The 72,089-nt window shown below is 39.0% G+C and overlaps 1 long non-coding RNA gene across 1 annotated transcript; it reads left to right on the top strand.

The window, feature by feature from the left end:
- Window positions 1-19,352: 19,352 nt before the first annotated feature.
- LOC308641944 lies at window positions 19,353-54,560 on the top strand. Its single transcript, XR_014020470.1, has 3 exons — window positions 19,353-19,434; window positions 35,147-35,382; window positions 54,386-54,560. It is a non-coding gene; the product is annotated as an uncharacterized lncRNA (long non-coding RNA).
- Window positions 54,561-72,089: the final 17,529 nt, after the last annotated feature.

The following is a 72,089-nucleotide window of genomic DNA, read 5'->3' as shown; positions in this document are numbered from 1 at the left end:
TGATTTCCAGAGTGGTTATACTAATTTACAATCCTACTAACAGTGTGAAAGTGTTCCCTTTCTCCAGCATTTATTAGTATTTGTATTTTTGGTGACTGCCATTCTAAATGCTGTGAGATGAAATCTCAGTATAGTTTTTTTTCAATTAAGTATAGTTTTGATTTGTATTTCCCTAATTGTTAATAATGTTGAAATTTTTTTTCATATATTTGTTGGCATCTGTATTTATTCTTTTGAGAAGTGTCTGTTTAATTCATTTGCCCACTTATTAATTGGGTTATTTGATTTTTTGGTGTTAAGCTTTTTTAGTTCTTTATATATTCTAGATATTACTCCTCTGACAGAAGAGTAACTAACAAAGGTTTTCTCTCATCCTGTAGGTTCTGTCTTCACATTCTTAATTATTTCCTTTGCTGTACAGAAGCGCTTTAACTTGGTGCCACCCATTTATTAACTTGATGTTATTTCCTGAGCTTCAGGGGTCCTATTGAGAAGGTCATCTCCTGTGTCTATATGCAGGAGTGTTAATCCTACATTTTCTTCTAGGTGTTCCATAGTTTCTGATCTAATTCCTAGTGCTTTAATCCATTTTGAGTTGATTTTGTTCAGGGTGAGAGATAAGTTTCATTCTCCTACATATCAATAACTAGTTTCCCCTGTACCATTTGTTAAAAAAGGCTGTCTTTTCTCCAATGTATATTTTTGGCACCTTTGTCAAAGTTCCAATGATTGTATCTGTGTGGGTTTGTCTCGGTATTCTATTTATTCTTAGATTTCTACAGTATTCTATTCTGTATCATTGGCCTATGTGCTTGTTTTTACATCAGTACCATGGAGTTTTTGTTACTATAGCTCTGTAGTATAATCCGAAGTCAGGTATTATAAATCTCCAGCATTGCTCTTTTGGCTTAGGATTGTTTTGGCTACTCTGGGTCTTTTATTCTTCCAGATGATTTTTAGGACTGTTTTTTCTAGTTCTATGAAGAATGTCATTGGTATTCTGATAGGGATTGCATTGAATCTGTATATTGCTTTTGGTAGTATGGCCATTTTAACAAAATTAGTTCTTCCAATCCATGAACATAGGAGATCTTTCCATCTTCTGAGGTCTTCTTCAATTTCTTTCTTCAATGTTACATAGTTTTCATTGTAGAGATCTTTCACCTCCTTGGTTAAATTTATTCTTGGGTAATATTTTGATTTTTTTTTTTGAAGTTATTCAAATTGAATTACTTTCCTGATTTCTTTCTCAGCAGATTCATTTTTGGCCTCATAGGAAAGCTATTGATTTTTATATGTTGATTTTGTAAACTGTTACTTTGCTGAATTTGTTTTTTAATAGATCTAGCATCAAGACTTTGAGCCCAGTTTGTTTGGACCGTAGGGCTTATGCTCAATCCCTGTGCTCTTCGACTTTTCTTGGTTACACAGAGTCATATCATGCAGCATGGGGTTGCTTGACTTGAGCAGAATTCCCAAGTAGGAAGCAAACCAAAACCTGGGCACGCAAGAGACCAGGATAAAACAGTGTTTCCCAAAAAGTACCTGACTTGCTTTTTATTTTTATTTGAACAGGATAAAAAGTAAATAAAATAAGTAAAATAAAAAACAGTAGTGGTTCCTTTTAGGGAGATGCAGTGTTATTTCCCTTTTGGAGTTGTTCTGCACTGGTCCAGGAAATGTAAGATACCCTGAAAGAGATAATAAATGTTTTTGTCAAGTATCTCAGCTAATGGTGTCTGATGTGGGCTTGTGCTGGCTCATACCTGCCCTCAAGAGCCAAGAGCATGTATCTTTTCCCGATTCCACATCCAATGAATTTAAGTCAGTAGCTTGAACTTTGCCAACAGGAATATTGGCACCATAGAAAATAGCAAACATTGCAAATCAGCACATTGTTTCCCTGTGGAACTAGTTGTTAAACATTTACCTGATTCCATATCAATTCCAACCTTGTTTGCCATTTTGTTCAATAAATTAAAAGTCTCCACTAGAGTTGTTTCCAAAATGTGGCATCTGAAAGGAGGTTTTAATTCTACTTATCCATATACTGTACATGAGTTTAAGGAGACATTTAGACGTGTGCAGATGAAGTCTTCCACTGAAAATCACTTAATAACCCAACTTACAAACTGAGAGTGACCAGACCTTTGCTGCTAATTCCTGTGGATCATCTTGTTCTCTGCACTGCCATCTGTGCCCTCAGGAGAAAGGATCTGTGATCAGTTTTCCTTGGCAAGTGTTAGTAGCTCAACTTGTGACAGGGAGATTACATGTCTATGCAAATGACCCTTTCCTTCTTGACTTTTTAAAATAACATACCAAGAATAACATGGATAAATGAATCAAAGCAGAGTTGGATGGATTCTTTGGGGAAAATATTTTGTCAGATCACCTAAATTTTTGGCTTCATCTGCATTCATCAGAAATGGCACTTTCAAGTTATCTGTGGTAGTTTCCATGAAAATGGGAGTTAGGAATAGAATGGAGAGGCAGAACTGCAAATTACCCCCACAACTTAGTTTTGCCATTACTTCTAGTCTTGCCATTAAGGCTTTTATCTAAAATGGAGGATAAGTGTGTACTTTTAAGTTGTTCTATCCTCTTCCTTCCTCTATCTACGGAGGTGTTCACTGGGGAGGTGGAGGTGTCTAGTAGATGCTTATCCCAACATCTTTTAACTAGAGTTAAAAGAGAGTATCATTAGATAATCCCTTTTATTAAGGTCTTCTTTAGTCCAAAGATTCTGCATCTAAATAGACATCCATGTAGCCTGTGGCACATGCAGCTTTACAAATTTGCTGTGTCTTAGTCTAAGGGAGCACTGGATTTCTGTTCCGATTCCCCAGTAGCAGCCAGAGCTTTAGTAAAAATAACAAGAGATTAAATGACCCAGTGAGCAGCCAGTGCCCCACTGGATGTGCTGTGAGGTCCTGCTTGGAGTGTGCTGGTTTCTGCTGGATCCTGCCTCTCAAGTGTAGGGTCTTATATAAGGTTCAGGCACAGCAGCCTGCCCCTTCCTTCCAGGGCAGTTCACAGCACACAGGATTAACTAGCTAGAACCAGGCTCTATTTCTGGAAGCTAGACAGTTCAGACAATGGGTAGCCACTGGGAAGATATTCATTTACAGCACTGAAGAGAGCAGAGATAGGGACTCCTAGGGAGAAAGTTATTTTGGAAGATCATTTTGTACAGATAAACCAGGAACAATTGGATTCAGAGTAGGGGAAGAAAGCAGAGTGAAGGAACTGTAAAAAAGTAACTGTTCTTGCTGCTGTTGTCATGCCCCCCTTTGGCTGTTGCGCAGATTCAAACCTAAGAATTTTTAAAGTATGATTTATTCCAGTGGGCCTTGATGAAAAAAACTTTATGATTATGTCTTAGCCACCAAACTCAACTTACATTTGGGAACATATTATATATCAGTAAGTGCAGAAAATTCTGATTATTCAACACTCTGGGGGACTCTATTAGTTCAAACACTAAATCCCCAACCCAGGCTAGATGTTTGCTATTATGTGCAGGTGGGAGAAGGAGCATTGTTATTGTGTTGGTACAGTCAGCTTTATTGCCTCACTGGGTGGTTAATTCCTTCACGACAGAAGGAGGTAGGAGGTATGGTGATAATTTAATGTGATAATTAGGGATAAATGATCTGAACTTCTGTGTCTTTGGTGGTGGTGATGGTAGAGTGTGTTTGTGTGTTTGTGTTGGCAGAAAGGTATGTGAAGTCAGTTGAAATGATGGGTCTAAAAAAGGAGGTAGGTCCAAAGTTGGGAAGGGAAGAATCAAGCTGGGATCTAGAACAGAAGGTGATAACTAGAAACCAAAGCAGGTTGGAAGCAGGGACACTCAGGCACATGTGCAAATACAAATTCAGAAGGCAAGAGCCAAATCAGGGAAGAACTATTCTACAACAAGTGGTGATATAGAAGGTGAACCAGGAAAATGGACTTTGGTGATTCCAAGGACATTCCTGAAGGCCTAGCTTTAACAAAGATAACACAATGCATTTGGGGCCAACACGATCCTGTTTGTGCAATAGGTAGGGGGTTCTGCCACACAAGTACTTCACTGCCCTGCTTGATATCTGATTTAGGTCAATAGTCATTGTTGTGAAAGCCACTTTTGGAAAGTGACTTCATCCTACCTAGAACGCACCTGGCTTATCCTAAACTAATATCAGAGTCAGGCACATCCCTGGAGCCAGGGTCCACTAGTAAAACTCCAGAAACCACTCTAATGGTTTTGTCTATTTCTGGGAATAACTATCGGGAACTATGCAGGAAAACCAACTAGGCAATCATGGCAGTTACAACTCAAGATGGTTGCAGCCATGTCAAGTTGAGGCCAAACTGGAGTCTTATTTGTTTTGTTTTGTTGTTGTTGTTGTTGTTTGTTTGTTTTCAGTGCTTGGGATTGAACCCAGGTACTCAAACATGCTAGGCAAGTACTCTATGTTCCTAGCCCCCTATTTGGATTCTTGATTCAAGTAAATTGTTGAAACGTTTGAGTCTTGGAAAGTTAAACACTGAATTTTTTTTAGAAGGAACTATTATTTCAAGTGTGATAGTAGTATTATGGTATTTTTTTTTTGAGTCCTTTAGTTTGAAGAGATTTGTGCTGAGACATTTGATGAAATTATCTGACTAGAATTTTCTAATATACCTATTCTAATATATATTTCTAATATGTATATGTTCCCATTTCCAATTGACTCTGAGTTGATATTTGTGAGAGCTGAATAAGGGCTCATGGGGCTCATTATACATGGAGCCAGAACTTTCTTTGTGAATGACAAGAGCTAGTGCCATATACCAGAAATATCTTTCAGAGCTGCACATATGCTCTGCTCATATAGATTAATTTTCTTATTGCTCCTGAATATCTAAGTGTACATATAATAGAGAGATGAAACACAGCCCCAAGAATGTGGGAGTTGTAGAGGAACTTTTTATATGTTTTTAATTTGTATATCAGCTCTTTGTGGTAAAAATTGAAAAGCAGCAGCATTTTTGAATTTATCAGGATAAATAATATTGTGGGAAAAGCCAGTTACCTCCCTCCTTTTCTTCCTTAATAGTGAACTGTACAGGTTTTTGTACCCTTGCTGTCCAAAATCAAGTCAACACCTCCCTGCCTCCCTCATTATGCAGCATGGTCATGTGCTTTAGTTCTGGCCAATGTGGTACAAGCAGGAATGTCATGTGGAACTTCCTGGAAGGCTTCTCAAAGGGAATTGATTCATCTGGGTGGTGTGAACTTCTGTTATCCTTTTCTTCCTCTTTTCTGCTGACGGAAATGCAGAGAAGTGTAGAGCTCCAATAACCTTGCTGTGCCAGAGGTGGTCTTGAGGATAGAGGCCACATACTTCCCCTAGCAGAGCAGAAAGTGGGATGTTAGTGCTTCTTCGGATGACTGACACCTCTGAACTGCCTACTTCTGGGTTTATTTTACCAAATGAGAATAGATGTTTATGTAATTATGCCAGAGTTCCCTTAGGTTTCTAATTATATGCAAATCGACCTGATGCTAATCAATCAGTGTTTTATTAATAATAACAGTTCATTATTAATAAAACACTATTTGGCATTGTCTATCAAAGAATATAGAGTCGTCAACTCAGTGATCTCAAAATCAGGACTTATCCTATAGATAAACACACAAGAAATAGTAGTTTGCAATAGCAAACAGCCATCCCTGGGGACGGGCCCCATGAACTAGTCTATTTCTATTTCTGGGAATGTCAGGCAGCCATTCAAAGAAATGGATCTGTAGTGTTGCCATGAAAAGAGCCTCATGTTGTATCGTTAAGTGAGAAAAAGTAAGCTATAGAACAGCATGTGATCTCTTTTGTGTAAATTACACAAAATATATAGTCATTCCTTTGTGCGATCTGCATTCATGAATTTAACCAACTACAGATCAAAGCCATTTTTTTTAATTGAGTCTGTACTGAACATGTACAGACTCCCCCTGCCTTGTTGTTATTCCCTAAACAATAAAATTGAATACCTACTTACATAACATACAATATGTTATAAAGTAATTTAGGGATAATTTAAAGTATACCAGAGGATGTGTGTAGTCATGTGCAAATATTACAACATTCTATACAAGGGACTTAAGCATCTGAAATTTTGGTATCTGTCAAGGTCCTGAACCAATCTCCCATGGATACTGAGGAATAGCTGCACACACAAACAAACACACACACTCACACACACTTTGTGTAGAAGGAAACAGAAACCTATCACCCAGAGAAGGCCAGGGATTTGGTACCATGGAAGGCAGATTTTTGTGTTTATACATATTTTTGGATAGATTAATTATTTTTCTCTAATATCTGTCTCCATATTGAAAAAAATTCCAGTAGCCTAATTACATAAATTAATAACAAACATCTTGCACTCATTTAACCTTCTCTAATGTCACTATCTTAATATTTAAGGTATAGTTTGACTTCTGGTCTGCACTATTTTAATTGTTCTAGTGAAAGTATTGTTGATTCCCCTCCAGCTCCCACTCCTCGCTCTCTCCCTCTCCTTTCCTTCTTTCACTGCCATTCCTACCTGCTGCCTCTCCTCCTCCCATAAATGGATCATCAAGGACTTAATTTTGTCAGGGTTCATACAAAGGATCAGGGGAGACCAGCACATAGGAAAGCATCTCCCAGGAATGGCTAAGCTAGCTAGGAATTTTCTCTGCCAGCTCTGGGCTTGATACTATTATTTTGCCTGAACACAGAGTCCTGGGAACATTCAGTGTCCTCTAAGTGGTTTTAGCGAGGTTGTTTTTTTCTTGTGGATGAAGGAGGACACATGTGCTCGGACAGAAGTTGGCATATGACCAAGAGTTTATTTACTCAGGTTTCATACGAAGGCAAAGTTTTTTTTTTCTTTTTCTTTTTTTAATCCCTCCTGTAGCACCAGAGCCTTGCTTAAGGGAGCAGGATGGAACCACAGCGGGAAGAGAGCAGCGTGACAGCCTGTGCCATGAGCAGATGGCAGGAGGGTGACATCTGATACCAAAGGATTTGAAGTCCTGACGAAGTTCACAAGAGACACTTGCTTGGTTCTTTCATTTCAGGACAGTCATTGCTGTGGAAAGTAGCCTTGGTTGCTGATTGCATACTTTAGTGATAAAATCTGAACTTCGGAAGTCCCCATGATCCAGAAAGGATTACTATAGGATGATCAAGAAAATACATCTCTGAACAGTGTCAAGCTCCAGGGTTGCCTCAGGGATGAATTCTCAGGTAGAGTAACGTAGCTGATAAAGTCTTAGACATGAAGATAGAAGTATGTGGAAAATTTTAGGATCGAGGAATCTGTTATTAGACCAGATGTATTAGTCCCAACCATTTTGTTTGTGAAATACATGCTCAACTCAAGCTTGCTGAAAGAAAAATCAGAGCTTAATGATCCAAGTAAATGAAAAATTCAGTGAGTGATTTCAGGCAGTTTGATCCAGGGCTATCCACAGTGCATGAAGGACACTCGCATGCCTCTTTCCCTCTCAACCCTGTCTTCCACTGAGTTCATTTTGTTCACAGGCAGGCATTCCCTGCAAGGTGATAAAGGTCACTAAGAGTTACACCTACCAGTTTAGGAGCCCTAGGGTAAAGCACCTCTTTCCCTAAATTCCACAATCTCAGGGCTGATTTTCATTAGCCTATCTGGGAACACATGGCCATCTCTGAACCAGTCCCTGCCCCTCTGGTCTTCCAGATCCCAACCAGTCCCTGAACATGTCCACCCCATCAGGAGAGATGTCCAAGATTACCAATATGCTGCATAGTGTATGATCCTTCTGTGAAATGTTAGAGATCCAAGGCTTTAGGACTTACTCTAGAATCTGAGTATCTCTGGGCTATTATAGATATTTGAGTTGACAACAGATTGTGATTAGAATGAATATATATATTGTATTCAGAAGGCCTGGATGAATTTCTGGTCTAGAATCTCCCCTAAGAGAGGTAACATAAGTAGAATATTTTCCTAAGGGCTTTATAATTTCTCTCCCAAACCTAAACAGGCCAGATGAATTTACTTTTTATTCCATTAGTGCCTCTGTTTTACAGATAGGTAAACTGAGGCTTTCACAGCAGTCTTTAAATGGACAGCTGACATGCCCCGGGGTCAGCCAGCTGCGAGAGATGGGAGTGGGTGTGGGTGAGAAGAAGTAGAAATAACAGCAAAGAAAATTAGTGCCACTTGCTAGAAATGAGATTTGTTGAAATCAAATCTTTGTGAGGTTGAGGAACTCTTTATCTTTCATTCTACTCAGAATAAGAGCTAAATCCACAGAGACTTTGAAAATGCAGTGGAAAGTACTAGTCAGAATGCAAATGATGTGAGCAGACCAAGCTGGCACAGAGAGCCACAGCACGGCTGCGAATGAGAACCATGTGGAGACAATCACTGCAGAAAATGAAGAGCAGAAATTATTTTCCTTAATGGGGCAAGAGTATTCTAGAACACTTTCTACAGTAAAGGCCATCAGGCACAAACCTATTTTCAAATGAACATTAGTAACAAGGAGGGTTATAGTTTGTAAATGTGAAGGGGAAAAAGAAGAGTGAATTTTTTGGTGGATGGGTACCAGGGATTAAACCCAGGGACACTTGACCATTGAGCCACATCCCCAGCCTTATTTTGTATTTTATTTAGGGACAGGGTCTTACTGAGTTGCTTAGCTCCTCACTTTTGCTGAGGTTGACTTTGAACTTGTGATCCTCTTGACTCAGTCTCCTGAGCTTGGATTACAGGCATGTACCATCAAGCCTGGCACAAGAAGAGTGAATCTTGTTTTTGTTTTTTTTTTTCTTTTTGTTTTGCTTTTAATATTTATTTTTTAATTATAGGTGGACACAATCTCTTTATTTCATTTTATGTGGTGCTGAGAATCAAACCCAGTGCCTCACGCATGCTAGGGTGAGCACTCTACCTCTGAGCCACAACCCCAACCTAAGAAGAATGAATCTTGATGACAGGAAAAGCCCAGGTGATGGCCTCATTGTCAAAACCTTACCCAAAAGTGACCAGTGGAGGCGCAGGACATAGTCCCTGTCAGAGTTGGATTACCATCTTTGCTCAATGTGGAAGTTTTCAGGGGGCTTCTGAACATTGCTGATCCCTTGTACTTAGAAAGGTTCAGAGAATTCAGGTGAGGCAAATCCTGCTCCATTCTTACTCAGTTCAAGAATGTGATACAGACAGGAATCAAACTCTGGAAACATTCATCTGGTAGCGGGCTCTCAGTTTATCTGCCACACCTATTTCCTTACCTACAACTTCTAGAAATAGCAATCCTACCCACCAAGCGATTAGACCAAGCATGGCCCCTAACAAAGTCTAGAAAGTGGTGAAAGTACTCTTGCAGGATTCTGGACTCAGACATGATAGAATGGGTTGAGGACCAGGAGGAAATAGATATGTGGAATGTACACCCACGCCCCAGGGCACCAGTTTCAGTAAATCAACCTCCCACAGGACATGTCTGATACATGATTCATTTTGTAAGCTTGTAAGATTTTAAATTTGAAATGGTTGCCAACATCTGAAAAAAAACGGGAGTATTTTACGTCTCAAACAGGTGGGCTTGCAGAGAAAGGTGCATGAAAATTGTGTTTAAGAACAAAGATGTTGGGGCTGGGGATGTGGCTCAAGCAGTAGCGTGCTCGCCTGGCATGCGTGCGGCCCGGGTTCGATCCTCAGCACCACATACCAACAAAGATGTTGTGTCCGCCGAGAACTAAAAAATAAATATTAAAAATTCTCTCTCTCTCTCTCTCTCTCCTCTCTCACTCTCTCTTTAAAAAAAAAAAAAGAACAAAGATGTTGCTCTAGGATTATAGGGTTTGATTCTCAGCACCTCATATAAATAAATAAAATAAAGATCCATCAACAACTAAAAAAAAATTAAAAAAAAAAACAGAATAAATATGCTGACACATAGAAACCAGGCTCAAGGGATATTTGGGACTTTTCAAATCTTTAGGACATATTTTAAAGATCACAGGAGCCTGTTTGTTTCCATTAGCTCCATCAAGAGTACAAATGGGCCTGCTCCAGACTAATCTGCTGCTTAGAATAATTGAACAACTTTCAGCAAATGACAGGAGACACAATGATGAACAGAGTTGTTTTGTATAAGTTGTGTAGATATGGCCCACCCTCTCCAGCCCTCTCCATTGTTCCCTGGGCCTAGAGCTGAGTAGCCCAAGTGAGTTGTGATATTAGACCCTGTCGTGTCGTATGTGAGCCCACAGAGCCATGCCTGAAGTGAAGGGGCACAAGCTCCACCTGTGGAGGGCCTCTTGAGGGGTCCCAGGTCCTGCCCTTACTGAGGTCTGGTTCTTCAGAAATTGCAGAACTCCCCAAAGCCTTTTCTCATACTTAGAATGAGCCTTTTTCCTTCTCTTTCACACAATTCACAATTTATTTGCACTGACATAAGTGGGTTGCAGCCTTGCTAGCAAAAGGCTCTCACTAAAACAACCTCTGACGATTAATCTCACAAAAGAAAGATCCTATGGTGACTGTGCTCCATGACATCACCTGGAGCCATTGTCCTCTTTAATGCACTCTCATGCATGCCTTAGACCATCTCAGAACTCTGGTGATGTGGATTCTTTCAGTTTTCTTTCCACCTCCAGCATCTGGGCATTGCTAAGTGTATCATAGAAGACATCAAGCTATAAATGATTTTATTTTTTTCCCACACATTCTTGCTCAAGTTGTTAACCTTTACATTTAAGAGATATTCTATTATCTTTAAATGTTTGCATTTTTTTTTTTTGGCAAATCTCGATGACCTTATTTATTAGATCTGTTCATCCAATGAACAGCAGAGGAAAAAAAGGGTCCTCACCTTACACACTCAGAGATCTGAGTGTTTTAGGTTCTTACCCAAGGGAGTGGGTGTGTAGCATGTTTTGCAGCTATTCTGCAGTTCTTTGCTCTTTTCTGTGAGTCACAGTCATGTGCTGTCTAAAATAGGTGGTGAGTGTGGGCAGGGCAGTCCAAACACAATAGCAGTTCATTGAATTTACAGCCAGGGAGAATGTGACCCCTAGTCCAAAGCCTCGGGGACACTCCATTCTGCAGCTGTAGGGTAGACTGAGAATGAAAACCTATTGACTGGTTCAGCTTAGCAGCAGATATCCTTAGATACAGTGGCATAGTGTGTCTTTAGGAAGATGGGAGCTGGTGAATTTTACCAGACGTCTGAACAGGAAGTAAACAGACACATACTTGTGGCCTGACTTCCCTGATACACTGCACCAAGCATGTGGTTTCTGAAGAATGCACCAGTTCACCAATGCAACTCAAGACCAAGTAAGGTTTGTTAGGCAGGAGCTCATGCTGATTGTAAGATCAATGGCTAAATCTGCCTGTAATGCTCAGCTGGTTCTTCAGCTTTAGATCACTGAAAGGATGATCACATGACTTCCAGAATATGAATGTGCTTCTGATGTCGAAGTCTTACAGAGATGAGCCAACTGCAGGCGGCCGCAACATATCCGAGCACTGAGTAGGCACCATTTTCAGGAAGCAGCAGCAGCAGCAGCAGCAGCAGCACAGGAAGAGAAGTGCTGGTTCAGAAGTATTACAAAATTACAGTACAACAAAAGTGTAGTCATTTCCAAGGATGACATGTGGCAAGGGCCTGTCCTATCAGAGGAAAGTTTTTGAAATACTCTGGGAGTGTGTGCAGGGGTGGGAAATTTTACTTCCCAAATACTTGGTGACCACCCATCCTTACCTAGGTAAGTGTGTGGCCAGAGGTTGTTCTTTCACCTCCCTTTTTGTACAGTTTTCTTGTACACAGCCCATGGCTTTCACACAACCCATCTTGCTATCATCTATGCTATGAATAACTGTTATTCTCTTTATATATAATAACTCTCAATTTTATCCTCCAATGAGGATCAGTCACTGGGGTAAATCTTCTGTGGTGATTCTGAAGCTTATTGTTAACTGTGAGATTAACCTGTGTCCCCTTCAAGAGGATCAGGACCTGTGGGCAAGAGGCTGGCTTTGTTAAATCCTTGAAACCAAAAATCATGGTTTCATGGTTAAGTTCTGCTTAAGCCAAAGAAAACAATGAACCGCATTATCTAACAGTAGCTCAGAAACCCAGAAGCCCCAAGCTGTCCAAATGGAAGGACAGTATCCCTGCAAGAAACTTGAATTGTTTTTATGTATGACTACTTTTTTTGTTATTGTTGAGGATTTTTGTTCTACTTTATGTTTGTTTTTGTTTGGAGGACTGGACTTTTGCCCTCCTCCAGCATCCACAAATGCAGAAGCAGCGTTGGCCTGCCCTTGGCATCTTTCCAGGACTCAGAGGTCATTAATACTTCTTCACATAATTTCAGCTCCTGAGGGTCCCCGCCTACTGCTTTTTGTGAGGCTGTTTTCCATAACAAAAGACCTGCTAACAAATTACAATTTAGTCGAAAACTTTATGGTGAGAAGACATTTGTTATAGTCAGAACCCTACCCCCTGTGAAGGCTGATTTCCTAGCTCAAGCTCCACAGGTCTGACTTCATTGCTTAAATTTGTTCACCTTTGAGAGCAATGTCCTGGAGACCAGGTAAAGAAAGAGTCTAGGATCCTTAGATTTACTAAAGGTTTTCCTGGGTTCTTAAATTATTTTTGAAATGCTCGCAGGTAGAGATGTATCTGAGGCAATGTTTTCAGCCCCATGAAATTTCTGCTTCAAATGGTAACTACTCCATGAATTGGATCCTTTTTTTTGTCCTGGGGATTGAACCCAGGAACACTAACCAACTGAACCACATCCCCAGCCCTTGTTATCTTTTTTATTTTGAGAAAGGCTCTTGCTAATTTGCAAGTTGCTTAGGGCCTCAACTGAGATTGACTTTGAACTTGTGATCCTCCTGACTCAATTTCCTGAGTCGCTGGTATTACAGGCATGAGCCACCACGCCCAGCAGATCCTATTTTTATTAGGTTAAAGCTCCATTAAGCCTTCATTGACCTCAAAATAATTCACCTAGTTCCCTTTACTTACCTATGTCACAATGCTCAGGAGACAAAGTAGAAATTATTTTTCTATTTTTGATAAGGAGAAGTTAAAACATTGAAAAGAAAGAATTAGAGTTCTTTCTGTCCAAGTGTGGGTCTGTTCCTTCCTAATATTATTTTATCAACTCTCTTGCCAGTATTTTCTAAATTTTTTTTATTCTAAAGATTTTCTTCTAATGTATTCCACCTTCAGAGCCCATGTCCTGCCAAATAACCAATTTCCTGTTCCCCTCCCAGAGAGTTTTTTCAGCTGACTTCCAACCTTACTCCTGTCTTCTTCCTTTACTCAAAGAATTATTGTTGGGTAGACATTTGACACCCCTGCAACACTGGCTCAGTTAGCATGGTGGATCTGCTGTGCTCTCCTTGATATTCATTCTGCATGAAAAACCTGGTAGTTTCCTACTTTTTATTTGAGAGAGGGCTGCTATAAATTTGTAAAGAACCTCACGACACTGTGGCCGTTGACATAGATTGCAGATCTTATTAGAAAATAAGGGAATCCCCAAATTACATATAAACATGTCTCCTGTTCAGTGTATAAATGCTATGTACTTTACAAAACTGTGTACATACATATATGTATAGATGACTAATATATATTTTAGCTGGTTTTTTAGACAAACAGAATGTGGGGTCCACTCCATCTTCAGGATGAATTTAATTGACCTTCTTTTGATTTTTATTCAGAACCAAACAAAATCTAGTGAAGACTAGACAACATAATAGAGTTGGCCTTCTGTATCTGTAATCTGTACCTATGGAATCAACCACCTGTAGATAAATATATTGGGGAAAAAAGTGTGCCATACATTTTTTTATCCTTTGTCATTATTCCGTAAATAACTATTTACAAAGCACTATTAGGTATCATAATTAATCTAAAGATGATTTAAAGTATACAAACTCTACAATATTTTATACAAGGGACTTCAGCACTACAGATTTTGCTATCCAAGGGGGTAGGGAGTTCTGGAACCAATCCTTATGGATACTGAGTGATTACTGTACATTGTATTTCATTGCAAGTTTGTTTCACAACCTACACATTAGAAAATGAGCATCATTAACTGAGGTCAAATACAATAGAGATATCAAGGAACTCTACCAATCAGATCAAGGCCTGGCCACCCAGGAAAAGCTGTTTATTCAGGAAAGCCCCCAGATTTATAACTAGTGTGGTATTTGACATGACATTTGATGAGCAACACAGATATAATGAAAATGTTAATTATCCATGAAGATTACTAATGATAGAATAATGATAAACTATCCATTGCTTAAATATGCATGTGTGGGAGAAATAATGTGACGAGGAAGAAAGTGCCCTTTGTGATGAAAGTCCCAGTTGGTGAAGACTGCCAGGTGGCTCTGAGCCTCCACTGAAGACCATTTTGAAGACTGGCCCTGTCAGAGGTCATCAACTCTGGCATTTTAGATAGTGGTTCACAAAAGTTGGGGAGTTTTAAAAATACACCCAACATAGCAATTCCTACATCCCCATTCCAATCAACTAAGCCAAAGTGTTTGAAGTATTAGTATTCTGTCTTAAAGCTCCTCAGATAATTTCAGACAGCCACAGCTCTGGGTGGTATAAAACTTTGCAGTTTGAGGGTAGAGAAGGGAATCTGCTTTCACCCCAGGATGGTGGGCTGACTACAACATGGAGCCTCTTCATTCCTACAGCCAGGGCCTTCGCTGATGATCCTAAATAAGAAGCGAAACATTCTGTGAACCAAAAACTGGAATAACTCCTAAAATATGGGGTAGAGACTGGGTTGATCCAAAGACAGAAAGTCCAATCTGAACTCTATACAGAGACATGTTGCTATTGAGGTGAAGGGAGCAGCAAGACTTCCCGATCCAAAGGTGGTAGACCAGGAGCTGATGTCAAGGACAATCAGCCTGTAGGTCCTCAAGGTACACTTCAAGAGAGGTGGGCAGCTCATTCTCCAGTGATGCTCTCCCCTCTGCTCTGGTGACAAATAGCAGTGAAAAATGTCCTCCAAGGAGAAGTTGGGGTAAGAGAGCCCCAACTTAGACAAATTAGATAGGCATGGCCATGAGTCATGAGGCTGACCATTGTCAGGGGTACCAGACTTGATACCACACAGAAATCCCACCTGGTGGCTCATCTTTCTTCCATTTTCCCTGAAAATAAGCTGGAGGACATTGAGAGCAGCAGTTTCCGGAAGCAGGTCACAGTCCCAGACAGAGAAGTGTAATGCAGATCCTCAACCATGATAAGTTAGATGGTAGGCAAAATTACCAAGGATTTTAAGGACGACCAACACTGTGAGAGATGGCAAACTCAGCAAAATGAGGAAATGACACATGAGTAGGATAAATAATAGAGCAAACCAAACAGGAATTAAGAATAAGTATAAATGATGGTGCACGCCTATAATCCCAGCAACTCAGAAAGCTGAGACAGGAGGATCTCAAGGTTAAGACCAGCCTCAGCAACTTGGTGAGACCCTAAGCAACTTAAACTGTATTTCAGAATTAAAAACAATGACAAAAAGGGCTGGGGATGTGGCTCAGTGGTAAAAGTACCCCTGGGTTAAATCCCCAGTAAAAAAAAATAATAATAAATATGAATTTTTTTCTGTTAGATGTGGGAAAAAATGGCATGCACAGATCAGCCAGAGGTCATAGAGATTACAATTTGATTCTGTTATAATAAAAATGAATACACAGATTGTCTTTTTTCTGAAATTTGAATTTACTGTAATAAAAATTTATGTATGGACTGGGGTTGTGGCTTAGTGTTAGAGTGTTTGCCTAGCACATATAAGGCACTGGGTTCAATCCTCAGCACCTCATAAGAATAAATAAATATCGTTTCTACCTACAACTAGAAAAATATTTTTAAAAAGATAACTGTATACCGTATAATCTAGTGACTAGTGATAGTTCATAAGTTGAGTAATGCACTTATATTCAAATAAGACATTATAGAAAGTAACTTAAGGAATGAAATATTTCTGTAATCCTTTTTAAAAGTGTTGGTCTATTTTGAAATATCAACAATGAATGAAAAACAAACTCGAAAGAGAGAAAAATAAGTTTTCCCCCAATACATAAAAAAAAAAAACCACTCATTGGCATTTGAATTTTAAGTGCCTGGAATAAAATGGGATAAAATTTCCAAAGCAAACAGCTTGTTCAGGACTAGTATCATTGTTTTAGCACCAAGTAAAGAAAGAGTAACTACAACATTGAAGATAGAGTTTCTTTTCCAACTCTCAAAGCATCTTACTTTCCAGGTCATGGTATATAAGCACACATCCTGGTAACCTCACTAAGGAATCTAAAATGATAATTTAAAAGTGGCTGCTCAGAGACTTTGTTCTTAAAACCGGATATCAGTGAACAAACACTAGCAGGTATTAACATCTCTGATCTGGAATAAAGCTCAATTACTTTCCTGGTCCTTTATTATAAAAGTCCTTCCCCCCTCCCCTTCTATATCTGTTTACTATTATGTCTGCTGTTTTTCTCAAGGTAATTTTCCACAAAGCATTTCCTAATAACAAAGTATGCTTATTTTACCTAATACCACTAAAGTTATTTTACTCATGTTTTTTTCTTTCTTTTAAAACTTTGTTACTCATCAAGTCATATTGTGCATTAGGATCAAAGAAAACTGGCAGCTAGATCCTAAAGCACACATTTCTTAACTGGAGTGACATCTGAAAACATAAGACTCCAGTGACATTTTCCATTGAAGAAAACCCATTCAACTTTGGTACTTAGCCAAGAACTTACAATGCCAATTTTTAATGTACATTATGTCTTTCAGTACACATGTATGTTTGAAAACAAGTTATATGAAAGTAACATTTTTCTAAATGCCATTTGATATGTTTTCATAGAAAACTGAAAATTCTGAGTATGAAAATTGAAAGTATATTTAACAAAAATAAATATAGCTTATGTAGGCCAGCTTATAGGTTTCTTAGTTTAAAGGCAGCAGTAAATTTGCACTCTGCATGTGATCTGTAAATATAGTTGTTTTTCTCAGAAATTTCATAGCTACAATGTCTCATAAGACCATGTCCCATGTGCTAGAAACATCTTTTTTGGCCCATGAAAAAATGCTTGAAATGTCTTTTTGACCCGTGAAAAAGCTTCTGATGAGATATTTTTGCTAGATTAGTAAGTGTAATTTTTTTTTGCTTTTCCAAAAAATATGATGACCTAATCAACCACATACTCATTCTAAGTAAAAGCATTTTACTACCAGTTGTTCTTTTAATTTTGCTCTAAAAGAATCTTGTAAAGTTGAGACTTCTCTGATGGTTTGAATTGAACACCCATAAATGACAACCAGATGAAAATACTAGGCAATTTCAAAAGAGAAATCTTAGTATGTGACTCATGAGGCACATCCTTGGTCTGTAGTACAAAATCAGTAGAAATGAAAGTAAGGTCATTTTCAAAGAATTTGGGCATGCTTGAGTCTTCGAACAAGGAGCTTCTAAATTAAAACAGGAGGCTGGATTCATCTTGCTAATTGCATACATTTTTTCTCAGAGGGTAAGTAATGCTTTCTGGTTAATTTGTGGAGCTTTATTTGTAGGAAAGCAAGCAAATAGGACTGGATCTTGTTGGTTTCTCTTCCAATGAATGTTTCCAACACCCCTTTTATTCTGATAATATTCCAGGACCAGTTGCATTTGGACTTCATAAGCCTTTAATTTTCTTTTCTTCTTTTGGGAAAAGGGGAAGCAGTGCTGGGAATCAAACCCAGCTTTGTGCATGCTAGGCAACCAACCACCTGCCATTGAGTTATGCCCCAATACCCCCACTTTAAATAGAAACTTTTATTTATTTATTTACTTTAATTATTTTCAGTGGTGCTAGGGATCGAACCAGGGGGCATCTCTTGGTCATGATCACTGCTCTATTATCTCTGCAGTGAATGAGATTTTTTTCAGCCACCTCGGAAAGATTGGATTTGAGGTTGCAAACCCAAATCCACCAGCTTGGATGATTCCCTGGAGCAGGTTGCATGATGACATTACAGGGGACCTCCCAGCTCATCACCAGCTTTATGGGCAAATTCTGTTTGAGACCTTAAGCCTACAGGCATGTTGTGGGAAAATCAGTTAGCTAGATTGAGTGAGAGTTTTCAGCTCATGGACAGTCAGCCCAGCTGAGCCCTGACATTACCAGGAATGAGCTTCCCCTGGTCAGTCTCTGGTCAGCAAGAAGCTTGGCCAGCACACCAGTCTCTGCTTCTCAGTATACTATCTTAGAACAGATCCCCACTGGAGGGTTTCAAAATGTTTGATGATAGGAAACAACAGGTTGATCGGGCCAGAGCCGATCAGAGTGCATAGTCACCTCCGGATACCCCTTGGCCATTATGTTAGGCTCCAGAAATGACGCCAGCAAGGTCCAGGCTGGCCTGTGTCTCCCCAGCTCTGTGACTAGGCAGTTGGCTGCAGCTCCCACCCCAAAGACACATATCACAGAGGATGCCACTGGCAGTCAAAACAGGTAGTTTAAAACAGACCCTGATGAATGATTGAGCCAAGGAATTCCCCTATAATGCAGTCCAAAAGACTGAAAAGATGGTAAATATGAAAGGAAAGTTAAGAGACAAAGTACAGAGTCGCAAATTCCTTCCTGCACACGTTGGCTGGAGAGACACCATATTTAAGAACATAATTACAGAATAGACAACGATTTACCAGAATTTAGGAATGCCTTGAGTCTGCAGGAATGGATAGATTTATCTGTGAATCAGTATAGAGCATCTAGAAGTAAATATTGGCAAAATGTGAGAAAATAGGTATTCTGATACTCCACTGGTGAGTGTAGCACAAACAGCTAGTTTGTTAGGCAGTCTTGCAGTGCCTATTAATTTTGTAAAAATTATTTGTTGGTATCTTCCTAAACACTCTCACTTGATAGTAAGAAGGAACCCAGAATGGTTGCTGCCACCTTATGTGTAAAGCAAAATGTAGTTAGCAATCTAACTGTTCACTAACACAATAGCTAAATCAACTTGAACCATATTTTGTAGTAGCTAAAAAGTTGGAGGCATAACTCTATATATTACCATGAAAGATTTCCAAGACACTGTAAATACAAAAGATTGCAGAATATTATGTTTGGTATCAAATATGTTAAATATATATATCCATAAAGTAAACTGGAGAGTCAATGAAAGGTTTTGGACAGCAGAAAGACCAGACCAGATTTTTGTTTTTAAAGATAGCTCTGTCTTCAAGGATGGAAGCAGGAGTCCTAGTGCCATGGCCTGAGCTGGCTTCCTTCATCTTATACTTCCACCATGATGTTCTGCCTCATCCTGGGTCCAGAGCTATGGAGTTGGCCATCTAGACTAAAACCTCTGAAACTGTGAGTCAAATAAACTTTTCTTCCTCACATTATTCTTGTCAGGTCTTTTGATAATAGCAATGAAAAAGCTGACTTAAACACCGCCAATGCCGTGTCAGCCTGGTCAGACTCCTTTTGGACATTTGACCTGCATAACAGTAAGAGGATAGGGAATGGGGGAAGTGCTGAGAAGCAAGATTGAGCAAATTGTGTCATGTGACTGTACAAATATGGCACAATATATCCCAATGTTAAGTGTAGTTATAATGTATCAATTAAAAATGCTACTATTTTAAGACACTTATATTAAGGTAATTTGTTATAGCAGCAGTCAGAAACTAATACAGCCTAGTAATTAATTTCTCTTTCCCTTTAACCTTTCCCATCTTTCAGGCTATTTCCTATTTGCATGTAAAAATGCTTAAAATAAATCAAAACAAAAACAAAGAGAAAAGTATTGCTTAATTCCACTTACTTAGTTCTAACTATCACACCTTTTACATAGTCCTTTTAAAAACTATAGGTTTTTATTTTAATCATTTTCTTCTCACTTCTCATTCATTCTTTAATCCACTTCCAACTGTCTTCAACTCTTATTACTCTAGTAAACTGCTATTGATGTTTAACAATGTACTCTTATTCTTTTAAAAAATTTATATTTGTCCATATTAATTATACAGAATGGTGCTTCATTGTGGCTTGTTTACACATGCACATGATATGGTTTGGTCAATATTACTCCCAAGTAGTAATTTCCCTTACCCTTTCCTCCTCCTTCCTTCTACTCCTCTTTCTCTACTCTAGTGGTTTTTCTTCTACTTTCTTGACATCCCTTTTTTTCTATTTCCCCCTAACTTGTACATATGAGAGAAAACATATGCAAATACACAGTATTTGTATTTTTGTGTCTGGACTATTTTACTTAATAAGATGCTCTCCAGTTCCATTCATTTTTCTTCAAATGACATAATTTCATTCTTATAGCTAAATAAAACTCCATTGTGTATGTACACATCACATTTTCTTTATCTATTCACCTGTCAATGGACATCTAGGTTGATTCCATAACTTGGTTATTGTGAATTGTGCTGTGATAAACAAGGGTATGCATGTATCACTATAGTATGATGACTTTAATTCTTTTGGATAAATACTAAGGAGGGTATACCTGGGTCACATGGTGGTTCCATGCCTAGTTTTTTTAGGAGCCGCACACTGATTTCCATAGTGCTTGTACTAATTTACAGTTCCACCAACATTTCCTCCCTTTGCTCATCCTCACCAGCATTTGTTATTTGTATTCTTGATGATTGCCATTCTGAAATAGAATGAGATGGTATCTCATTGTAGTTTTGATTTTATTTCTCTGATGACTAAAGTTGTTTAATTTTTTGTGTAATTGTTGCCCATTGTCATTTCTTCTTTTGAGAGTGTGTTCAGGTGTTCAGTTTATTTGTCCGTGTATTGAAAGTGTTTTTCTGAACGTTGAGTTTTTTGAGTGCTCATTCTTAACTCTAGTGCATTTATTTTTTTGTCTATTCTTTTTGGTTTCCTCATTGAGCTGCCCTTTTTCTTTTTTTCTTAGTTTTTTGTTTTGTTTTGTTTTTGTTGATTTTAGGTACCAGGGATTAAAATTGAACCCAGGGCCACATCCCCAGCACTTTGCAATATATTTTATTTAGAGACTGGATCTCACTGAGTTGCTTAGGGCCTCACTAAGTTGCTGAGACTGACTTTAAACTCGTGATCCTCCTTGCTTTAGCCTCCCAAGCCACTGGGATTACAAGGGTGCACCACTGCACCTGGCTTTTAGTGCTCTTAATAGAGCTCCATTTTCTTTTCATTGAACATACTCTCCTTGAATAATCTTACCTATTTTTCAGAACTTCAGTTATTATCTATCTACTTATTAGTCCAAATTTTCGGTTTGACACTCAGAGTACTCACCTGGTCAAATATACTGTCCCTCTACACCTTACTGCCACACTGAGATGACCTGAGTTGGGATGATAGCCTCTGCTGTTGCGCTCACAGCACACTAGTATCAAACAGCAGTGATAAAATATATCAGATCTAGCACCACTGAACTGAATTTAAATTCTGCTTTGCTCCCTTAGTACCTGCAATAGCAAGTGATTTATCACATTAACCTGTTAAGTAGTAAAAACTCCCTAAATTGTTATGGTTGGATGAGATGATGCACATAAAGTACAAGGCACAGCACCTGGCATGGAGTCCTAGGCCAATAAATATCAGCAATTACTCTTACTGCCAGCTTTCTTCTTTTCCTATTATGGTTTGGATGGGAGATGTCCCCCAAAAGCACACATATGAGACAATGTAAGAAGGTTTGGAGGAGAAATGATTGGGTTACAGCCTTAACCTAATCAGTGAAGGAATTCCCGACAGGATTAACTGAGTGAGAACTGGAGGCAGGTGGGGTGTGGCTGGAGGAAGTGGTTCGATGGGGGCATGGCTATGGGGTATATATTTTGTATCGGGAGCACAGAGTCTCCCTCTGCTTTCAGATCACCATGTAAGCTGATTCCCTCTGTCCCACTCTTCCACCATGATGTCCTGCCTCATCTTGAGCCCTGAGGTATAGAGCTGGCCTTCTGTAGACCAAGACCTCTGAAACCATGAGCCCTTAAATAAACTTTTCTTCCTCCACAGTTGTTCTGGTTGGGTCTTTTAGTTGCAGCAGTGAAAAAACTGACTAAAACACTCTCTAAGGACTGTATCTGCTGATAATGACTACCATGGCGCTTCTATTTCCCTTTACTGTCCTGTAGGAGTTTCTAATCTCTTCTACAACTTCCATGTTCACAGCCTACAATCAGCACCTCCACATCTGATTTCATTCATGTAGCTTCAAACTACGGAAGAAATCATTTCCATAGAAGGGTGTAGATTTCTTCTCTGGTTCACGTATAAACTGAATTACAAATGAACATAGCTTATGTTCGAAACATCCCATCTTTTTTTTGAATTTTTTCAGCCTAAACTCTTTAGGCATAATTTGTGAGGTAGAAATACAACACAATATAGTTGTGTCCTTTATTATTGTGGCTGTTTAAATGAATGTCACATATTTCTTAAGTATGCTATTTTCCAGACAAATGTGTATTCCATTTTATTGTAATGAGGACCACAGCATGTCCTAGAATGTTATTTACATCTTAATGAAAGGATAATCATGCTATGAAGCTTTATATTTTGAGTGTCACACTTATTTCTTAGTAAATCTTTCCTTTTATAAAGGCAATTTTTATTCTTTTATATTCTGAATACATCATGTACCAAATGTAAAATAAAGTAAGGGTGGGAAAAAAGAATGGGGACTAGGTGTGTGGCTCAGTGATAGAGCTCTCGCTTTGAGAGACGCACTGGGTTCCATCCTCATAAACATAAAAATAAAATACCATTTAATAATAATACCACATAATACCACGTAAAAATAAAATAAGGTTTTGTGTCCATATACGACTAAAAAGTATTGCTTTAAAAAGTATTTATATAAAAAAAAATAGAAACAGGAAGACCTGCCAGGAAGCTATCTCAACAGACCAGCAAATAGTTGAGAAAGTACTACTTTTTTTATTTCTTTGATAATGAATGAGATTGAGCATCTTTTCATTTGTTTTTGGACCATTTGCATCTTATTCTGTGCAGATTTTTTTAAGCCAACAATTTCCTACCCAATCACTTCATTGGAACAAAAATGCTGTAGATTTAGTTTTCCTGCACGTGCCATGAAACAGCTCTTCAGTTCTTCTTGGGTGGTCCAATTGCACTGGCTTGATACAGAGCAGGCCCTGCATCATATGGTGCTGACGCTATTTAGAGGCTGCTGAGCCACCAACAACCACGCATACACTTCTTTCTCTATCCATTCTTGAGCCATCTCATTTCTAAAAAAGACCTGTAAAAATAACGTGAGGGGTTGCTATCATTCTATAAGCATGAGAGAAAGCTATTTCCAGAGTAGAGATTTTGAGACTAGAAACCTAATTTCTGTATTTGTATTTTGTGGGGGCAGAGTAGAAATGTTGCTCTAATCTCTCAGACTTTTGAAAAATTGTTTCTGCTATTTTGGGTCTTTAAATTAGTCATATAATCTCTCTTATTGCTGTATTCAAAGGAGTTACATTGAACACATAAGAAGTTTCAAAAGGTGTATGGATATTTAATAGAAATTTGGCCCATATCCTCCAGCAAAGGAAGAAAATTATGTTATAATTTGAAATAGTATTTTGCATAATACTAATTGCTTTGCATAATAAAGAAGCCCACCATTACTGTCTTTTAGGATAACTAATTATATACACAAAAAGCGATCCTACCAAGGACTTTCTATCCTCCTGGAATAGATTTAGACTTCTAGTATATTCAACCTTTAATTGAGATATCTACTTTGGTATCAGCCCCTGATTCCAATATATCCAGATAGAGCATCTGTGAAGAGTTGGTAGCTAGTGTTCGCTTGGTTCCAGGTGTGGGTGGGAGAGGGATTAGAGGCACAACCAGTGGCCTGCTGGTACATGACAGATTGGAAGGCACATTGAGTCATTTCTGGCTCCTGAGGCTACTCACTTGATTCTCCTTTTCCAGACCTGTGCCAGACCAGTGGCAGGTTGATTTTAATAGCATCCGGTAAAAGATTCCTTAACAAAATATATAAAAGCCACTAGCCAAGTAATATCACTTGATACATTTGACTTCTTCATTTAGGAGATAACATCTAATGCCAAACAAATGTTGAAGAGTTATGGAAAACAATAATCCTACAAAACAGCCCCCAAAGAAAAGCAGAGAGGCCATGCAGCTCGGGAGGAGGAAGGGGAAACTAGCCCAGCATTAACCTTCCAGTAAATCCTTTCCTGAAACAATGGGCCCTGAAAAAGGAGGCAAATACTGAATGTTAGGCTCTGGATTTTGACCATCCCTCCATTGCAAATTAGTTCTAAAAGAACACACAGTAAATACTGAACAATGGGCCCTAGAGGAAGGAGGCGAATATTGAAACCCTGGGAGACAGTAAATTCCAGAAAAAGAAATACCCACCCTCACAGTCTGGACTCCTACCTCTCCAAGTAACAATGAGTTTCAACCTTTTACAGCTGCCCTCCTGGGTTAAAAGTTTTAACCTACATCATGAGCCCCTGACTATCCGAACAGCATACCCCCAAATTCCAATGATAAAACCACCCTAACTGCAGACTCTAAAACCCAAATCCCCTCTGTAATGGCACATAACCCCCTAGGAGCATATGTGAGAGACAGGAAAGTGAAGCAGCAAAGGAGAGACATTTGAGCAGGCATAACCAAGTTGGTTGCTACCAAGTGCCACTGATTGCTGTATCTTATAGGTCTGTCTTCTGAAAAGCTAGATCAACAGGACAATCTGTCTGGAGTAAAAATAAGAACATGTTAATCTATCAATTTCCATCTCCCATTTGGCAACATTTTGACCATGAGTTATTAACTCCTTTGAAATTATGGGTTGTGCAATTTTGGTATCTGAAGCAAGGTCCTTTGTGTCCCACACCTTGGCCATAACAGGCAGGGCCTGGTTGGGAGGCGGGAGGAGTGTGACATGGGCACGAGGGTAGGCTGGGGGTGGGGGTTGCCAGGAAGAAGTGGTTGCTAAGGAGTTTGTTACTAAGATGGTAAATGGAACAAGAGACAGGTAAGGCTGAAAGGACTGAAATGATGTAGGTATGTGATACATTAACTTGTACCCAGTAAATGTACAAACAGAATGTGACTTGACTTATATATAGAATAAGGATGAAGATGAAAAAGAAAAGAGTTCATAATAATAGCAATAACAATAAAAATTAACTCCATTTTCTTATCCTAAGGGAAGATAATAATACTGGCTACCCATACAGTTGTTGCAGTGATAGAACAAATTTAAAAACTTAATATCTATAAAGCATTTAAAAATGTATGTGGCATATAGAAGCTACTAAGTAAATGTTTCTTTAAGAAAAACACCAGGCACGTGAGCTTGGATGGTTTCTGCAACTGAGCCCTAAATTAAGTGTTCTAGAAGTTAAGGGAAAAAAGGACAATATGACAGGTTTTATAATTCACATTAGCTGATGGGAATGAGCCTAATTCTGAAAAAGAGACAAGAGACTACCTGGCATGAAAGCCTAAGTGGAATTGACTGCAAGAAGCATTGAAAAGCAGAATAAAAGTTGTTTCAAATGATTTAAGCAAGATGTGAAGAGTTCTAGCAGGGCACAGCGACACATACCTGGAATCCCAGGCACTCTGGAGGCTGAGGTAGGAAGATCACAAGTTTGAGGTCAGCCTGGGCAACTTAGCAAGACCCCATCTCAAAAATAAAAAGAACTGGGGGCGTGGCTCATTGGTAAAGCACCCCTGGATTCAGTCCCTAGCACCCAAAACAGAACAAAATAAAACTTGATATGAAGAGTTTTTCATTTGACTTTTTCATTGATGCTTCACCAGAGAAATCTGTTTCTTCTGGAAGCTAAGATAAAGAGGTTCCGATTTATACCTTTCTTTTTAAAATATTTTTTTAGTTGTAGGTAGACACAATACCTTTTTTTTTAATGTGGTGCTGAGGATTGAACCCAGGGCCTCACACTTGTGAGACGAGAGCTCTACCACTGAGCCAAAGCCCCAGCCCCCCAATTTGTACCTTTCGAATGTGTTGAATGTGAACCTGAATCAATGGTTCTGAGCAGGACCATTTTATTTTCCAAGGGGACATTGGCCAATGTGTGGTGACATTTATGGTTGCCACAATGGAGGTCAGGTGCTACTGGTATCTAGAGGATAGAGACCAGGGATGCTGCTAATACTACACAGAACATATGGTAAAAAGAGAATTATTATTTCTCTAAAACTCAAATTTAACTAGAAATCCTGGATTTCAATTTTCTAACTCTAGCAACCCTAATTGCCAACTTTTTGTAATGCATGGGACAGTCTTCCCCAACAAAGAACTACTTGGTCCCCAAAGTGAATTGTATGGAAATTGAGAAATCCTGCCCTAAAAAAGTATAGATTTTTTCATACTTTCCTAGATAAGTGAATAGAAGAGTTATACTTTAAAATATCTTTTCTTTATTCAGGCTTTTGTTCAAGATTATTAGTTAGTTGACAATTTCTGGTTAAAACCTGCAGCCTCAGCCTAACTTAAACATGTTTATGATGCTGATGAAACTCAAGTCCTATCTCCAGCAAATCAATGACAAAGTAACATTCCATAGGAAACCTCTTAAAAATCCCCTAGTATGTCCTCTGTGTATTAATAATTTTACACTTACCTCCTACTACTAGTTGAGTTACTGGGAAAGACTTGCATACACAAGCCGCTAATCCAGCAATACTTAAGACTGATATTGAACAAGGTGATTTGACTAAAGAGAAACAGGATGTCAAGACTGCAGTACTCAAGAGGCTTACATTTGAGTTGTAGAGATAACAGAAGGGGAAGCTCTACGAAGATGCTCTAAAGTGCCTCTATGTCAGGTTAAGCAAAGGTCACTGAGTTAACTGAATGACAACTGGGACAGAGCAGGATCAAGTCCATTTTTGAGAAGAGAGACTCATCTCTTGAGTGGGCTGTGAGGGAGGGCAATTGTTGGACTCCAGGGAGATGTGGTCTTTCTAAGGAGAGAGCAGCAGCTGACATTTGTCTCCAGAACAGGGTAATGGAAAAGAATTACTGGAGAGGGGCTGGGGTTGTAGCTTAGTGGTGGAGCGCTTGCCTAGCATGTGTGAAGCACTGGGTTTGATCCTCAGCACCACAAAAAAGTAAAATAAAGATATTATGTCCAACTAAAACTAAAAAATAAACATTAAAAAAAAAAGAATTACTGGGGAAACACATGGCTGGGGGAAGAATTTTAATACCCCCTTTTGACCTTTCTCTGAATCCTCCCCTCCCCCATTTTTTTTTTAAACTGGGGATTGAACTTGAACCTAGTTACTCTATCAAATGGCTACATCCCAGTCTTTTAACTTGTTTAATTTTTCAGCAGTTGGGATTGAATCCAGGGGCACTATACCACTGAACCACATCCCCAGTCTTTTTTTTTTTTTCTCATTTTGTATTTTGAGACAGGGTCTCATTGAGTTGCTGAGGCTTGCCTCAAACTCTTTATCCTCCTGCCTCAGCCTCCTAAATCTTGGGAATTACAGATATGTACCACTATGCTTGCTTATGTATTGTCTGGGGCCACATCATACTGCTTCTTTGGCTGAATTAGGCATTTTTGTACTGGGGTTTGAATCCAGAGGCACTTAATCACTAAGTCACATCTCCAGCCTTTTTTTTTTTTTTTTTTTTGTATTTTATTTAGAGATAAGTTCTCACTGAGTTACTTTGGGCCTCTCTAAGTTGCTGAGGCTGGCTTTGATCCTCCTGCCTTAGCCTCCCAAGCTGCTGGGATTACAGGCGTGCACCACCAAGCCTGGCTAGATATTTTTATATGTAGAAAAACTAACCATTCCCATCTGATATATTTAACAAAGAAAATGCTTTCTAAGTAGATCTGGAAAATGTCACAATTTAAATTCCTTATGAAAATATTAGGTTAAACTCCCCTTCCATCTGTTTGCTATGTCTAGAATGAGTTGCATAAGGTTACTGGTAGCTGCAGTGATTGCCCAGAAGATAGTCATTCCATTCAGAGGTTGCGGTACTAACCGAGAAATGGCACAGAAAAATGGGAAAATCAGCTGCTGGCTGCTCTCCTCCACTAAACTGCTTAAGAAGTAGAGAATATTCTACCCAATGCAAGCTCACTTGAAGTTACATAAGCACCTGTCTTAATCTTAATTCACATCAATCTTGTATGCCTCCCCTTAGCCATTTTTTTAGCTATAGTGAAACAGTTCTTGCCTTCCCAACTCCATGCCACTGTAAAGAAAAGGAAAAACAGGACTATGCTTTATATGGTGTGATTTAATAACAGATGTTCACACCAGTGACCCCAATTCACCCAGAAAGGATTCAGTTATGCTTGTGTCCTCTGTTGGGAGGGCAATGAATTTGTCATCCATTTTTGAAAGCTTGTTGTCAAAAAATACCTGAAAATATCAACATTCTTGTGATGAAAAGGTTATTTTTAATTTTCTGAAAAATTTCCCATCATGGACACTTCTTTGTCTTATCAGCTGGGTAACAGGGCACCACTGGGCTTTCATAGTGTGCTGAAATCCTGAGGCACTGATGAGTTCTTGTTTCATTTTTGAAAGTATTCTTCATGACATACAATCACTTAAAAACACATTTTTAAATGCAATAATGTTATATTTACAGAAGAATTGCAAAAATAGCATGGGGGAATTTTCACATAGCCCATAAACACATTTCCCCTATTGTCGAAATCTTATATAACCAAGGAACATTTGTCACAACTGAGAAACCAACATTGGTAACATGGATACTAAGTCCGGATTTTATTTGGATTTTTACCAGGTTTTCCATTAATGTCCTCTTTCTGCTCCAGATTTCAATCTAGGACACCATGTTGCATTTAATTGTCTTCTCTCCTCGGACTCCTCTTTCTCTGGGACAGTTTCTCTGTTTTTTGTTTGTTTAATGACTTCAACAGTCTTTAGGAGTATTGACCAGGAATGCCCCCCAATATGGATGTATCTGTTGTTTTTCATGTGATTAACCGGGGTTGCAGATTTTTGGAAAGAATAGCAGAGATGAAGTACCCTTCTTGTCATGTCATATCAAAAGGTACATGATCTTCATATGCCCCATACCTGGTGATGTTAAGCATCAGCACTTTGTTGAGGTGGTTTCTGTAGTTTTCTCCATTATAAAATAACTATTTTTCCTTCCCCTCCTCTGGTCTTTAGAATTGAATCACTAAGTTTAACTTACCTTCAAAAGGGTTGGGGAGTTTAGGCTCAGCCTCCTTCAGTTGTGAGCATCTATACATTTTATTTGAAATTCTTGTGCAAGAAAAATTTCAGGCAGCCATTTTTTTTTTCTGGTACCAGGGATTGAACCTAGGGGTGCTCTACCAATGAGCTCGATCCTGAGCCCTGTTTATTTTTTATTTTGAGATGGGTCTTTCCAAGTTGAGAAGGCTGGCTTCTAATTACAGTCCTCTCACCTTAGCCACCCAAGTAGTTGGGATTACAGGTGTGTGTCACTGCAACCATTTTAATGAAACATTTTAAAGAAATACACATAATAAACCCTGAGATTCAGCAAATTTAACATTTTGTCACATATGCTTCAGATCTTTAAATTTTAAAAAAATCATTAACAATATGGTTGAAGTCTCCTGTGTTCTTCTCAATTATTCGGTTCTTACTCCTTCTGAACAGATAATAGTCATGTTTTAACATATATGTATATATCTATAAAAGAGTTTTCATATTTATATGTTCCTTTTGCAATTATATTTTTTCATTCAACTTTATTTCTGAGGTCTACCCATTTGAAGCATATCTTCAGGAAGTCATCTTAATCTTACTATTAAATTGCTTCTAAATCAGTTTATAAATTGTGTTATTTGTGAAAAGATTACCTGTAGACTACTACTAATCCTACCCATGGGGTGTGAATTCTGGCAAGGTTTAGTCATGGGAAGTGACCTTGTTCTTAAAAACTGGACTGGGACAGGGGAGCAGAGAGGTAAGAGGGAGGAGATAAACTATCCTATCAGATGGTTCCTACACTCTCTCTACTGCCTGTCCCTGATGTTACTTTTTGTATCCTAGCCACCCTATTTCTAGCATCTCTGGTGTAGGTGAGTCATCAGAACTACTTGATAATCAATGAGGAACAACAGAAGTTTCCCCATCAGCCCTCAAGAGACAATGCAAAGCACTGTGACACTAAAGACAATAGCATTTCAGCCCCAGGGCTCTAAAGTGGGTTTCTTCCAATGCAAGCTCAGAACATCCTAAACCCAAATATGGCCTTCCCCCACAAGTTGCTCTTGTACCACTGCTCCTACTTTCACTATTCACCCAATTGCCAAAATCCCTGGGAGTTTTCTTTTACTTCTACCTTTTCCTCTGCAACGTCTAAATCATGTCCCAAGTCCTCTTATTCCTGTTTCCTAAATACCTTTCCATTCCTTTCTAGCTCCATGCCATCACACTCATCCAAGTACATTAGCTCACACCCAAAATATGGCAGTATTTGCTCAATGGGGCTACCTGGTCCAGTTCTGCTCCCACCAAACTATCTTCTGCTCTGAACCCTGGAGAGAAACCAAATGACCTTACTATCTCAGTTAAACCTTTCCCACTAGCCTCAGGACAGGAGCTGAACTTCTAACAAAATTTACAATGCCTCCAAGTTTCTCTCTCTCTCTCTCTCTCTCTCTCTCTCTCTCTCTCTCTCTCTCTATGACTCTAATTATTTCCTACTCCTCTGTCTTCCTTTATCATTCATAATCAGATTTTTTCTTTTCTAAATATACCATGTTCATCTCACCTCTAAGGCCTTCACACATGATCTTCACATTTCTGTTTAGAATATATCCTCATCCAATTTTCAACTTAAATACTCCTTTCTGCAGGAACTGTCAGACATGGCCGAACTTGAGACACACTCTTTTGAGCCCTCTTTTTTGTTTAGATCTTGTCCTTGAGCCCTGTTTTTGGTGTGCTGAGGCCCATTTTAGCAAGGATCCTGTTGAGTCAGTCTAAGGAGATTCCCCTTGATATCTGATGAATCATTCCCCCACCCTTGAAGTCCTTCTGTGGCCTTCCTTTATCAAGAACCCTGTTGGGCCAGTTTAGCAAGAATCCCAGTACATTTGATGTTCCCCTTGGAAACATTCTACCCACAGGCCCTTTCATTGTGCTGTTGACTAAATCCCCAACATGTTTTTGCTGTTTGAAGAATGAAGCTCAGTTCTATAGTGGTGTCTCTCTCCCTTACTGCAGTAGTTACTGAATAAAATCTTCTTTATTGCCTTTAACTGATATCAATCCTTGTTTCTCTGACAACTCCCTGACCTAGGACTAGATAAGACTCCCATCATCCATACCCTACTGTGAGTCTCATAATGCTTCATTGTAGCTTCTTTTGTAATTGTGTGTTTTTTGTTTTTGTTTTACTCCTCCTCCTCCTCCTCATCTTCTTTTTCTTCCTCCTCCTCCTCCTAATAATAATAATGATAATAATAATAATAATAATAATAATAATAATAATAATAATAATAATACAGGTACCTTGGGTCTTTTCCACTGTGTAGCATAGAATTTGTCACATGCAGGACACAATCTAAGTTTATAGAATAATGTAATAAATTTCTAGGATTTCTTTTTTGCCTGTATCGGATGTTCCAACAAAATGGGGAGTTTTAATTGAGTTTTCATTGCTGTGGCATGGATAGAATGAGTCTGATCTATTTCTGTACTGTGAGCAATGCTCAAAGTCCTTCTTGGGTCTGATTTGCCCTGGAGCAAAACTACTGAGCTGATCTCTAGCAATGGCCCCAGGTAATTCATTTACTTACTCAGGCCAACTCTGTCATCACATGCCTAAAACTCATTATTGCAAACTGTATTTGTTTACTTGTGTCTCTGTATTTTCAGGATACCACCAAAAATAGACAAGAGCTAAATGAATCAAATTTAGTGCTCAGGAATAAAAAGACAATTTAGAAGTTCTTTGTTCAATGTTACCATTCCTCATTTTGCATCTTTCTATGCTTATTTATTTCATTAAGCCTTGGAAGTAATTGTTTTTTTATACACTTGGTACACTGAGAGAGTTTCACTGTTGGGGGATTTATGCAAGAGAGACAGGGCTCTGGGGCATTCAACAGGAAGCAGTGTTTATTTTGTGCCAGCACAGGCATGGTGAATTCCAAAGGGCAAGCCCTGAATGTCAGGAGGCATTGCCTTTTATACCCCTTGGAAGCTCTTTGTCTCCCATATAAGGTAATACACATTTTGATTGGGTATTCTTATGCTACAGAGTTGCAACAAAGTTGTAACAGCATCACGCATAACTGAGTTACAACAGAGTCACGATGTATTTATGGAAGAGTTGACATGCACACTAAGTGTGACACATTGCCATTTCTTCGTTCTGGGACAGCCCCTACCACATCACATCCATCTTAAATTTGATTGGGGGCTTTCTACTATCTAAAAAAAAAAAGAGAGAGAGATGACTGCTCATTTTCAAATGGAAATATCTTCATTTTCTAATGAATTTTAATAAAGTTTAGAATGTGGATAAAGGCAAACAAGACAGTAATATTATCCTTTGTTAATAAATAGGTTGGGGGTGCTGGGGTTGTGGCTCAGTGGCAGAGTGCCTTGCATATGTGAGGCACTAGGTTCCATCCTCAGCACCACATAAAAATAAATAAACAAAGATATTTAAAAAAATAGGTTGGAAGCAGATGACTGTCATTAATATTGATATTAAAAGGACCACCTGTAGGTCCTTTACAAACCACCAGGATTACAAGCCCAATAGAAAGTTCTCACTAAAACCAGTCTTTGATGGGTCTCTGTTATGGGTATTGAAGGTTCATAGAAAAGAGAATTCTGTAACCACTTTGGCAAAACCTTTGAGGTCTTAGAAATGTTGACTCAGGAAAACCCGAATCGATTGATTTTTCATTTGAATTCTCCAGGCTGTAGATAGATCTAATTCTTCTGCCTTTTTGCAGCTTTAGGAGGAAACCTAAAGAGATTATAATTACTTGCCCATAATCTCATCTAATAACCATGAATGTAAGATTTGAACCCAGGCCTGATTCTATAGCACCTGCTCCTCTGCTCCTCATCAGTGGGCTACCTTGCCTGGTCTATGAGATTGCTCAATGAACAAGGCATTCAGTTCCCTGCCTAGCTTGAATTAAAGGTAATGACTACTGTTGGCCCTAAATCTACAAGACTTCGGCTCTATGACCAGAGTCCAGGTCAGTGAGGCAGCTCACAGGCGGCTTTGGGAATACTACAGGTAAAACCAGAAGACTACAATGCTTGATGCACTTCAAAAGGAATCTGAGAAGTTCTGTCACTGAACACCCCAGGTCTTTAGTACAGTTTCATACTTCATCTTACTCTATACAACTCTAACACTGGAAATGTGGAAAAAGCCAGATCTGACCAGGAATTCTGGGCCTGATACAGTAGTACTCATCTGTAATCCTAGCTACTCAGGAGGCTGAGGCAGGAGGATCACAAATTTGTAGGCCAGCCTAGGCAATTTAGCAAGATCCTATCTCAAAATAAAATTTTCATAAAAGGGCTGGAGATGCAGTTTGGTGGGAGAGCACTGGCCCAGCAAGTGCAAAGCCCTGAGCTCCATCCCCAGTACTACAGAGAGAGGTGGGGGAGAAGGAGAGAGGGAGGAAAGAGAGACTAGGAGCTGTCTGTGAAGTGAAAGCAATGTGTCCCCACCTCATAGCTCTAGTGAAGATCAATTCTATCTATTTTATGTACATGTAAAGTGGTTGATACAGAGCGTAGTAAATAGAAATCTCATTAAAGCTTAGGTATAAATTTAATTTAAATTTTTTTTATTATCTATAATTTTTGTAATAGCATGCTTTAATCAGATACCCCTCCCCCATGGTGGTTGTCATGAGAACAAAGTGTTTAAACATAACCACTGCCAAGTCCGTGCTAACTAGACGCTCTATAGTGGGTTTCCTGACTGGCGGGTGATTTGGCCAGAAAGGGAAAGAGGAAGGCCCCCACAGCTGCTACACACACACACACTTACACAGAAGCCTAGACACCTGTGAGTTTCAGACATTCACTGTAGTTTTTTTCAGAATTACATTTACTGTTTTACAAAACATTAATATTTTCTGTTAAAATATTACTATATTTAACTCTTGTCCCCAAAGTCTTACTTTACAGTATAATTCTTAAGTTTTCTTTTTTTGAGGGGAGGTTCTAGAGATTGAACTCTGGCACTCAACTACTGAGCCACATCCCCAGCCCTATTTTGTATTTTATTTAGAGACAAGGTCTCACTGAGTTGCTTAGCACCTCACTTTTACTGGGGCTGGCTTTGAACTTGTTACCATCCCTAGTAACCAGTCTCCCTAGCTATTGGGATAACAGATGTGCACCACTGCACCTGACTTAAGTTTTCTTTTTTGATGAAAGCTTATTGATCATTCACATCCAGAGATTGTTTTTATGGGTTTTATAGCTAATCATCAGATTTTTAATTAATTAATTTATTTATTTATTTTGCAGTACTAGGGTTTGAACCCATGGGTGCTCTATCTCTGAGCTATATTCCCAGCCCTTTTTATTTTTCATTTTGAAACAGGATCTCGCTAAATTTCACAGGCTGGGGCTTGAACTTACCGTACTCCTGCCTCAGCCTCCTGAGATTACAGGAGTGACTGTGCCCAGTCAGATTTTAAACTTTCTTTCAGTGTTCTTTCCCTTCTCCCTCATGTTGCATAGTTTTGTTTCATATTTATTTTTCTATGACTTTGCATTAACATTTCACATATAGCTCATTTATTTTTGCATATATTAAAATTTGAAACACTTTTAAGTACATAAATGCATGAACTATACAAAATTATTTTCTTATGAAATGCAGAAATGTTTTATAAGCACTTGTTCATTTTAGTTTCAAAGAATTGAATGTCTGCTTAAAGTTATAATTGTAGAAACTGTTTGCCTTAGTTTTAAATATATAACAAAAAATGCCCAGAGATGCATAACATTATCATGAAGTATCATCTGACATTGTCACTATTTCATTAATTAACAGGCATGGCTTTTATGGAGTCATTAGATGGATGCATGACCATTTGCTGGAGGGGATACATGAAGAATTCTCTCAGATGATTCAGGAGGGCGAATACCTGTACATTAGCCTGCAGATCAAGCCAGTAGAGTTCCCCTCCTGCTTGCTACACCCACATACCTAGGACTATCCTTCAGAGACTTTCTCCTTAGAGAGCATGCTTCATCATCTTGTGTTTATCTGCAAAAAAGTGATCATATGTGAGTATGTTATTGGAGCATACTAGCCCCATCATGCCTGCAACCCTGCCAAACCCTCTCCACCATACTAATAGCTATTTGTTGGTGAATATGTATGTATACTTGCTTGAGCGTGGTAGAGTAGAAAATACCTACAGGAAGTTTTTCTAGGGAAAAAAAATGTTTTCGTTCTTCTAGCAGTCTGGATGCTATCAAATATAAGACCACCATCATTCACATTTACATCTTTGAGGAAAAACTCTGTCATGGCAAATGACATTGTGACCTGGCACATGGACTCATACAAATATGAGGAAGTTATTGAGAGGCCAAGGCCCTAATTTAGCAAGATTTAATGGGACCTGCTAACAACACCTTCTGAATACAGTGCTAGCTCATATACCCTAATTATGTGCTCCTGCCCTGGGCCATCTGCCCTCGTGGAGGGTTCAGAGTGTCCACTCATCGAGGCAACAGATGAATATCATTCTCAGAAGCAGGAAAAAAACTACCTCTTCTAGCCCATGATTCTGGCTGCTGGGTAGCAGGAAGTGTCTAATTAGTGCTGATGCCTCCTAAGCATCTAGGTCAGAAAAATAAAAGGCATCAGAAGTCAAAGGTTTTTCCTGAAAGTTAAAGTTACTGCATGAACTGATGTTGAATTTGTAGGAAATTTTGCTTTTGAGATGGAGGTGAAAATGAGTCTGATTGCTGAGGTCTAACTATGACTCAGCAAACCACCAGGGCACTAGATCAAAGGAACACACGCCTAGCTATGCATCAAAGCAGCAGGTGGAAACAGCTGCTCTGTGCAAATTTATCTGGACACATCACAACTACAGCAAAGGAACCAGGTTTGTGTCAGAACCTGGGCAAGGGCCCAGGCTGTCTTTTCTAGGAAATGGCTATAGTGCCAGCAACCTTTCAGCACCAAATGTAAGAACAAGTAAGACAATGACAAGCTCTATGAGGAATTTTTAAAAACCTATTAAGATTGTTATTCTGTTACAATAGAAACAGATATATTTCTTTCTTTCTTCACTGGCTGTAATTCATAGCAAATAAGACGAGATTGCTGAATTCCAAGGTTCTCCCGGCTCTCCTGTCAACAGGACAGACGAACATTAGGCAGTTACTATGTAGGATCATGTTCCTCAGATGTCCCAACTTGACCACATTTTATATATTTGCCTAGTTCATTTCTTAGACTGTGCAATCTTTTCTTGAGATTTTTTTTAAAAGGTTGTTTTTTATTTTTTGTTTTGGTATCTGAGATTGGACTCAGGGGCACTTAACCACTGAGCCACATCTCCAGCTGTTTTTATATTTTATTTTTATATATTTTATTTAGATAACTTTATCATGGTTATCATGGTTGAATTTTCCATAGAAGAAAAATGATCTGATAAAAAAAAATTAGAGACAGGGTCCCACTGAGTTGCTTAGGATCTCACTGAGTTGCTAAATCTCCTTTTGAAGTTGCGATCCTTCTAACTCAGCCACCATAGCCGCTGGGATTATAGGTATATACACGGTTTTAAAATAAATTTTAAGTTTTTTTTTTCTGTATTCCCTTCTATTCAACATCATTGACTTGGATTTCTGCCTTGGGAATTAGAAAATTAGGGGATGGGAGTGGAAACCAGTAGTATTGATTCTTAAGCTTTAGGAAATGAACATTCTTTCTTCCAGAATCAGTCTTAGAAATAACCACAAACTAGGAGAGAGCTTTTGCTGCATAATAAGCTACCTCAAAGCTTGTGGTTCAAAACAGCTTTGACGTAGTTAACAATGTAGCATCAGCAGTTTGGACAAAGCTTAACAAGGTAGTTCTTTGGGCCTTGGCCAGGCTCAGCTGTGAGTGTGCTGAGTTGGCTGGGAACTACACCAGCCTTAGTGTAGACAACCTGGTCCACTTCTCCTGTCCTCCTCACTTTCAGCAGAATGGCCCTGACTTTTCGACATAGTGGGTAGGCAAGGATGCTAGAGCAAGAGTGGAAGTGTTCAAGGCCTCTTCAAGAACTATCTTTGGATTGGCATTTCATCATTTCCACCATATTCTATGGGCTAAGTTGCAAGGCCAGCCCACATTTTGATATGAAGTGCTGAGAAGTCCCACTCCTAAAGACATGGAAATAAGGAGCCAGTATATTGTGGTGACCTCTACAATACATCTCACCCACAATGAAGGAAAGGTAGAGTCAAGTAACTTTATCATGGTTGAATTTTCCATAGAAGAAAAGTGAGCTGATAAAAAAAAATTATATGGGTTTGTGCCTAATTTGAAATAGCAATAAGAGTCATTCTTGAAATGATACCAATAAATACAGGAGGAGTAATTTCTCAATTTACTTTAGTCTTGCTTCCTAGATTCTATACACAATAAATCAAAGCTATTCCCCTTAATACAGTGATTTTCATTTTGCAGGCTTATGCAGAACCTTTTTTGCAAGCTGAGTGCTCTGGGAGGCAGACTCTGAGATGGAGTCTAGTGTGAAGGATGCATATTAGGGATGGTCCCTGCGATCAACACATGAGGAAGGGAGAGAGGAGAGGAGAGACGAGAGAGGAGAGGAGGGAGGACTTCAGTGGTCCTGAAGATCCATAGCTTCAGTTAAACCCAGGGGAACTCTGGACCTAAAGTGGCCTATCTGAGCCATTTTATTTGAGCCAGTGTGGCTGGGCCTTCAAACCAACCCCTCATCCATCACTCACCAAATTCAGGCCTCCTCTGGGAAGAACATAACCTTGGGCAAGGTGACTTGCTATACAAGCCGACAAAAGGTGGCCATTTGCTGACAGCAATTTGGGCTAAAGGCCCTTCCTTCTAGATCCCTTACAATGCTAATGGAATTATGGCAAGATTCTAGCTCTACACAACTGACTTAATCTGCAGGAGCAGTTTCGTGACACATAATGCGATGATATTTATTGACTCTGTTATTTTCCTTAGAGGGTTTCAAATAGCTTCATGAAAGGCGTCTGACTCATAGCACTGTAACCTTCATTTTGCTGCTGGAACTAAGAAATAAGTACTGGGCTCACTGAGGAATTAGCTGCCTCTACGTGTCTGCTTTCATGCATATTTCAGGCTTCTTCTTCCTCCTCCCAGAGGAGTATTGATTTCTGCCATCCTGTCCTCTGGCCAACAATTCCTAGCGTGGTGGATGGGAACGGGGTTCTTTCTTCCTCTTCTGTCTGAATCACAAATTACCTACATCATGAGGAGCAAGTAATTTGGGAGAGGGGGACAGAACCCAGCAGTCAAGCCCAACTCTTAGATAATCATACATATAAAAATCTAAGCTTACCAAGTAGATCTGTGGAACTGAATGTGTTGCAGTCATTTTTTTTCCTCTTTGTTAAGGAATGAAACACACTCCCCTGGTGAATTTAGAATAGGATCTGACTTTCAAAAATGTGATTCACACAAAATCTTTCAGTCATCCGCAGCACTTGCAGCTGGTCTAGGAAGGCCTTAGTGACACTTCTAGTCTGACTGCAGGACTACACTTGTAAGGAACTTAAGGTGGTCTTTGCATAAGTTCAAACTGCTGTAATGACAGACATCATTGTTTAGTGGCCAAGAGGCCAGTTCTGGAGACAGACAGACCTAACTTGGAATCCTTTGCTGCTTTCTAGGTGTGTGCTCTTAGACAAACCAGTCAATCTCCAAAGCCTTATTTTCCTCGTGTATACAATGGGGATCATAATAGCTTCTCCTTTGTGAAAGCACGATCAGGGTTCAGTGAGGCGATGCTCATAAAAAGTCTGGCATAGGCCCTGACACCCTAAATGTTAGCTCCCCTTCCACAAACATTCACTTGTCTTCATGGCTAAATTAACTCACCACTGGTTTTCCTGACTCAGGAGATGTGAAGCAACAGGGAAGATGTAGAAGAACACAGAGGAAATGTCTTTTTGAAATGCCTTTCAAAAGATCAAGAGAGCATACATAGCATGGAGAACTTCTAGAAGAATTCCATTTTAAAAACAGCCAAGGCTGTTCAGTGATGCCCGAGAGCAGGACAGCTCAGGGAACAGAGGGAGGGTTAGGCTCACAGGGCACAGGCCACCATGGGAATGAGTCACTCGGGTCCAGGAATGGAGGGCAGGGAGTCAGCAAGCACAGTAGAGGGCCCAGGCTTGTGGGCCTGTGGGAAGTACACAAAATCATGGGCTTCTCTCTGCCAGACCCACCAGTGGCTGCTAGCAGTGACTGATTGAGAGGGCTGATATTACACAAGGCAAACTGAGATGGCTTCTAAATATAAAGACTTTTGACGTAGTCAGTGAAATCTCAGCTGTTCTATAATAAGGTTTAACCTTTGTCCACTCTGGAACAAGTCTTCACAAGAGTTTAGTTTACTCTTGCTCAGCCTCATGTCACAGCGAGGGACACTGCTAAATTTACAAACTATAAATATAGTGAGTCTTATTTTCAAAGTGTGGTTTAGGTATGAGCTTAGTCATCTACAGTGGAAGAGAAGTTCTCTACATTTGGCCAAAATGATTTATTTATTTATTTTTATTTATTTTTAAAGAGAGAGAGAATTTTTTTAATATTTATTTTTTAGTTATCAGTGGACACAACATCTTTATTTTATTTTTATGTGGTGCTGAGGATCGAACCCAGCGCCCTGCGCATGCCAGGCAAGCGCGTTACCGCTTGAGCCACATCTCCAACCCCAAAGTGATTTATTAATGCACAATTAGATTTGGTAAACTCTTATTTACTTGGCATGATAGAGGAATGGTATGTTTTCATTAGTCATTCTGTCTTATTGAGCTATTTATTGTGGTCATACTCAACTTTCAAAGAACTGGAATTCAATAAACATTGACACTATTAAAATTAGTTTACCTTTTCTTTGGCAGTTGAGACAAGCTTTAGGATCTTTTATGACCTCGTTGTTACTTCACTGTGCAGTTCTACAGATTAGAAGACTTGAGCCTGACCTATGCCCAGAAGTTGTCTTGTGAATAAGTGCCTAGTATCTGATTCTGGACTTCTACGCTATTTTCTCATAAAAGCACAAGCTGATTATTTGAGTCTTCTGCTTGTCTGAAGTCGGAGTCAATGGGATTGTCTTCCTGAAGTAGCTTCCAATTTATGCTCTCCGCATAGAATGCTAAAGTGAAACCACAGTCAGGATTCCTCCAGAGAGAGGGGAAATGTTGATGGGAGATACTTTACCTGAGGATTCTAGACCCTCAAGTTATCTCCCTGGGGCTAGTGACAAAGGCCTTAGGTTTGAATATAAAGACTTCCTGGTGTTTCAGTCTGGTTCTCATAGTTCAATAATGAAGTTAGTCTGTAGGAATTTTTTTTTAAGTCCTCAAAGAAAATGTCAATCACTTTTCAGCTGAGCAATTCCAGATTTCATATAAACATGACCCACATCCTGTAAGATCCTCTATATCAAAGTATTTTTGTTGCTTTTGTTCCAGTTGTCTTATTCCTCTTTAAAACTAGGAAAAATACCTTACTAGGTCCTTAAACCTACAGTGGGTGAAACTGAACTTCAAAGATATGAGGCTAGTTTTCTTGGATGGCTGTTAAATGGATTGATGTCAAGTGGGAGTCCTAGGAGGGCTGTGAGCAACACAAAAGTTTAAAAAATGCAAGGGCATTACAGGGCTCTATTACTCTTTCTCCAACAAGACAGCAAATATCTTAGCTTCCTGCCTTGGTTCCCGTCCTGTCTCTGAGCATCCCCCCTGCCCTACCTGCTATTCCTCCCTAGTTCTTAACCTTCTTGGCATCTTAGTTTTTACCTCACCTGCAGTCTCTGGCCTCACCTGGCCCATTAGTTCTGGTGCTTGATGCTTCTCCCATGATCTTTCCTGGTTGCTTCTCCTGGCTCCAGTTTGTATTCAGATTTCCTGGGCTACATATGCTCCCTACTGCTCATGGGAACAGCTTCACTCAGTCTTTACCCCAGGGCTAGAATACGTGTGTGGAGGACTCTTGATCAAGAAATAGATATGTTCATCACAAATGGGTTCTAAACAGCTCTTACTAGTTCTACACCTAGTTTGTTCTTACTTTAGCAGATCCAGCTTTATTATTATTATTAATCAGTTGTCAAGTATCCATTGAAAGCTACTAGATGCCCAGTGTAAGGCTTAGCATTCAGAAGTAACCTTGTGTACTTCAGCCCTGAAGAGGAAGTCGAGGTGATCTGGCTATAGAGCGTCTGCCCACATAGGGAGAGTTGTCTGCACTTATCTCTATGGTTGGCAGAAGCTGTTAAAAAAAGAGGCAACCTTCCCCCATAAAAACTCTGATTTATGTTTTGTTTTGTTTTGGGAACTGGGGATTGAATCCAGAGGTGTTTTACCACTGAGCCATATCCCTAGTCCTTCTTTTTTTTTTTTTTTAATTTTTGAGACAGGGTCTCACTAAATTGCTGAAGGTTTCGATAAATTGCTGAAGCTGGCCTCAAATTTACAATCCTCCTGCCTCAGCCTATCAGGTTGTTGGGGTTACAGGTGTGCACTACTGTGTCCAGCTCCAGATACACCTTTTAAAAAATAAATAAAGTATATACATGATGCCAAATACAAAGAACTTCATGAACACACACACACACACACACACACACACACACACACACCCTCTGGAAAACACATGAAAAAATGGTAACATTGGGTACCCCTGCAAGGGAACTGGGTGATTGGGAATCAGGGAAAGAAGAAAAATACTTAACTGTATATCCTTTTGTACCTTTTGAATTTTAAACCATACAAATATTGTAGCAATTAAAAAGCAAATCTATTTCTAAATGTTGACTCCTCAAAGAAAGGCAGGGGAATGCTGGAATAGGAAGAGTCATGCTGCCTTGCTCTGACCTGTGATCTTCAGCCAATTGGTGAGATGTAAGTGCAGATATAAAAAGTAAAAGCAAAGAAACCAGAGAACAAGTAAGCAGGTCTTGGCCTTGTGAATTACGCGTGGTTGCTTTTTTCTGAAGAAAGGTATACAGACAGCCTCATGATGTGCATTATTCTGTGAGGCTTGTTTGAATTTCAAGCAGGAAAATATTGGGTTTTGATGATACTGTCACACCATCTTCCTTAATGAATCTCTGTTCTATGAAGGCAAAATAGATTTCTATTCCTTGTTGTAAACAATAAACAATGCACATAGAAAGTCCTTCACAATATTAGTTTAGGCTGTGTCTACAATCTACTGTTTACATTCCCATCACATTTTGTAGGTGACAAATAAGCTTAATACAGTGAAGAAGCTGCTATGTGGCCCTGCAGCCACAAAGGGTGAGATCTAATTCACCAGATACCTTGCTGGCTGTCAGCGCTTCAAATCAGCCACAACGGGCCATCAGCACTCAGACTTTGCACAGTAATTCATAAATGTTAAAAAGAATTAACATTTTTATTTTAACAGGCACAGTTCTTGTACATATATGGGATACGGTGTGACATTTAATATATGCATACAATGTGTAGTGATCACATGGGGTAATTGACATATCAATCACCTCAGGCATGTATCATTTCTTTGTGTAGGGAGCAAATGTTAAAAATTTTAATTAATGAATATTTACTGAATGAAAGTACTGAAGTAACTTATGTGTACAATCTTTAAAATATGTGAACCTTGTGTACTTGGGATTGAACCCGGGGCACTCTGTCACTGAACTACCTCCCCAGCCCTTTTATTTTTTTTATTTTGAAACAGTTCTCTCTAAAGTTGCCCAGACTAGATCAATGGATAATGTCATCAAATCTTCAAAACTACAACCAGGGCTATAATTATTCTGTTTTATGGATGAGGAAGCTGAGACACAGAGAGAATAAGTCATCTGCCGAAAGTCACACAGCTTGTCAATAGTTGAACCCAGCCAACAGGATTCCCAAATCAGTATCTAACCACCATATTGAATTGCTGCTCTGAGGAAATATTCTCTGTTCAATGGGATCATTTATATATGCTATGTTTAATGAAAAAGTATTAACTTTATAATTGAATATTGTAAAAAAAGAAAACTAAGTAAACCTGGCTGCCATGTACAGTTGTACAGATGAGCACTGCCCAACCACAGGGGTCCCATCCATGTTACAGCCCCCGTAAAGGGGACCTCAAAGAACTGAGCAGTGCATGACATATGCTAGCATGCTGCATGGACCTGAGAAACCTGAAGAACTCATCAATTTGTATAAATGTTTCTTGACCACAAGATATTATTTCCTCAATGATCCCTATAAAGTTGGGAACCTAGATTATAGAAGAAGAAAAGCAAGGAAGGGGAAGACATTATATAAACCATTAAAGGGATGATGAATTTGGTTTTCATCTATATGCTTCAATTTAATAATCTAAATTAATTCACTTTGCTATCAGAGATATGGTAGTTAGAATTATGACCCACTCTTCTACATTTTCTTCTGGATTTTATTATTTATACTAGTATTTTTACATGGCCAGGATTTATAATATTTATAGTTTATTAGACACTGTAATTCCCACAGTTGATTTTTTTTCAATCCCACATCTAAATGCACCACCAGAGCTTGCACCATGCCCCTCCATTTTCAAATTCATATTGATTAATTTCTTAATTGGCCCCCAAATTGTCACTGGGATCTATAATTTTGTGATTTTGTTTTGAATATTTTGGTGCAACACATTCCAAGAACTTGGAATTAGTGGGTAGCAGGGTATATAGGCATCTGAAGTTTTCATAGACATTGTCAAATTGGCAAGTTATACACTTGCCAACAGTTCATGAGAATCTTTATTATTGTTCCCTTCATCAACCCTAAATATTATTATTTTAAACATTTGTGTTTATTTGAAGAATTGAAAAAATATTCTTATACAGAATCCAAGTCAGAGATAATGACTATTAATAATTCTTTACACATTTTTCATGACAGTTTGCTGATATATGAGCATAAAATGTATACACACATATTTTTGGGAAAAAAAGGGTACATACTGTACAAACTATTCTCTATCTTGCTTTTTTCCCCACTAATGACATTATGGAAAAGTCCATATCAACACATATCCATCTAATTTTTAAGAGCTGTGAAATGTATGCATCTTCCATTATATTAAGATGTTCCAGTGTTTACATATTGTTCTATTAATGGATTTATGGGGTGGGTTAAGCCAAACTTTAATTTTAAATGTTGTTAATAACTTATATCTACCTTTTTGCACAGAAGTGTGACTATGCCTCTTGAGTAGATTCCTAGAAGCGAACTTTCTGAGTGGAAATGTATGTGCATCTAGCATCTTGACATATTACTGAAATGGTCTCCAAAGAGGTGTGCCATGTTCAGCCCTACCGGCAACATGTGAAATCACCTCTTCCCCCGAGCTCTGCAATATAGTGTGCTATCAGGCTTTTGGAATGTTGCCAATCTAGAAGTCACAAAATGATGTTCAATCTTAATTTCCACTTGTCTTTTTATGGGTAACATTTGACAAACTTTTTCATGTTTAAGCAGCATTCTTGTGTCTTTTCTATGAGCTCTTTTTTTTTTTATTAGTCCTTTACCCATGGGGTTTTCAGTAACTATTTCTTTTTAACTTGTAAAATTTATTTATGTATTGAGTAAACGAGCCTAAGCCATCTGCTTTGTTAATATTAGTTTCCATTTGGCGTTTGTCTTTTGTCTTTCTTTGAAGTATTTTTGGCTATGAAGAAATTTCTTTTACTTCTGTGTAGACAAATGCACTAACAGCTTACATTTCTAAGTTCTGTGTCTTCCTTAGAAAGGCCTTCTTCATGCCAAGATTGATTTAAAAATTATTTCATATTTTCTTCAGATGTTTTCATGTTTGTTTTTTTTAATATTTAGATAACTGGCCCACTTGCTACTTATTTTGGAATAAGGTAAATGAAAGATCTCTCTACTCTTGAAGACTGTAACTTCCCCTTTTATAGTGCTAACAAAATTCCTAAAAGATGCCCAGATCTCTTGGTAGACTGAGGCAGGAGGGTTGCAAGTTCAAAGCCAGCCTTGGCAGTTTAGAGAGACTCTGTCTCAAAAATAAAATTTTTAAGTAAAGCACCTCTGGTTTCAATCCCCAGTCATATTCTCTCTCTCTCTCTCTCTCTCTCTCTCTCTCTCACCTATACACAGACATACACACAATGCCCAGCCTCTAAAGACACTGTAGAAGAGAGTTCCATCTCTAAGTAGAATAATTGACTACATTTGTGATTCCCAAACCTGGCTTTCCATCAAAATCACACAGGCAAATAGAATTTTACTTTATGCTTTTATATTGTCACAGTTTTATCCTAAGAACAAAGTATAGTGAATACTTATAAAAATTATATGTTGCCTCAGTGCCTATTTTAAATATGTAAGTTGAACTCTGTCACACCAGAAGCAGGGTTCAGCCACCTTTGATACAATTTTTAGCTCCATGTCCCCACCCTTACTTCCTCAATGTAGTCAATCCAGATATCTGCCTTTATACTACTCTTCCCTGGTGACTGCTTCACTATGGGACCCTTAATATAGCCTGCTTGGCAGGTCCCTCAGGGCCTCACATTCTATACGGATTGTGCAGATATACTACAGTGAGCTCCTCTCTGTCACAAAGTGACCACCTGGAACTCATGTCTGCTTGCTTTAAACCCACCAATTAAAACTCCCTGCAGAAAACTCATTTGGATAATACCTTGGACCCAATAACAAGTGTTGGCCTAATCCCTGTCCATGTTCCATGACCTCCAGGTATATTGCATGCTCCTCAGGGTCTTATAAGTACTAAAAAAAACTCTTACATTTTCACATTGTGATTGTGCAATTGAGGACTTCTCAGCAATCACATCTCTGATGGTGAAGTCACCCAGAAGGGACCTATTCAGGCTCAAGCCTCTGGTAGCTTCAAGGGGACAGTAGCTATGAGCTAAATTGATACAGAAAATCAAAGAGCTTCATTGAAACACCATTATATAATAATTCATATTCAGACTTTCCCAGTTGTTCCAATAATGTTCTTTCTAGTTTTTTTCATCATGATCAAATTTAAAATATGTAAATGAATTTAGTTTTTGTACACCTTTAGTCTCCTTTAGCCTAAGACTAATTCTACATGTTTCTGTCTTTTATTTTTCTGTCTTTAATTACCTTGAGATTTTTGCTATTTTGTTGAATGACCCTCAATTTGGATTTAATTCCTTAGGATAAGATCCAGATTGAATGAGCAGGGTGTGGAGGCAAACATCTGTAAACCCAGCCACTTGGGAGGCTGAGGCAGGAGGATATCAAGTTCAAAGCCAGTCTCAGCAATTTAGCAAGGCCTTAAGCAACTTAGCGAGATCCCGACTCAAAATTTTAAAATAAATTTTAATGGGTATTTAATGGGATGGGGATGTGGCTCGGTGGCTAAACATCCCTGAGTTCAATCTTTGGTACCAAAAAATAGGATCCAGGTTGAGCATTTGAGGCAGACATGCTACAGGAGACAATGGGCATCCATTCTACCAGAAGACATGACATCAAATGGCCTCATTATCAATGATGTCGTTTAGTTGCCTGGTCAATGTGTATCTACCAGATTTCTAGCCTTCTGTGATTTTAAAATGCTATGCAATTCTGATATAAAACCAGGTTTGGGCATCATAGATTTAGTCAACTATACTACTTAGAAATGGGAATCTCTTCTACAGTGTCTTTTAGGCATTTGGGGAGTGGGGAGACTTTGTTAGCTTTAGGAAAGGGGAATTGAAGTAGACATATCCTTCATCTACTTAACATTTCTTAACACACAAAGAGAATAATTAAAAGCAGGAATGCAAACAGATATTTGTACACGCATGCTCATAGCAGAATTATTTACAATTGCCAAGAAGTGAAAACAATCCAAATGTCTGATGAGAGATGAGCAGATAAACAAAATGTGGTACATACATACAATTCAATATATTTCAGCTTTAAAAAATAAAATTTTGACACATGCCATAATATGGATGAGCCTTGAAAATATCACAATGTTTGATGTTCTTTAGTGAAGGAAGCCAGACATGAAAGATTATATGCCATATGATCCCTCTTATGAGACATGCCGAGAGCAGACAAATTCATAGAAACAAACAATAGAATGGTGATTCCCAGAGGCTGGGAGGAGGAGGATGGAGATTTATTATTTAAAGGGTACAAAGTTTCAGTTTGGGAAGGTGAACTCCATCAGAGATGGATGGTGATGATAGTTGCACAACAATATGAAGTAACTTAATGCTACTAAATTGTGCTCTTCAAATGGTGAAAATCGTAAATTTTAAATTGTATATGTTTTGCCACATAAAAAAACTTAAAAAACAATTGTTTATACTTAGATAAAATTCCTCCTTTTGTAAAATTTCCTTGCTGATGTTGGCAAAATGCACCTTTCCTGTCCTGTGTGTAGTATCCCTTCATTGAGTCTCCAATCCATACATGCATGGCCCTCCCAATCTCCCATCTCCCCAGCCATAGTGAGAGAACTGTAGAATTGAGTGGAAGTTTCATTTTTTACAAATTCGTCTTTTAAAAGTCAGAATAGCCTAAGACTGCCTTAGGATATTTTTTTTCTTGAGAAAAATAAAACTAAACATTCCAATATCAAAGCAATCCACCCATGTTCGACATGGGACAACACCTGCGGTCCTTGAAGCAGGTGCTCCTTCTCATTTTATTCTGTCTGTACTCCAGCAGTGGCTGCTTGAAGGCAGGATGTGTGTGATGGTTTATATTAAGCAAACTGTAGAGAATAATAATGAAGTCTTTCATCTCCTGAAAGCATCATGGACAAAGGACAACTTGGTCACCTGGAAATGGCTTTGCACTTCTTGAGAGGCTCATATAACAATTCATGAGCAAAAAGACAGTCCAGCCTTGCCACAGCAGTGAATCCATTTCCCCTAGTGAGGAAGGCCTTGTTGAGGCCTGAGATGCCCTCACAGCTCAGGAAACCCTTACCTGCCAAATTGCAGGCTTGTTGAGAGGTGCCCCATGGAACTCCAAATTCAGGTCCAACTCTGCAGTATCATTTGGATTCCAGCAGATCAGATGGTCCAATTCCATCCCAGGAAAGTCAGCAAGCACATTCTGGTCTGCCTCTTGTCTCTCAAGGATGACGCTCAGCTTTGAGGCTGTCTGGGGAGGCTCCACCAGCCTAGATTTTACTAACCCTCCTTGGAGAAGTTTGTCCTTACATGGGAGCAGAGAAGGGAAAAGATAATCAAAGCAGAGAAATCCAGAGTGAGGAAAAGAGGAAGAGATCAAAAGGTTCAGGCCCTTACATGGGAACCAGTCTCTCTGCTTCTCAAGAGCATAGTCACTCAGCACCTGCCACCCTGCAGGAAAGACAGGTCCAGGGCAGGGAAGCAGCTATCCCTGCCTTCAGCCTGACTTCAGCCTTCCACCTCCTTCTCTAGAGTCTTGCATTCCACTCTCCAAGCTCCCCCAAAGGTGAAGTGGCCCTAGGGGTTCAATAAAGGGATGGCTTCTGTCAGTGAGGGAACAACCAAACTTCCAACCCCAAACAACAAAAACAGCCAAAAAAAATTCCAAGGGCTCAAAGGAGAAGAAGAGGGAGCTCCCAAAGCAAGGGTGAAGAGAAAGAGCTAAACCTTTAGCATTCTTTAGACCAAGCCTAATCCTTCCAAGAGGAAGAGTCCAATTCAAGTGGGAAATCAGATCATCAATAGAATGCTCTAGGCGTGAGATTAGGGAGGAAGACCCAAGATCCTGAGAGTAAGATCCTCCTCCTCCACCTACCACCTCCATGCTCTTTCCCACCATCCCCCTAGGCTGAAGCTACACCTGGTGAATGGAAAAGTTAAGGCTTTTTACAAAAGGGAAGAGGAGACACTAAGCTAAGAAATTGAGATGACACCCTGAGCCTCAGAGGGTACATTCTCCTTTGGTCCATCTAAAATGATAAAAGCTCTTCTCCTTGTTCTCTTTGCTTACAGATCAACCGTGTGCTCTGTAAAATAGTATTTTTCTGCTTGTGACAAGCCTCCTACAAATCACTCCCATGCAGGCAACCATCACCCACTCATCTGGAGACTATTTTTGTGCCCAATATGCTTGCTGGAAACTGCTGTACTTTCAATGTCTGTGGTGCAGATGGAAAGCAAAGCAAAGCAAAACAAAACAAAAAACGCAATCCTTTGCCTCGGTGATGAAGGTAGAGAATCAAATCAAAAGCAGCAATATAAGCAGCTAACAAGCATGCAGTGGTGAGAGAAGAGGGGAAAGGAAGAAAGGCAGAGGGCCCAAGGGCCCAGGCCAAAACACGTTGCTTTTCTCAAAATTTGGTCTGGGCCTGACCATGTTTCTATACACCCTATTCTGTCCTCCAGAAATAGGTGCAGCGACCCACACAGGAGAAATATTCTAAGCAAATGGGGTACCTCTATAATGAAATGGAGAAATAGTCTTTGAGAAGTATGTGTATGTGTTCCAAAGAAAGAATTGCCACCATGAAAAATACCAATAGTCTGGAATTTCCTGAAATTAAACATAATAACAGAAATACCATCCTTTATTATTAAGGAAATGAAAGAAATGGAAAGGAAGAGAACACTATGCATTGAACAGAAATGGAAACATGCAATACTGTTCCTGAATATAGGAGAATATGGCTATAAGATTCTCTGCACAGAAACACATTCATGGCATGCAAAGCAGAGAATAGAAAGTATCCTGAGAGTGAGTGAACAGACAGCCATGGAGTCCTCTCCTGATCACCACTGTTCTAGTAAATATCATCAGATAATTTTCTGAGCTTAAACATTTTTCTTTCAGTGATACCACCTATCTTCTTGGAACATTTAAAGCAATACCTATGGGAAATTCGGAATGAGCTGGAAAGATACCTTCCAAGGTGAAAGCTCTCCAGACCCAGAACACTCCCACTGCCCTGAACTAATTGACATCAACAATCCCACAATGCACTCTACCCAGGGTAGGGAAAGAAAAGGGAAGGGGTGAGAGCAGCAATAAAAGAAACTCTCCTTCCAGCCCTGTGGTATCTATCCAGGGATGTAGGAGCCCTGCTTGAGTGATCACCAGTGGATGAAATCATGAGACAAGGGTTAACAGGAAATTGCACCAAGGAAGGATCTATCTAGATGGCTCCACATAAATGCACTGGTGGAACCCAGCACCTCTAAGTGCAGGACAACCAGACGTAGGCCTCTTGGGGTGACACAGTGTCACCTAGTAGATAATCTTGCCAAAAAAGTTTCAACCTAAATTTAATCAGTTGCATAGACCTAACTTCCAGTTTATAGGAAATATATGGGTAAGGGACAAAGTTAACCATCTCACCAGGAAGCAGTAGAAGCCAGATGTCTTTAAAGAGCATGGGCATATTCTTACATAATTGCAACATCAGTATCATAATCAACAAACAATATTCCTTTGTATTACTTAATAGCAGCCTATGTACAAGTTTCCCTGATTCCCTCAATCCCACCCCACCCCCCTTCAGTTTATAGTAATCACGATCCAAATAAGATCCAAGCACAGCATTTGGTTCCTATGTCTTCTAACTATCTTTTATTCTAGAACCAATCTGACTTCTTTTTCATCTTTTTCTCCTTTTCCTTCTTTTTCCCCTCTTCCTCCTTCTCCTTCTTTTTCTTACTTTTAATCCTAAGAAAGTATGGTGAAAACAAAGCTTGTTGTTACCAAGTCAGATTGGTTCTTTAATAAAAGATAGTTAGAAGACATAGGAACCAAATGCTGTGCTTGGATCTTATTTGGATTGTGATTACTATAAGCTGAAGGGGGGTGGGGTGGGATTGAGGGAATCAGGGAAACTTGTACATAGGCTGCTATTAAGTAATACAAAGGAATATTGTTTGTTGATTATGATACTGATGTTGCAATTATGTAAGAATATGTCCATGCTCTTTAAAGACATGCTGAAATTTGTAGGAGTTAACCCAGATGCCTGATAGTTGCTTTATAATATTTAACTTAAAATGATAAAGCAAGAATACTATTTGGAATTTTTATAAGAGATATCTTTATTAGTGTTTTAGATACATGAATATACACTGAGCACCAGTAAAACAAATGTGCTCTAGGAAACACATAAACATAGACATGCACAAATCAAAAACAGGTTAAGCCTGTTAACACTCACTTAAGACAAGCAGAAAGTGTTTTTTCTGAGTAACTAGAAATAGATCTGTTCTTTGTCCATATTTCAAAATAATCAAAACCAAAAGAACTTCTTTAGAACAGGGACAGGCAGTTCACACACAAAGAAATATGTATGGCTTTTGAAAAATATATGGTCTTTGAAAATCCACTGATTTTGAAGAAGGTCAAGGAAAGTTGACTTCAGATTTGCCACATGGAGCAAAGTGGGGCTGAATTCTGCCTGGTGCCCAAGCTTTCTCCAGGACAAAGGTGCTCAGGGCACCACTTGAGCACTTTTAGAAATGCAAAATTCTCCTGGCCTATCTCCACCAGACAGAATCAAAAACTTGGGAGACAGGGCCAACAATTTTGCCTTAACAAGTCCTCTGGGTGATTCTGTGAATACGCAGGATGAGCTGCTACTCTAAGATCAGGCAAATTAAGTATGAAGAAGGCACATCAATGCTGCAAACTTTGGTTAGTGCCATGGAGAAAAAATGCACTAAATGACTCATCACTCTTGTTTGCTAAATGGTAGGGGTTTCCTCCATATCCCTTCCTGTGAACTTGTCTCAGCTGTATAGCTCAGTCAGGAAGCATGGTCAACAGTTGTCTTTTAATACACATCTGGCCAGAAGTTAATGTTCTCAAAGGGTTTAAAATCTGTTTGCCAAGATGAGCCCATTTAACATGGAGCCTCCTCATTCATGATGCACAACACAGCTCCTGATTTGACTGGCTGGGTTGTGACTCTCATTCTGAGTGTTACTAAATGTGGTCAGCTGTGGAATTTGGGAGGATTCCTGTAGCCTTGGGACTCAACTCAATCCCTAAGACCCTCACTTGGGCATTCTTATCTATTCAACTAATTGGTTTATATATGAATTGGGATCAGAGGCAAAGAAATAGGATAAACCTGTGCTTACAATGGAAAAATGTCCTCTCTCTTGAGCTCTGTGAGAAGTGAGAAATTTTTGTTTGGCAAGAAAAATATCATATTGTACAAAGAGATTAGAAGCTCCCTGTGGAAAATAGAGTTGTACATCTAGAACAATCATTTGAATGCTGACTGAATGTGGAAAGAGGAAACTCACTGGCCAGACAGTTTCGGGGACTCACAGAACCAGCTCTGAAGCTGAAGCTGAGTCACTTGACAGTCCAAGGAATCAAGTCTCCACCTTGCAGAAAAATCTACTTGGATCAATCTTTAGTTTGAAAGACATTGTTGCTTATATAAGTCCATCTTATTAACGCTGTGTCTGCTTACACCTTGGAGATGTAGGTCTACATTTCTCAAAGTGGAAACTGGTTTCCTACTAAATAACATTTCACACGACATTCTAGAAAGAGTATTGAACTTAAAACCTGACTGTATAATCTTTGAACTTCAGTTTAACACTTATTTCTATTTGAACTAGACCAGATTTCTTATTCTCTGAGCTTTGATGTCCTCCTTCTAAGATGAGAATGACAACACCCGGTCTGCAAAGGTTGTGTCATGTCACACACAGGGAGACATACACTGTATCCTGCCACAATCCTGTGTTTATGAACTTGACTCTGCTCATCTGTGATTGCTACATAGGGCACTAACAGCAATGTAACATGGAAACCCTGTTGGACATTACCAGCCCACAAATGGTTTCCTCCACGATAGCAGCAGTTGATAACCAGGCTCACCTCTGATGCTGACTGTGACAGGCCTGAGGAATAGAGTGCTGTCCATGATGTCCACTCACTCTTTTTCTTTTCAGCTTCTTCTCTGTCTAGAAACTATTTATTCCAAAGTCTTTCCCAGTCTGGATATTTTGCCCTTAACCACCCTAACTCAGCAGCCTCAACCTACCCTTGCTATCAAGGTACATTCACTTTTAATTTTTGAATAAAAAATTTAGACTTACTTTTATATTCATTTTTTATTAAGAATTTAACTTTTCTTTTTATTGTGCTAATAATTTTATTGGGACCGTTACTATTTTTGTTAATGTCCTGGTTACAAATCTGAATAGATTTTAAGAGAGATAAACCTAATATTTTCCCCATAAGCACAATAAATTTAGTGTGATGATAATTTTGTAAAACGCTAGGTTTATTAGAAAGATATATCATGATGATTCATGAATGGCATATTACAAAGTAAATAAGGCTTTGATTCCTGGTAGTGGTGGTGGATTTTCATTATCAATTTTGTCTTTGTATTTTCTAAATCTTTGTCTTTGGAGAAGTCACCCCTACACCTTATGTCTTGATGACAACAAAGATCACTATTCATATAAAGCCTTAAGATGCTGCATTCTGCTGGGCAAGGTGGCACATACCTGTAATCCCAGCAGCAGGGGAGGCTGAGACAGAAGGATCAAGAGTTCCAAGCCAGCCTCAGCAACAGTGAGGCGCTAAGCAACTCAGTGAAACCCTGTCTCTAAATAAAATACAAAATAGGGCTGGGGATGTAGCTCAGTGTCCTGAGTTCAATCTCTGGTACCAAAAAAAAAGATGCTAGATTCTTATTCTCCCACACCCCCTTGCAGCAAGGACAGAGACCTATGTCTTAGGCTTTGCCTATCGGAGGTACCCATGGCCACAGTCTGGCGTGGGAGCCAGTGACACCAAGAGCTGGGAGCTCCCTGTCGTGTCTGTGGTGATGGGTTAGTATTTCATCTCCAGAATGATTTTGTGTTATAACTTTGAGTGTTCTTTTCCTGCATAGTCTAGAGCTCAATCTTTAGGCCTTATGAGAAATTCACGAGCTACTTTCTGTCCTTTGCAAACATTTTTCTGCTTCATGCAGCCAGAATTAGCTAATTTATATTGCTTGCCATAAGAACCATGGTTAAGCTAATACAGCAGCTAGTATTATAATAAATTCAGTTTTTAAAAACATCTGTAACAGACTGATTCCCGCGGACTGCCCTGCAGCTACAGAAGGCGGGACGCCGCAGAGAAGCGATTAATTAGCAAGCAGGGAGGAAAGTGGCTGCCATTCGGTGGAACCCCGCCGGCCAAGCCTGCACTGACCCCCGGGCTGAGTACGGGATTTCAGACGGGGAAGGAAGTGATACAGTCCCGTCCCCCACAACGGAAACTCCACCAAGGCAATCAGCGGACACCATCTTGGAGAGCTGAAGTATCCACCGCCACTCTCCGACAGACTGCAACAATAAAACAGGTCTGTGTCACTCAGCCCATCCCCCATACATCGGGGAATCCGCATAAAACCTCTCCTAGGCTTTCCGGGGGAGGGAGTATCAGAGTGCCAGGGATCCCAATAGCCAATTGTGCGACCCCGGGGGATCCGGGCTGACTGATTCGCCCGGCCTTCCCCGCGGCTACAGAAGGCGGGGCGCCGCAGAGAAGCGATTAATTAGCAAGCAGGGAGAAAAGTGGCTGCAATTCTGTGGAATCCTGCCGGATGAGCCCGCACTGATCCCCGGGCTGAGTGCGGGATTTCAGAGGGGGAAGGAAGCGGTACAGTTCTATCCCCCACAACGGAAACAAAACAATAGAGTGCCGGGGTCCCCAATAGACACCCTCCACACCCAACAAATGGCAGGTCCAGAGTACAGTTTGAACTGCCCAGAGTCATCACTCAGGGGAAATCTGATCTAGCAGGAAAAACCAAGACTAGCAGGAGAAACTAGGGGACTAGAGGCCAGGCCCTCGCGACTGGGCGGCTGGAAACCGCAGGCCCGCCGGCGACAGTTCGCCCACTGCCCCCGTAACTGGGCGGTAGGAGAACGCCTGCCCGCCGACTACCGACCGCTGTACTGGGTGCCTAGAGATCGCCTGCCCACCGGCGACAGCCGGCCCGCTGCCCGGACGACTGGGCGGCCGGAGTCCACTCCCCCGCCGCGACCGATCGCCCGCCCGCTGCCTGAGATACTGGGCGGCTGGAGACTGCCCGCCTGCCTCAACGGGGAGCTGAAACCAAACAGAGACAGTCCAGTCACACAGCCCCATTAGGACACTCCAGCAAGGAGCCTGGGGCCCGTCATAGCAGAGTAGTGACATCACTGGAGCTTGGCCGTCGGAATTCCTTCCCAGCAGAATCCACGTTAGCAGGCACAGTTTAACAACACAAAGAAGAAACAACAGAGTAATACAGAACCAAAACAAATCTATAGAAGAGAGCAGAAACACGGCAATCAAATAGAGCTGGAAAGTAACGTGGACAACATGAGAAAACAAGGGAAAAAAGGATTACAAACAATGCAGGACAACTTAATTCTACAGGAGGACATAGAAACATCAGAAGCAGGGATAGGGAAAGAACTCAAGGCATACTTAACTCGAATGGAAAGGAATATTAGGGAAGACATGAGACAGCAAGTCCAAGCAATAAAAGTATATTTTGAAAATGAATTAAACAAACAAATTCAAATGGCAAAGAACGAGCTCTACCAGGAGATAGAGATCTTAAAAAAAATCAAACAATAATCCTAGAATTGCAGGAAAATATAAACCAAATTAAAAACTCAAACGAGAATATTACAAACAGACTTGATCAAGTAGAAGTCAGAACATCAGATAATGAAGACAAGGTTTATCAACTTGAAAAGAATATAGTCAACACAGAAAAGATGCTTAAATTCCACGAGCAATCTATTCAAGAGATATGGGATGTCATAAAAAAAAACAAATTTGAGGGTCATCGGGATAGAAGAAGGCACAGAGACTCAAACCAAAGGAATGGACAGCATATTAAATGAAATAATTCTAGAAAACTTCCCAGAGATGAAAGATGAAATGGATTGCCAAATCCTGGAAGCCTACAGGACCCCAAACATTCAAAACCATAATAGACCAACTCCAAGACATATAATTATGAAGATAGCCCATGTACAGAACAAGGAGAGAATATTAAAAGCTACGAGAGAAAGGATGCAGATTACATTCAGGGGTAAACCAATTAGGTTAACGACTGATTTCTTATCACAGACTTTGAAAGCGAGAAGATCCTGGAACAATGTATTTCAAATGCTGAAAAATAATGGATTCCAACCAAGAATACTGTATCCAGCAAAATTAAGCTTCAGATTTGACAATGAAATTAAAATCTTTCATGATAAACAAAAGCTAAAAGAATTCACAGCAAGAAAACCAGCACTGCAAAGCATTTTGAGCAAAATATTACAAGAAGAGGAATTGAAAAATAGTGCCCAAAACTAACAGCAGGAGGTATCTCAGTAAAGGGGGAGGAAAATAACCAAAAAGTAAAACCAGCCAAACTAAAATAAATAAATAAAGAAGCATGACTGGAAATACAAATCATATCTCAATTGTAACCTTAAATGTTAATGGCCTAAACTCACCAATCAAGAGACACAGGCTAGTAACCTGGATCAAAAAAATAAATCCAACAATATGCTGCCTTCAAGAGACTCATATGATAGGAAAAGACTTACACAGGCTGAAGGTAAAAGGTTGGGAAAAATCATACCACTCACATTGGCCCTCGGAAGCAAGCAGGAGTGGCCATACTCATATCGAATAAAATCAACTTTAAACCTAAGTTAATCAAGAAGGATAAAGAAGGACACTATATACTGTTAAAAGGAACCATCCACCAACAAGACATAACAATTATCAATTTGTATGCACCAAACAATGGAGCTGCAACATTCATAAAACAAACTCTCCTCAAGTTCAAGAGTCAAATAGACCACAACACAATAATTATGGGTGACTTCAACACACCGCTCTCACCATTAGACAGATCCTCTAGACAAAAACTGAATAAAGAAACTATAGAACTCAACAGCACAATCAATAACCTAGACTTAACCGACATATATAGAATATATCAACCATCATCAAGTGGATACACGTTCTTCTCAGCAGCACATGGATCCTACTCAAAGATAGACCATATATTATGCCACAAGGCAACTCTTAGTAAGTATAAAGGCGTGGAGATAATACCATGCACCATATCTGATCACAATGGAATGAAATTGGAAATCAATGATAAAAGAAGGAAGGAAAAATCCTACATCACATGGAAAATGAACAATATGTTACTGAATGATCAATGGGTTACAGAAGACATAAAGGAGGAGATGAAAAAATTCTTAGAGACAAATGATAATACAGACACAACATACCGGAATCTATGGGACACAATGAAAGCAGTTTTAAGAGGGAAATTCATTTCTTGGAGTTCTTTCCTCAAAAAAAGAAAACACCAACAAATAAATGAACTCACACTAAACCTCAAAAACCTAGAAAAGGAAGAGCAAAACAACAGCAAATGTAGTAGAAGACAAGAAATAATTAAAATTAGAGCAGAAATCAACAAAATTGAAACGAAAAAAACCATTGAAAAAATTGATAAAACTAAAAGTTGGTTCTTTGAAAAAATAAATAAGATAGACAGGCCCTTAGCCATGCTAACGAAGAGAAGAAGAGAGAGAACTCAAATTACCAACATATGGGATGAAAAAGGCAATATCACAACAGATACTACAGAAATACAGAAGATAATTAGAAAGTATTTTGAAACCCTATATTCCAATAAAATAGAAGATAGTGAAGATATCGATAAATTTCTTAAGGCATATGATATGCCCAGATTGAGAAAGGAAGACACACACAATTTAAACAGACCAATAACAAAGGAAGAAATAGAAGAAGCTATCAAAAGACTACCAACCAAGAAAAGCCCTGGACCGGATGGGTATATAGCGGAGTTCTACAAAACCTTCAAAGAAGAATTAATACCAATACTTTTCAAGCTATTTCAAGAAATAGAAAAAGAAGGAGCTCTTCCAAATTCATTCTATGAGGCCAACATCACTCTGATCCCAAAACCAGACAAAGACACTTCAAAGAATGAAAACTACAGACCAATATCTCTAATGAACTTGGATGCAAAAATTCTCAATAAAATTCTGGCAAATCGAATACAAAAACATATCAAAAAACTTGTGCACCATGATCAAGTAGGATTCATCCCTGGGATGCAAGGCTGGTTCAATATATGGAAATCAATAAATGCTATTCACCACATCAATAGACTTAAAGACAAGAACCATATGATCATCTCGATAGATGCAGAAAAAGCATTTGACAAAGTACAGCATCCCTTTATGTTCAAAACACTAGAAAAACTAGGGATAACAGGAACTTACCTCAACATTGTAAAAGCTATATGTGCTAAACCTCAGGCTAGCATCATCCTAAACGGAGAAAAACTGAAGGCATTCCCTCTAAAATCTGGAATAAGACAGGGATGCCCTCTATCACCACTCCTATTCAATTTAGTTCTCGAAGTACTAGCCAGAGCAATTAGACAGACAAAAGAAATTAAAGGCATAAAAATAGGAAAAGAAGAAATTAAATTATCGCTATTTGCGGATGACATGATAATATACTTAACAGACCCAAAAGGGTCTACAAAGAAGCTGCTAGAGTTAATAAATGAATTCAGCAAAGTGGCAGGTTATAAAATCAACACGCATAAATCAAAGGCATTCCTGTATATCAGCAACAAAACCTCTGAAATGGAAATAAGGAAAACCACTCCATTCACAATATCCTCAAAGAAAATAAGATACTTGGGAATCAACCTAACAAAAGAGGTGAAAGATTTATACAATGAAAACTACAGAACCCTAAAGAGAGTAAGAGAAGAAGATCTTAGAAGATGGAAAAATGTACCCTGTTCATGGATAGGCAGAACTAACATCATCAAAATGGCGATATTACCCAAAGTTCTCTACAGGTTTAATGCGATGCCAATCAAAATCCCAATGGCATTTCTTGTAGAAATAGATAAAGCAATCATGAAATTCATATGGAAAAACAAAAGACCCAGAATAGCAAAAGCAATTCTAAGAAGGAAATGTGAATCTGGAGGTATAGCGATACCAGAGTTCAAACTATACTACAAAGCAATAGTAACAAAAACAGCATGGTACTGGTACCAAAACAGGCAGGTGGACCAATGGTACAGAATAGAAGACACAGAGACTAATCCACAAAGTTACAACTATCTTATATTTGATAAAGGGGCTAAAAACATGCAGGGGAGGAAGGATAGCATCTTCAACAAATGGTGCTGGGAAAATTGGAAATCCATATGCAACAAAATGAAATTGAATCCCTTTCTCTCGCCATCCACAAAAGTTAACTCAAAATGGATCAAGGAGCTAGATATCAAATCAGAGACGCTGAGTCTGATAGAAGAAAAAGTTGGCTCCGATCTACATATAGTGGGGTCGGGCTCCAAATTCCTCAATAGGACACCCATAGCCCAAGAGTTAATAACAAGAATCGACAAATGGGACTTACTTAAACTAAAAAGTTTTTTCTCAGCAAGAGAAACAATAAGAGAGGTAAATAGGGAGCCTACATCCTGGGAACAAATTTTTACTCCTCACACTTCAGATAGAGCCCTAATATCCAGAGTATACAAAGAACTCCAAAAATTAAAGAATAAGATAGCAAATAACCCAATCAACAAATGGGCCAAGGACCTGAACAGACACTTCTCAGAGGAGGACATACAATCAATCAACAAGTACATGAAAAAATGCTCACCATCTCTAGCAGTCAGAGAAATGCAAATCAAAACCTCCCTAAGATACCATCTCACTCCAGTAAGATTGGCAGCCATTATGAAGTCAAACAACAATAAGTGTTGGCGGGGATGTGGGGAAAAGGGTACACTTGTACACTGCTGGTGGGACTACAAAATGGTGAGGCCAATTTGGAAAGCAGTATGGAGATTCCTGGGAAAGCTGGGAATGGATCCACCATTTGACCCAGCTATCGCCCTTCTCAGACTAGTCCCTGAGGACCTTAAAAGAGCGCACTATAGGGATACGGCCACATCAATGATTATCGCGACACAATTCACAATAGCTAGACTGTGGAACCAACCTAGATGCCCTTCAATAGATGAATGGATAAAAAAAAATGTTGCATCTATACACAATGGAGTATTATGCAGCACTAAGAAATGACAAAATCATAGAATTTGCAGGGAAATGGATGGCATTAGAGCAGATTATGCTAAGTGAAGCTAGCCAAGCCCTAAAAAACAAATGCCAAATGTCTTCTTTGATATAAAGAGAGCAACTAAGAACAGAACAGGAAGAAAGAGCATGAGGAAAAGACTAACAGTAAACAAAGATGAATGGGGGGAGAGAAAGGGAGAGAGAAGGGAAAGCATATGGAAATGGTAGGAGACCTTCAATGATACACAAAATTATAAGAGGTTATGAGGGGCAAGGGGGACGGGGGAAAAAGGGGAGAGAATTGAACAACAGCAGAGGAGGTAGAGAGGGAAGATGGGAGGGGAGGGGAGGGGAGGGAGGATAGTAGGGGATAGGAAAGGTAGCAGAATACAACAGTCACTAATATGCCATTATGTAATAATGTGAGTATGTAACAGTTGTGATTCTGCAATCTGTATTTGGGGTAAAAATGGGAGTTCAAAACCCAATTGAGTCTAATGTATGAAAGATGATATATCATGAGCTCTGTAATGTTTTGAACAATCAATAAAAAAAATAAAAAAAAACATCTGTAACATCCTTTATGCTTTTTAAAACTTTTTACTTATTTATTTTTATTTGCACATTATAATTCTATATAAAGTGGAATTTATTATGCACATAACATAATTTGATGAATGTCATTCCCCAATACTTTCCCTTTTCCTCCTCTCCCCACTCTCCCTAATCCACTTACTTTACTATACTGATCTCCCTTCTATTATTATTTTATTATTTTAATTAGTATCTTATATAATTATATATGTGTGTGTATATGTGTGTGTGTGTGTGTGTGTGTGTGTGTGTGTGTGTATGAGTCATTGTGGAATATTCATACATGGACATAGCATAATTTGGCAGATTCCAGACACTCAGATTAACAAATGACCCATCTGTTCCAAGTGTTCATTGCCGCATCTAACAATACCACCCCTAAATCTTAGTGGCTTTAAACAAAATGTTATTATTTTGTTTCATGGTTCCAAGGCTTGAATGAGCCTGGCTGGATGTTTTCCTCTTAGGATCTCTCATATAGTTGCAGTGAAATAGTGGCTGTCTCTGGAATCATCTGAAACTGAACTAAGCTAGTTGTCCAAGATGGTTCCTTCGCTTTCACATCTAACTCCTTTCTCTCTCTCTTTCCCTCCACATAGTATCTCGCTCACTAGGACTTCTCCATGTGGCTTAGGACTTTTGACAGCATGATGACCTTAGGGTGGCCACATGAGGCAGCAGAATTTCAAGAGACATGAAATGAATTCTTAGGACTATACTTGGAACTGACACAATGTAACCTCCATGTTACTTTGGTCAAAGCAGTCACTGGGCCTGCATGGGTTCAAGGGGGTGGGGAAGGAGTGGGGAACTAGACACTAGTTTTTTTTTTTTTTTTTTTGAGGGAGTATCAGGGATTGAACTAAGGGACACTCAACCACTGAGCCACATCCCCAGCCCTGTTTTGTATTTTATTTACAGACAGTCTCACTGAGTTGCTTAGTGCCTCAATGTTTGCTGAGTCTGGCTTTGAACTCTCAGTTCCACTGCCTCAGCCTCCTGAGCCACTGGGATCACAGGCAGATGTGACCTTAATGCAGGAGTGGCAAGGTCCTTCTACTGTCAGAGAAAATAGCATGGCCATCTTTGAAAAATACAGTCTGTTACACTATCCTTAAGGGAATAGTTACCATCCAGAGAATTATATAGCAAACATGCAACAATATAAGTTTTAAAAGATAAAGTGCCCATGCTTAGGCATCAGTGGAGTAATTCACCCAGTCTTCAGTGGCTTGACTTTTAAAAGTAGGCATTAACTTCTCAGCAGAGCCACTTCCCCACTCCCTCATACTGGGTCCTCATTTCTACTTTGAAGCAAATAATGCAGAGTGATTTGAGGACCCTAGGAATTTGAGAATCAAAGAGGAAAATTCTCTCCCAGTTATTGATTTTTTGCACTAGTTGGGAAAAATCTATCAAGTGAAGAATGGTAAAGCATCTCCCAGCCAGTCACACTTGGAAATTGAGTGTTTAAAAAATAAGGAACTAGGACTGGGGGTATAGCACAGTGGTAGAGTGTTTGCTTAGCATGTGCAAGGTGCTGGGTTTGAACCCCAGCTCAACAAAAGATTAATTAATTAACTAAAAATAAGGAAATAAAAAAGGTGATAAACTACTGAGGTCCAGGCCATTCCCCAAATTACTTGATACATGATTGTGCCATCTAAGAAGAATGCCAATACTTTTGAATTTCATTTTAGAATTTGAAAATATATCTGAGCACAACTTACCTATTGCACAAAGCTAGTCTGATGAATCTAGCTTTTCTTGTTGTTGATGTTGTTTTTAATCTATTCATCATTAAGCTTCTTCAAGGTTGACCAGGAAAGTGCCCTCCTGTGCTTAAGACTGAGAGAGTTAATGTTTTGTATGTGGTTTGTTACATGTGTTCCCTTGGGGCTGAGGTTAATTCCATTTAGTTAATAGAGTGAGCCAAAAGTGATAAATTATGTCTCCCTGGGTCTTAGTTCATTTGTTTCTGCTGTGCTTCTATCAAGGCAAAGCTCCTGTGAAATCTATAGGGTCTTAATACATTATATCATTTTCCCCTTCACTTAAAGTTTTCATTGGCTTCAAACTTCCCCCCACGCCCCTCCATGATTTTTACACAATTTTTACCCTATTGTCATTATCAGCATTATCTGTTGCATGAATTAGTTCCTTCTTAGTTTCAAGTGACCAAACTCAAATTGGCTGAAGATAAAAAGCTAATTAACTAGCTTAGAAAGTTGAAAGGCCTAAGGGCTGGGCTTGCTCAGACAGGGCTGGATTTAGTGCTTAAACTTTCATTAGCACCAATTTCTCTTGTCTTTACTTTGCTGTCTACTGTTTGGACTTTATTCTCAGTCTCCATTTAGTCCCTCCAGAAACTCCAGGCTGTCTCTTTACTGTGACAAGCAACTCAAAAGAGAAAATCTTTCCTGTAGTTTGTGAGCAAGCCCTGAGCTTTATTCTGATTGGATCAATTTAGGTTGTGTACCCACCTCTGAACCAATCACTGTAGACAAAAGAATGTGCAGCCATTCATTGTCTTAGGCCTAAGTCACCGGCTCTGTCCTTAGAACCAGGGGAAGGAGAACCCTACTGGGCAAGAGGTAAATTTGCAGTAAGTCAGGAGCTGCTACTGGAGAGGAGAGAAGAAATGTAGTGAGTCCAAGAACAACTATTCACTACAATTACATATATAACACACACATACACATACACACACATACACACACACACACACATATCCATTTAATCCCTAGTAGTACCTGGCACATAGAAACTTCATAATACATGTTAAGGAAATGGGTTTTTTCCTAATGATAAACATAAGTTCTCCTGTAAACTGCTAGTCAGACAGAGCTGCCAAGAGTAACATACATAAAAGAAAAAAAAATTCCCTTGAATGATAAATAATGCATCAGACTTTAAAGCAGTTCTTCTTCAGACCTTTCTTATTAGATTGTTTTGATTACCTAGACAGCATTTACATGTTATAAAGTGAAGTACATTTTATATTGCTATATAAATGGATGGTTTTAAGTCTCCCTAGGTGAGCAAATCTGACACACTTCACTTTCAGCCAATTGGAATTGCAATGCTTCCAAAATGCACTTTCAGATACCGCAGATGCACCTCATTGCTGGTGCCTCAATGTCTAAATAGGAAGGCTCCCTTCCTCCTGGGGGTGAGGGCAGAGGCCAGAGGCCAGAGGCTGGAGCCTAGAAGGGAGGAAATTGTCCAGTCAGCTTTCATGGTGCAGAGCGGATGTATTTTTATTTGCCTCTTTGCAATCCTATTGCTGACCTTTGCATTCTAAGTAGGGAAAAGCATTCAGACCCGAGATTACTGGAAGAGGGCAAGATACAGAAAATCATGTGTTTTGTGACAGTGTCTCCCAAGAATGGTGCTAAAAATGGCACATAAGTGATGCTATTGTGGGTGCATAGATACAAGTTAATTCATAACTTGTACCAGTGTAGACGCATAGAGTAGAGTTAGTTCATTATGTACAGGGAGTATTAGGAAGCTATTCTCGCATAGAACCTCAGTTGAGAAATCTGAGTCAGACGTTTAATGCAACATCATCTTGCTGATTTGCGTACCATATTTTCTGTTAAAGAACAGAAGGTTAATTATTTCTTTTGCCATTGATATGAATGTAAATTGAGTTCCAACAAATGCACACATATTTGCATACATATGTATACATAATTTGCTGTCTCTATATAGTAAGTAGATAATGCATATATAATACATATGCTTACTGTCCATTATCTATTATACCTTTCTCTTTTTTCTTTTATCAGTGCATTATACATAATAGTTGGGCTTATTTTGATAACAGCATACATGCATGAAATTTGATTTATTCCATTTCAGTCCCCAGTGTCTCCTCCTTTCCACCTTCCTTCTGCTATTCTCCTTCCTTTATTATACATATAATAAAGTATACATACATGTATTTTAACTAGTAGTTCATTGGGGGTGTGGCTATTGAGTATATATTTTGTATCTGGAGAGTGGAGTCTCTCTCTCTCTGCTTTCTGATCATCATGTGAGCTGCTTCCTTCTGCCACACTCTTCCGTGGGTTCCTCTGTCTTGGTGGCTGTGACAGAGTTTCCACACTTCAGGGAGGAGAGCCAGGGGAATTTATTTCCTGCCACCTCCTTCCTGCCCACAATGGCAGCCCTACTAGCTGGAAAGAGACTCCTTTCATTCTGCAAGAGGCTACCCATGGATTCCTTCCTCACTGCTACCATTTTTCCCTTTGGCCATGAGGTAGCTGAAGAGTCCTCTGTGTGTTTGTTGGAATGAGAGCTCTGGAGACAATGTTATAGATGTCTCTCCTATAGAGCCACCGAATCATCTGACAAAGCTGTGGGATGTGTCAGCGCTACTAATGGTGCCTTCTCAGCACTTGATCATGACCCCAAGCAGCAGAGTCCAGAGACTGTAAAAGCAAATATGTCATAACTCCACAGTCAGATATGCAGGCAAGAAAGGGTTAGATGGATTTTTCTCTATTCACGAAGCCCATAGAACAACTCTCTGCTCCCCTATGTGCAGCCCAGAGATGAGTTGGACACTTTGAACTAGCATAATGCTTTTTGTCTGGATACCTCAAAATACTTCCTTGAAGCAAATTTCTGAAAAGAAGAGGCAGGGAGATGGGAGAAAATTCAAAGCTTCGTTCTGCAGCCTCACTCTGATTTTATAATCCACAGAGAAGAAATGATCTATCACATCAGTTAATATCTGTGTGGATTTTTACCTCCTCTCTCTCTACTAAGGGGTTCCTGGAGGTAATTTAGCAAAATCCAGCATTCAAAGGACTTAATCAATCAGGGGTACATTGTGAGATTTTGACTCAGCGAAGGCAATTTGGTGAGCAATTTTTCAAAGCTGATTTTTCAGCTTTGGGAATTAAGTGGGAACAAAACAAACTGGCAAGAATATGGATTACAACTTCTAAACCAAACAAACAATGAGTCATCTAGTTTTACCCAGCCCTTCGCTGTGGAAGCTGTCAGTGGACTTTGCTGGTTTTGTATCCACGAAATGGCAAATAGGTTTAGAAATATTATCCTGATAAACAGTGGACTTAATTTATTCTTTTTCCCATTCTTGAGGTCTGGCCTTCAGGTTAGGTTGGAAGTGAATTTTATTGATAGCAACTGTTCAGATAGTCTATAGTTAAAATGTTTACTTAAACCTTCTCTCTCTGTTTTTTTTTTTTTTTGTTGTTGTTGTTGTTGTTGATGATTTTGTTTTTTTGTACTGGAGATTGAACCCAGGGGTGCTTTAACACTGACCCTTTTAATGTTTTACTTTGAGACAGAGTAAGTTGCTGAGGCTGGCCTTAAATTTGTGATCCTCCTGCCTCATCCTCTCTAGTTGCTAGGATTAAAGGCATATGCCACTGTGCCTGGCTCTTCTCTTTCCTTTTAAATGAAAAGTAAATTGGCCTGTTTCCTGTCCCCCCGCCCAAGGAAAAGACAAAATTCACCTTCTTTTCTTTGGAAATAATGTGAAGTATTTGCTTCATCACAAAAGAAACTCAAAGGGCAATTTGAAGTCAGGTCAAATAACATTACCAGTCAGGTGGGAAATTATTTCTTCCTCTCTCCTCTGGCATCCATTTTATCCAGCCTTAATTTTTTCTTAAAGGGGAAATATGTAACAACAGGGGAAAAGAATAAAAGAGGAAAAAATTAGAAAACCAGAAAAGTATAAAAATATGTAACACTTTCTTTGATTAAACTTGTGCTATGGTAAGTGTATCTGTGTAGAAAACACAGCACTTATTCCTTCATTTATTCAGTAAGTACCCAATAGGCAGCCATTAGAGGACACGTGCAAGTGAGATGATCTGAGAAGGTCAGTGTCAGAAGCCCAAATGGCTATGGATCTAAGCAGGTGTCATGAATACATGACTGTGATGGAGGTAATCAGGTAGCTAAGACAAGCAGGAGAATGCTTGCTCTGTCTACAGAATTCATATGTAATTTTGAAAACTACCGAGGCCTGCGGTTGACTTCCAGAGTTCCATCTTTGGGATCAGGAAGAGGAAGTCAACTCTTAGGGGAGAGTGAGCCTTGAAGACTGAACAGGATTTTAATAAAAAGAGAAAGAAGAGGAAAGAACACTCTAAACGTGAGAAAGTTTCACAAGCAGAAACCTAGAATGAGGGGAGAGGAGAGTCTGTGTGAGCAGGATGAAGTCCAGGTGTCAGTGTGAGGAGGCAAGGCTTTATTTAGTAGACCAGGAACAGAATTCTAGACCCCTACAGTCTGTTTCTGGCCTAGGACATCATGACCCAGGAATGGCACTTCCATTGCTAATGTTGCCCCCTGGCTCAAACCTAGTAACCATCATTCTTAGTTATCTTTTTTCCTATCGAAACCCAGGGAAAGATTCAAATTTTGTAGGAACTGAGTTGTATGCAGTAGTAGAGAGGGAGGGTCCTCTTAAAAAAAGAAAAAAAAAGACTAAAAAACTAGCTTCAAAAATGAAAATTTGGAGTTGGGGTTATGGCTCAGTGGTAGAGTGCTTGCCTGGCATATATGAGGCATTGGTTTCAAATCTCAGCACCACATATAAAAAAATGAACAAAATAAAGTCCCGTTTAAAAAAATAAAGGAATCTCTTTTTAAAAATTGAATAATTATTTTGGATGGGCTGATGCAAGTAGCAAACCCTGAAGCTTAAGCTTTGTGGAAACCCACCTGTGCAGACCCTGCATCAAAACCACAATGGAATCTGTTGCCTCCATTTTCAATAATATATCCCAAATCCAATGGCTCCTCCAGACCAAGCCACCACCTGCTATGACAGAGATTCCTAACCAGCCCTCTAACTGTCTTCCCAACTGACAGTCCTCCCTGTAGCAGTTCATTCCAAACACAACAGGCAGAACAATCATTATAAATTTTTTTAAGAGAGAGTGAGAGAGAGAGAGAGAGAGAGAGAGAGAATTTTTTTAATATTTATTTTTTGGTTTTTGGCGGACACAACATCTTTGTTTGTATGTGGTGCTGAGGATCGAACCCTGGCCGCACGCATGCCAGGCGAGCACGCTACCGCTTGAGCCACATCCCCAGCCCCATTATAAAATTTAAGTCAGATCACATCATCCTATTCCTCAAAATCCTTCCATGGCTACCCATTACACATAGCATAATATCTTTGGGCTCCAAAACCCCTGATATTCAGGACCTCCTGACTGCTTAGCCATTTTCTGTTACTCTCCCACTGACCACTCCAGTGCAGTCATTCATGCTTCCTTGATGTTCTTTTTTATTTTATTTTATTTTAGATGTTGATGGATATTTATTTTATTCATTTATTTATATGTGGTGCTGAGAATCAAGCCCAGTTCCTTATAGATGTTAGGCAAATGTTCTACCTCTGAGCTACAACCCCAGCCCCTTGATGTTCCTTTAACAAAGATCTTTGCATTTTTCCCTTTGCCTAGAATACCTTTTTAAAAACTTATTTTTGTATTTCTTCTCTTTATTCAAATTTTACCCTCTGAATATCATGTCTAAATGCTAACCATCCTTTAACTTCTATCCCATACATGATTAACTTGTTCTCTATGTCATTTATCACTAGTTATTATGCACTCATAATATTCCCCATACTAGAATGTAAACTCCATGAAGACAGAGATTTTGCCTGCTTTATTCACTTCTGTTTTCACAAAGCCTAGCATAGCATCTAAATAGAGAATTATGTACATCCTTCTCTGGAGGAATATGACATCCTCTAAGCCTTCACAATTCTTCAAACACAATGTCCAGCCCTTAGTTTAAAAAAATGAAAAATTTCAAGGATCCCAAGAAGCAGAATTAGAAGAGGAAATAGACAACAGAAATAAACCCACAAGATAACCCAGTTGTTGAAAGTATCAGACACAAATTCTATATTAACTATAATTAATTACATTCAAGAAAAATAGATAAGATAGAAAATTTAATCAACAACGTTTATACAAAAATGCAATAGAGGGCTGTGGCTCAGTGGAAGAGTGCTTGCCTAGCACGTGTGAGGCACTGGGCTTGATCCTCAGCACCACATAAAAATAATCAAATAAAAATGACGGTATTGTGTCCATCTACAACTAATTTTTTAAATGCAATAGAGATTCTAGAACTAAAATATTAAAATTAAGTAGTATATTGGACTTGTCTGAAGACAGAATTATTTTAAAAATCAGTAGAAAATTTAGAGCTGAGGGTGAAAAAATACATAATACAGTATGAAACAAATGGAACATGATGAAGATATATATCTGATTTGGGGTAAAGGCTTAACACAAGTATAAATTTTATTTGGAAAAGAAAATGAATAGAGTAAAAGCAATATTTGAAAAGATGATGACCAAGAACTTTCCAAAACGTTGAAAGATATCAAACCAAAAATCCAAACCCTAAGTGGGATAAATACAAAAAAATCCACCCCTGGGGACATCATAGTGACAGTGCTAAAATGACAAAGTATAAACCTGAAGAAGGTGAAGAAGAGAAAGGAAGGAAGGAGGAAGAGAAGTTAGAAAAATAAAGACAGTGCCTTCAAAAAATAGCAATAAAACTCATAGGTTAATTCTCAGAACATATGTTGGAAGTCAGAGGCAATGTAATAGGATCTTTAATATCCTTAGAGAAAACCACTGCTAAGCTAGAAATAAATATCAATTACAAACATTCTTCAAAACTGAAGGAAAAAATGAAATTAAACCTCTGTCTCTCATCTTGCACAAAACTCAACTCAAAGTAGAACAAGGACCTAGAAATTAGACCAGCAACTCTGCACCTAGTAGAAAAAAAAGTAGGCCCAAATCTTCATCATGTCAGATTAGGCCCCAGCTTCTTTAACAAGACTCCTAGGGGCAAGAAATAAAATCAAGAATGAATAAATGGGATGGACTCAAACTAAAAAGCTTCTTTGCAGCAAGGAAACAATCAATAACATGAAGAGAGAGCCTACAGAATGGGAGAAAATCTTTACCACATGCATCTCAGAGCACTAATCTCTAGAACATATAAAGAACTCAAAAAAGTTAACACCAAAAAACCAAATAATCCAATCAATAAATGAGCTAAGGAAATGAGAAGATACTTCTCAGAAGAAGAAATCAATTGATCAACAAAAATATGAAAAAATGTTCATCATCTCTAGCAACTAGAGAAAAGCAAATCAAAACTATTCTTAAGATTTCATCTCACCCCAGTCAGAATGGCAGTTATCAAGAATTCAAGTAACAATAAGTGCTGGTGAGGATGTAGGGGAAAAGGTACACTGATTTGTTGCTGGTGGGATTGCAAAATGGTGCAATCACTATGGAAAGCAGTATGCAGATTCCTAAGAAAACTTGGAATGGAACTACCATTTGACCTAGCTATCCCACTCCTTGTTCTATACCCCAAAGACTTAAAATCAGCATATAAACAGTAATGCAACCACCTCAATGTTTATAGCAGCTCAAGTCAAAATAGCTAAACTATGGAACCAGCCTAGATGACCTTCAATAGATAAATGAATAAAGAACCTGTAGTATATATACACAATGGAATATATTTAGCCTTAAAGAAGAATGAAATTATGGCATTTGCAGGTAAATGGATGGAGTTGGAGAATATCATGTTAAGTGAAGTAAGCCAATCCCCCAAAAAACAAAGGCCAAATATTTTCTCTGATAAGTGGATGCTGATCCATAATGGGTGGGTGGGTGGGAGAACAAGGGAAGAATGGAGGGACTTTGGATTGGGCAGAGGGGTGGGTGGAAAGGGGAGGAGGTGGAGGGGAAGGTGATGGAACGAGACAGACGTTATTACCCTATGTGTGGGTATAAATGCATGAATGGTGTCACTTTATATCATGTATAACCAGAGGGGAAAAAAGGTAGTCCATTTGTGTAAAAAAATTAAAAATTAAAAAAGAAAGCAAAACAGAATAATTTTCAGACAAATTAAATACAAGAGAATCTTATCACCAACACACCTGCACTATAAGAAGGGCTAAAGTTATTCAGGCAAAGGGAAAATTACCTTAGATAAACTTAACTGAAATGTAGAAAGGGATGAGGAGCAATGGGAAGGGCATATCTAAATGAATATTGTCTCAACTAAAAATCATAACATTTAAATACATGAAGAAGTAAAATGTGTAACAAAAGATGGTACGAGAACAAAAAATTTAAAGTGTTCTAACATCAACATCTGAGAAGTAATAAAAGAACTAATTGGTACTGTAGACTGTAATAAGTCAAGGATGGATATTTTATTAATTACAGTACCACTAGAAGAATAGTATTTAAAATAAAACATGTACACAAGCCAGTAAAAGAAATGGAAAAAAATTAAAAAATACAAATTTACTCAATCTAAAACAAGAAAAGGAAGAAATGAAACTTTGAGTAGCACAATTTGTAAAAAAGGAAAAGTAAGGTAAATCTATCAGTAATTATATTAAATGCTAAATCAATTATGCAACTTATATGAGACATACCTTAAAATATAAAAAACCAGAAAACTTGGAATTAAAAGAATAAAAATGATTTACCACACATATATTAACCAAAAGTTGGTATAGCTATATTGTTAGATAAAGTAGATATTAAGGCAAAAGGATTATTTAAGATAAAAAGGTATGCAGTTTTCTTTGTATAGTGGACAGAATTCCTTTAACTATCTCCATTTTATAATGAGCATGATGTTAATAAAGCATTCTCAGTAGACAATGATAGAGGCATATTATAGAAGGAAAACCTTTTTTTTTTTTTTTATGGTACTGATTAGGGATTGAAAGGGTGCTCTACCACTGAGTTATATCCTCAACCCTTTTTATTTTCAGACAGGGTCTTACCAAATTGCCCAGGCCAGTGTTGAACTTTCCATCCTCCTGCCTCAGCCTCCTGAGTTGCTGTGATTACAGTTGTGCACATCGTGCCTGGCTCCCATGGCTTTTTTGACATGGAAATCCGTACCTTCAAAACCTCCTGCCTGCATTGGCATCTTGACTCCCTCTGCAGGCCACCAGGCAGTTTACCTGTG

This window comes from Spermophilus citellus (genome assembly GCF_964194105.1).
Source record: "Spermophilus citellus genome assembly, chromosome: 1".
Classification (NCBI taxonomy): domain Eukaryota; kingdom Metazoa; phylum Chordata; class Mammalia; order Rodentia; family Sciuridae; genus Spermophilus; species Spermophilus citellus.
The sequence above is the reverse complement of the archived record's forward strand: the minus strand, read 5'-3'. Positions and strand labels throughout refer to the sequence as shown.